This window comes from Littorina saxatilis, linkage group LG15 (assembly GCF_037325665.1).
Source record: "Littorina saxatilis isolate snail1 linkage group LG15, US_GU_Lsax_2.0, whole genome shotgun sequence".
In the NCBI taxonomy this organism is placed as follows: domain Eukaryota; kingdom Metazoa; phylum Mollusca; class Gastropoda; order Littorinimorpha; family Littorinidae; genus Littorina; species Littorina saxatilis.
In genome coordinates this window covers 22,705,211-22,777,299 of record NC_090259.1, presented here as the reverse complement: position 1 = coordinate 22,777,299, position 72,089 = coordinate 22,705,211, and the positions used below count along the sequence as shown (strand labels likewise).

The 72,089-nt window shown below is 40.5% G+C and overlaps 1 protein-coding gene and 5 long non-coding RNA genes across 6 annotated transcripts in view; 3 read left to right on the top strand and 3 right to left on the bottom strand.

Annotated features, from left to right (window-relative positions):
- Positions 1-659, bottom strand: part of LOC138948842 (uncharacterized) — a 4,297-nt gene extending 3,638 nt beyond the window's left edge. The window contains exon 1 of the long non-coding RNA XR_011450099.1: positions 128-659. This is a non-coding gene — a long non-coding RNA (uncharacterized lncRNA). The remainder of the gene's footprint in view (positions 1-127) is intronic.
- Positions 660-668: 9 nt separating this feature from the next.
- Positions 669-2,283, top strand: LOC138948840 (uncharacterized). Its single transcript, XR_011450097.1, has 2 exons — positions 669-1,215; positions 1,804-2,283. It is a non-coding gene; the product is annotated as an uncharacterized lncRNA (long non-coding RNA).
- An 858-nt stretch (positions 2,284-3,141) lies between these two features.
- On the bottom strand, positions 3,142-5,074 carry LOC138948839 (uncharacterized). Its single transcript, XR_011450096.1, has 2 exons — positions 4,553-5,074; positions 3,142-3,791 (listed from the first exon to the last, which is right to left on the bottom strand). It is a non-coding gene; the product is annotated as an uncharacterized lncRNA (long non-coding RNA).
- Positions 5,075-22,797: 17,723 nt separating this feature from the next.
- LOC138948836 (uncharacterized) lies at positions 22,798-25,622 on the top strand. Its single transcript, XM_070320465.1, has 2 exons — positions 22,798-22,950; positions 23,402-25,622. Exon 2 carries the CDS (start codon positions 23,699-23,701, stop codon positions 25,220-25,222), a length of 1,524 nt encoding a protein of 507 aa, XP_070176566.1. The 5' UTR covers positions 22,798-22,950; positions 23,402-23,698; the 3' UTR covers positions 25,223-25,622.
- An 8,459-nt stretch (positions 25,623-34,081) lies between these two features.
- On the bottom strand, positions 34,082-38,407 carry LOC138948837 (uncharacterized). The gene is made up of 5 exons (XR_011450094.1): positions 38,267-38,407; positions 37,806-37,967; positions 37,291-37,428; positions 36,549-36,706; positions 34,082-35,254 (listed from the first exon to the last, which is right to left on the bottom strand). It is a non-coding gene; the product is annotated as an uncharacterized lncRNA (long non-coding RNA).
- A 160-nt stretch (positions 38,408-38,567) lies between these two features.
- Positions 38,568-42,045, top strand: LOC138948838 (uncharacterized). Its single transcript, XR_011450095.1, has 3 exons — positions 38,568-38,707; positions 39,256-39,348; positions 39,998-42,045. It is a non-coding gene; the product is annotated as an uncharacterized lncRNA (long non-coding RNA).
- Positions 42,046-72,089: the final 30,044 nt, after the last annotated feature.

Below are 72,089 nucleotides of genomic sequence, written 5' to 3'. Positions count from 1 at the left end.
CCTGTGGCGCATCTGTACTCCAGCGAATATCAGCTGGACCCAGACACACTGTTCTGCACCAATTCGTATTCGCTGCGCAGCAAAACAATGTTTACGTATGCATGAAAATAAAAGCATGTACTCTGACCTTCAACGCATTCCTTCTTGTGAGATAATCCGCTGTTCGTATGTCGCCTCGGAGTTTCGATGGCTCGTCGTAATAATGCCCTCTCCGTACTTTTATGAAGGGAAGACACTGCCAGGGGTCAAAACATTTGTTTCAGGGATGAAACGCCAACTTTTGTGCTGCAGAAAAATGGCGAAATCTGTGTCCAGAAAGTGCCCGACACTTTGAAATCTGCACGCTTGTGCTGCACACAGCTCTTCCATTTCCACAAGAGACTCAGAGTTTTATGAGGGAAAGTGTGCTATGAAATGCCTGGGGACATTGACGAGTTGTTGCAGTTTGCGGCTGCTCTCCACCGAGGCATTCTTTTCGGGCATACAGTGGTGACTTTTCTGTGTGAAAATCAAGCTGGTACTAGTGGTAGAATCAACACAATAACTTGTGACGTCACAGTGCACCGACGTCACAGTGCACCGAAAACCACGTGACCACTACTTGACCCCAGGCGACTTGTCTTGGTTAGCCCCGCAACACTAAATCTTCAACTACAACAACAACCTTTTTCACTTAAATTTTGGCGCATGCGCTGTGAAGTTTATTGTCAGATCTACCGGAACTAAGGGGCAAAAGGAAAAATCGACAACGAGGCTTGGTGCAAAGTAAAGTGCGGAGACGACGAGACAAACTGTTGTGTTTACAACTGCAAGTGCAACAGTGGAATGAAGAAAGAGAAATACGGTGGACAGAATTTGTCATTGTATGGCTTTCCGATGGGTGCAAGCTGAGTGCGAAGGCGCAACAGCGAAGGACGCGATGGGTGCAAGCAATCCGACGACAGGGGTTTGTCGTGCCATTGAAAAGTCTGCTCGCGTCACTTCGTGTCTGGCAATGGCACGGCTTTCAACGATGCCAACTCCTTTGACTTCGTACCCACCCTTAATCTTGGATTTGAGAGAACATCAAGAACAAGTGACTCTAGCAGAAGGACAAGGTACTGGTCGGAGACGTGACTTTGTCCGCTGAAGACCGACGACAAGCAAGCGGTTTTGCTTCCACCCCCAGTGTCAACGCTGAAAATATCATCGGATCTGGAAGAGACTCAGAGCCAAGTAAGCTTTGTTTGTTTTTATTAATTTATGATCTGCTGACTTCAAATTGTCTTCCTACATCAGTGTATAAGACATTTAAAATGAATCGGCAGCCCAAAATGGATGCATAGGAAGGGTCACGAAACAAATGCAAGATTTTAGAAAACAAACAAACAAGATCTAGACATATGTCGACAAGCCGCGTGCATGCAATCAACCAGAGATCTGTTGCTACAGTATCTCTGAATCAACCGACTCTTGAATCGAGAAGATTAAGGAGGTTACTTGATACAGATAGTGATGCAGTTTTTAAGACATCGATAAAGCTCATGCTGAATCATTTTTTTTATTCCCAGAAATGTACCATTGAATTGGTGCAACAACAAAAATAGCACTAGATTTCTACAATTTTGATTTTGCATAGAACACTCCAAAATAATTTCCGGGGAGCATCTCCCGCACCCCTAAGTTTTTTTTCAATTTCAGGAGTTATTTCCCTCATGTATTTTCATGCTTAAATGCTGTGAGTGTGATGCATGTGTAATCTGATAACAAGATCATTGATGCTAATTCTATTGCTAATGTATACATTTGATTTTGTATTTACAGAAGCAGCCATTCCTTTGCCCTCCGCATCTAGTGAGAGCTTAGGACCAGGGCCAGATCATGCCTTTGCAAAGAGGGACACGACTACATGTGAGGGTATTGTTATTGGAACACAGACTACCTCAAGTTGGCAGAGCTGCAGATGACAATTACATAACAGGCCTCTGTGATTAATCGTCTGACTGAAGATGTTTCTGGCTTGAAGAAAGACAACATGAAGGTGAAGGAGAACATACGCTCTTTTTCTGTTGATTCTCTACTGAAAAATGACACTGCAGTATGGTTTTACACATATGATGATATGGTGATCTTTCGGTATGCATGCACAGGTCTACTTCGTAAAAAAGGCAGGTCTACATTACTGGGTTGATGAGCTGCCAAAGGCCACATCACTCCAAAGAGCAAGAAGCTTATTTTGTCATGTAATGGTTTATATAATTTACTCTGGTACTGTATAGAATAAAGGGCCCATTATCAATCAAATCTCTGGTCTGGTCTGAATGTGTTTCATAAATGATTGTATGTGAGCTTACGAACATAACGATTCCCACTTTAAATAAATGCGATCAAGATAATTAGGTAGACAACATGTCAAGAGACGTTTATTCCTTATTTCTTGTTATAATTGAAGGATATTATTATGCAATATACTGCTTTGTTTTTTAAAATGGCTTCAAATTGTCTCCCTTGTACCGACACTTTAGTACACAATTTGTGCATTCACTTAGTTATTTCTTAAAGAAAATTACCCCCCAAAATTATTCAAAACAGTCTTTGACATATCTACAGTTTAATTAAAAGAAAAACTGTATTTTATTTTAAGTGATAAATAAATATAGACAAATCTTGGGACTGTGCACAAACTGATCGGCTTGAACTCAAAAGTCGCAGCCAAGAATCTTCTGCAACTTTTGAGTTCAAGTCTGTCAGCTTGTGCACGGTCCCACAATCAGTTCAATAAGAATTTTCCTTGATATAGCCTGGAAAAAAAAAGTAAGTAACAAAATAATTGTGTACAAACAAATTTGTTCAAGGGAGACATTTGGAATCATGTTTTTTTAAAATCAGTGAATTGCATCATAATTTCCTCAAAAAAATAACAAATAACTGTGAAATAAATTGAAAAAAAAGTGCTAACATTATTACCTTGATCAGATCGATGTGTATGACAAGGAATTTCTATGTTTGCTGATTTGGTTGTCCGGTAATGACTTTCATGCACAGGGCTTCTAAATTCACTCGCTCAAACGCTCATGTCTGCACCAACATTCACACACGTCCATATTCATAAGGGATGGTGACAACACGCTCTTGAACAACAAACATGGCACAAAACGAATGAACATTTCAAACATTTCGCTATTGAATGAAATCATCAGTACATGGATATCAAATCATAAAACATCTCACAAAATACCTCCTTGCCATTCCGAAGTTGAAGAAGAACACAGTCCGGCATTACACACACTACACTTTCATCACTGAGAATCGCTGTTCACAACACATGTCCTCGGCTCTGATACGTTCTCCGAATAATACACACAAGTCCTGGATGATGGTATAGTCCGTACGAAGCCAAAACACTTCTTACTATCCTCTGACACAAGTTCTTATCAGCTTCCACAATCTTCTGTCTTAACTGCAGGCATTTAAAAAATTAAACCTGAACTCACACACAGAGGTGACAGCACTACGTACCCTCCCTCGCTGTAAACAAAGTACTGATTTTACCTGTCCATATTGAAACTACATACATTTTTCACTTGACAGAACAGTTAACTGTTGCTACCAACTTAATTAACTGGTATTGGAAAAAAATATCACACCTTGAAAACCCTAGTTCAGTATATCATAACTATATGCAGCCTTCAAACGGTTGGTACCGGTTGTTGAAGATCTCTTAGTCGCGCTTCCTGGCATCCAGACTTCTTGGGTCAAAATTGAGGCCTTGAAGAGTCGTCCGGGGAAACTTGTCTTGTCTTGAAGCATACCTGAAAATGAAATTATTTTTTTTATTTGACACTAAAGCAAATCTTATGCTGGGTACAAATGCTAAAACAAGTTGCACCAGTCTGTCAAACATGTATAACGATACTGAACGCAGTACATTTCACAAGGACAATGCTTAGCTGAAAACCAGCATCCACGTCGAATAAGGTAAATGGCAACCCAGCATAGCGCAGTAGCAAAACTGTCCCACAGGAAATCACGCTTCCCTTTGTTTAAAAAAAAATCTGTTTAACTTTCTAAGCTTGTAGCCCTGAAAGTCAAAAAATTATGCATATAGCCTCTGGCTAGTGATTCTGAAAACGTACCAGGCAGAGAGCACATTTTACGAACCAAACCAACAACTTGATTCAGCATCTTCACTCGCATTTGGCGAGTAGATGAACACTTCTACTCACCAGTTGCATGCTTCTACTCACTATGGCGAGTAAAATACTTGCCACTTTCAGGGCTGGTTTGTTTTTAACCTAAACATAATGTTGTAGTTTTCCAGAAATTGCTCTACACACAAACATACACCACCGCCCTCGTCTCTTGACTAAATGTAAAATGCATAGTTTTTTGATGATGCACTTTATAAATATCACTGTTTCTCTTTCCCCAGTCTTGTAGCTGTTGTAGTTAACAAGCTCTATATTTTAACTTTAAGACTTAAATGTTCTGAAAAAAATAGATCACACTCTGATGTAAACCTCTAGGTAACGCAACCCTAATTTCCTTAATATTAATTATTATACACACTTACTTAACAATTTTGATGTCATCGAGAGCAGCTGGTGCAGTTTTCTTGGCAGCATGCCCCTTCCACATACATTTGTAGTGTGTACAAGTTTTGTCTGCTGGCACAGTGTCGATTCCTTCAGCCATGTAGTGTGAAGCAGCAAAAAGTGTGGCAGCCACATGGTTGCAAGACTGTCCTTTCTGGGTAAAAACAACAACACACAATCAAATTCCGTTTGTGTCATCTTGATTTTCCTTAGCCTGCTAATAACAATTAACTTTATCTTTCCTAGGAATTCCTACAGAGAGCTTGTAAGCGCATGCTGTTGATATCTATATAAAATATATACCGGCTCAGAATGGAATTTGATCTTACTGCAGTGATAACCTTCATTGACAAGAGGATTCACAAACACATGTGTACGTACACATTTAAATAAAACTCCGCACTCAGGTACCTGGTATTCTATTGAACATGCCTAGCCAACATGGCATGGTCTCCTGGAGATACTGATTGAAATTACATTAACATGCTGCTCATAACTTTGTCAAACAAGAAGGGCAAAGCCCATACGACTCACATGCTTGACCTTGACATGGTCAAATAACTAAACCTAGCAATGACATCATACACTAAGAACTGCTTTACACATTTTTCCTACCAAAATACATGTGACCTTGACCTTGAAGCAAGGTCATCCAAGGTCATGCAACACAAAGCTGTTAATTCAAGACATAGGAAGTACAATGGTGCTTATTGGCTCTTTCTACCATGAGATATGGTCACTTTTAGTGGTTCACTACCTTATTTTGGTCACATTTCATAAGGGTCAAAGTGACCTTGACCTTGATCATATGTGACCAAATGTGTCTCATGATGAAAGCATAACATGTGCCCCACATAATTTTTAAGTTTGAAACAGTTATCTTCCATAGTTCAGGGTCAAGGTCACTTCAAAATATGTATACAATCCAACTTTGAAGAGCTCCTGTGACCTTGACCTTGAAGCAAGGTAAACCAAACTGGTATCAAAAGATGGGGCTTACTTTGCCCTATATATCATATATAGGTGAGGTATTGAATCTCAAAAACTTCAGAGAAAATGGGAAAAATGTAAAAAATAGCTGTTTTTTAGGCAACATTTATGGCCCCTGCGACCTTGACCTTGAAGCAAGGTCAAGATGCTATGTATGTTTTTTGGGGCCTTGTCATCATACACCATCTTGCCAAATTTGGTACTGATAGACTGAATAGTGTCCAAGAAATATCCAACGTTAAAGTTTTCCGGACGGACGTCCGGACGGACGTCCGGACGGACGGACGGACGGACGACTCGGGTGAGTACATAGACTCACTTTTGCTTCGCATGTGAGTCAAAAAGACAGCTTTTTCATGCAGACATTTTCAGTAGAGAATTATGAATCTCTGTGTGTGTTTGTCACTTTGTGTGCCATGCATTATATGACTGAGTATGAAAACTGATTGTGTAAGATACCAAGTAACGCAGCCATCAAGTTAATCCCACAAAACATACAAGGCCAACAACACTTACCCAGCAATACACTCGCAGTAGGCTCCAAGTGCCTGTCCGGTCAGCGTCCCCCCACAACAGCATACCGTACACTTCGTTGCGAGTCTGCTTCATTGACGTCAGCACACTCGCTCTGAGTCTGATCACCACAGTTGCTTACTAGCTGTTGTGCCATGCAGAAAGACATTTTATGCACACAGTATGTCTATCGTTTACACCAAGGTTTTGCATTCTTTGCGCTGGATGCGTCGTATAACTTGTCGAACGTCGACGCAGTAGTATCAGTAAGAAAGTTGATCCAGAGATCTGTAGATCTGTGGTCGATCACCTCTGCTTCGCTTATGCAGGGGAAGTTCGCCAAGTCTTTCGTCCATATACCACCAATAGCCGTTTCAAACCATACCTTCGTGCATGTCCTTGACTTTTAGTTCATGATTTTGAACAAGATAATCCGTTTTCTTGCAGAATTTCTCAAAGTAATCCTCTGGCAATAGTACTTCGAGCACCGACAGTGAAAGAGGTATTTCAGGCTGCCCCTTATTTCCGGTTATCAGAGAGAGGCTGCCGTGCCCTAAAATCTGATTGGTCGAAACGCTGGGGGCAAAGGTTATACGAAAAAGGTCTATTTTTTTTCAATTTTTAAAATATTTTTCCAGAGATGTTTGTAACATTTGGCATTCGATTTTCAAGTTTTTGGGCATATTTAAAAACCTTGGACTTTTCCTTTAACCACGCCTACCCTAAAAATGAATTAGCGTTTTTTTACGGCATGATTCACTTTCAACCGTCGAAAGGATTACTTAAACTGCACAATATTTTACATTTTTCACACCAGAAAGTTTATTTGGTGTCTGACCTAGTAGGTCATACACATTTCGTTTCAATCCGCCGCGCAGTTAAGCTGATCTAGCATGTGAAAGAGAGCGACCCCAATCCTGGAAAACGGCAAGAAATCCTGGTTTTTGATGGTGTTTTTGCTGGGTAGCTGCAGTTGATACGCAATAAATCTAAAACTAACCATAGCGGCTTCTCCAAATTTCACAGAATGATGACAACGACCCTCGTCTGTATTTGTTCCAGTACTTTGCAAGGGATTGTTCCATTACATGTTTGCCAAGTTTCAGAAACATTCTTGCATGGGCTCAAAAGATATAGCCTCATAACTTAGCCTCAAAAATAACAAGTTGCGTAAGGCGAAAATACAACATTTAGTCAAGCTGTCAAACTCACAGAATGAAACTGAACGCACTGCACTTTGTCACCAAGACCGTATGTACTCGTAGCATCGTCAGTCCACCGCTCGTGGCAATGGCAGTGAAATTGACAAGCCAGAAAAGCGCGGTAGTGGTTACACTGAGCAGGATAGCACGCTTTTTTGTATCTCTATTCTTGCTAACTTTCTGAGCTTGTTTTTAATCCAAACATATCATATCTATATGTTTTGGGAATCAGGAACCGACAAGGAATAAGATGAAATTGTTTTCAAATCGATTTCGGAAAATTTATTTTAATCATAATTTTCATATTTTTAATTTTCAGAGCTTGTTTTTAATCCGAATATAACATATTTATACGTTTTGGGAATCACAAAATGAGGAAAAATAAGATAAAATTGTTTTTGGATTGTTTTATAAAAAAAATAATGTTAATTGCAATTTTCAGATTTTTAATGACCAAACTCATCAATTAATTTTTAAGCCTCCAAGCTGAAATGCAATACCAAAGTCCGGCCTTCGTCGAAGATAGCTTGGCCAAAATTTCAATCAATTTCATTGAAAAATGAGGGTGTGACAGTGCCGCCTCAACTTTTACAAAAAGCCGGATATGACGTCATCAAAGACATTTATCGAAAAAATGAAAAACACGTCTGGGGATATCATTCCCAGGAACTCTCGTGTAAAGTTTCATGAAGATCGGTCCAGTAGTTTACTCTGAATCGCTCTACACACACACACACACACACACACACACACACACACACACACACACACACACCACGACCCTTGTCTCGATATAAAAACGAAATCTCACTCCACTGCGCTGTTCTATTTTTAGACGATGACGTCTGGTATACGCAAATCAAGATGGCTGAGTGGTCGAAACACACACTGTCCACTATTTAGATTAATTGTACAAAAATCGGTTATTGAAAGTTATTTCCTATATGTAAGATCTGCAATTAGTTCTGTGTTGTTCTTTTCTGTCTGTGGTGTTATGATGTGCAAGCGCGCGAGTTTACGCATAGGTCTGTCTGTGACTGCGTGTGTGTCTGTGTGTGTGCATGATGAAAAAATAATTTGAAGAGAACTAAATAATTATACTTTTTGAGTTTGTGTGACTGTCCCGTAGCTCACGATTTACGAATTAAGGGACAACCAAAAAGTTTTGTTTCTGTGTCATAACGGACAGATAACGGTTTTCTGTACAGTAGGCCGTTATGACCTCCAGACCACAGGAGCTTGTATCAAATCGCCGGTCGATCATTATTTACATTCTACTACTACCATATACTACTACTATATAGTATATAGTAGTAGTATATGGTAGTAGTAGAATGTAAATAATGATCAGTATATAGTAGTAGTATATGGTAGTAGTAGTAGAATGTAAATAATGATCGACCGGCGATTTGATACAAGCTCCTGTGCTCCAGACAATACTCTTACAGACTCTTAACAATCTGGTGATGTCTATCTCTACAGCTCCATTCCGTAGCATTCCAGCTGTCTGATTCGCGACAGCAAATGTTAGATTGTGTCAAACACTGTACAAAAGGAAGACGTGGAACTTGCGAAGAAAATGCGAAAAAGTGTTTGTGGGTTATCGTCCCTAGTCACATGCTGGCGGCGAAAACAAAATGGCGGATCGCGTAGGTACCGATCGTGTGCGAGGTGGTGGTAAATAATTGTGCTCGGCTTTTTGTTGCAAGAACGCCCGTTACAAACAGAGCTGCTTCGGGAAAACTTTCCACAAGTTCCCTACAGAAGAAAAAAGGTGGGTTGTGCAGTGATTATTTCATCAGGTTTACCTTCTTCAGAATGAGAATGCAATGGCTCGAGTCAACTCACTCAGTAGACTACAGCGTCAGCGAGTACTTACGACTGTGAGTGTGAGTCAGCAGTCAGTACAAAACAACAGTTTACACTTGATGACAAACCCGTGGGCATATTTGCCGAAACCTTTATCAAACCTTGCTTACGGGAAAACTACAGTACAAAGGTACATCACTCATCCGTTTTGCGTTCAGGCAGAGCGTTAGATTTAGACTGAAGATCTGATTTAGCTTTCTTTGTCTTTCCTTTTTGCTTAGTTTAACAATAACATTGTTGTTTTTACTGTCAAACTAGGTGCAGAATATGGATGCAATTCACAAGGCGAGAGGACTTTGAAAAGCTGCAGCCAGCTGCTGTTCAAGGTCTCAAGCTTTGTACTGATCACTTTGAGGCCAACCAGTAAAACAATCCTGCAGAGAGGATCACTTGTGTGGAATGCTGTCCCGACATTGTTTGCAGTGCCCAATCCACCACCGAAGGTTATTTATTTATTGGTTTTAGGTTTTTGCAAACCAAAGAAGCACACTATTAAATGCAGGTTGAGTAATGACAAGTTTGAGGCTGATGTAAGAATTGAAAACAACAGCATTGTTCCCATCAAATAATGCCTGTTTGCATTTAGCGCAAAAAAATGATAAGGCCAACAAAAAAAAGTTACTTATTTTGGATCGACGTCCTGATTATGATGATATGATGAACTTATTTTGCAAAAAAACAGCCCCAAATGGCAAAAAAGGTATAGGGTCGGCGTCAACAACAAAAAAGTTGTATGTTTCTGGTCACCTGACCCTACCTATGTTTTCCCGACGACCCTAGACATTTTTTTTTTTGCATTTTCAAAAATAAAAGGGGTATTCGAAAATCAATTGTTTTCCTGTTTTTCAACAAAATAGTTTAAAAGATGGTTTTAAAAAAAAAGGTTAGAAAAAAAATCTCCACCTTTAGTCATGTTAGGTCACAAAAAAGTCTGTTTAAGGTAACATAGGCCCCCCAAAAATAGCGTCGGTAGGTCGGCTTTTTAGTTTTGTATTTTAGCCATCTGAATATTTTAATTTTATTTTTTAATGCCCCCAAAAAGTCTAGGGCCGGTGGGAAAAAAATAGGGTCGGTCCGGATACCGTAAACAGATTATTTTTTGTTTTGCCTTACCAGAAACATACACTTTTTGTGTGTGGCCTAAGACCAATGCCATGAAATTGGGAGAAATGTTTCATTGTGACTGGGTGTTGGTTGTGAGTTTGTCAGTTAAAGAGCTGTGCAATTTGCAGGTTGCTAGTGGGAGGAAGGCACCATCGCAAAGGGTAGCTACAAATGAAGCCAGCACCGACCTGTCGCCTGATACACAAATTGTTCAACCAGGTAAGAGATTTTTAACCATGAAGAACACCCTGACATCAAAAAATGTTTAAACCCATCCATTACATAGTTGATAATCGCTGTATAGGGTGACGGGCGCTGGGGCGGGGTGGTAAGACGTCGGTCTATTAACTCGGAAGGTCGAGGGTTCGAATCCCGGTCGCGGCCGCCTGGTGGGTTAAGTGTGGAGATGTTTCCGATCTCCCAGGTCAACTTATGTGCAGACCTGCTAGTGACTTATCCCCCTTCATGTGTACACGCAAGCACAAGACCAAATACGCACGAAAAAGATCCTGTAATCCATGTCAGAGTTCGGTGGGTTTTAGAAACACAAAAATACCCCGCATGCTTCCTCCGAAAGCGGCGTATGGCTGCCTAAATGGCGGGGTAAAAACGGTCATACACATAAAATTCCACTTGTGCAAATAAATGAGTGCACGTGGGAGTTTCAGCCCACGAACGCAGAAGAAGAAGAAGCTGTATAGGGCGGATGCATGGATGGATGAAATTGTACCTGTAGTTCCCACACGTAAAGATGGGAAACATATCCTGTTAGAGGCATGGTTTGACAAGAAACAATTAAGTGGCTCTATTCCCATCTCCCCCCCCCCCCCCCACTTTCCCCGTCGCGATATAAGCTTCGTGGTTGAAAACGACGTTAAACACCAAATAAAGAAAGAAAGAAAGAGGCATGGTGTGTGAGGAGTTTACCTGGTACTGTTGTCCTAATCAATCAATCAATCAATCAATATAAAGCTTATATAGCGCGTATTCCGTGGGTACAGTTCTAATGGCCTCACCCAAACAAGGTCAATTCCATCATTGTTCCACATCGAATCCATAGTTGCTAATACACTTCATTTCTGGCCTGCCTTCCTACGCTATTGTTTATTTTCATTTTGTGATTGAATTACACATGTTTTAATTTCTTCCAGGTTGTAACTTGTTATGGTTATGTTATTTTATGTGTGTTTTGTGTGTGTGTTTTCTTTTTTAGATGACATTCAGGCGATCCTGGAGGACATAGGATGTAAAGCATCAAAGTCGTCATCCTCCCCATCCCCTCGTGAAGCGGAACTTCGGCAGAAGGTCAACAAACTGAGGAGCAAGGTTTTCCGATTAGAAAAGAAAACGATGGAACCCCGTGTAAAACGAGCGAGTAAATTAGCCAAGCCTCCCAAGAAAGACTTTGTAATAGAACAGTTGTCTCATATATTATCAGGCGAGGCGAGCTATTTTGCCATTTATGCCTGTTACATATTTACCGGTTATCTGCTGCTGTGTCCATTCCTGGCAGAGACGGAACGCATGTTACCAAGGAGCCGAAGGAGAGTCGATGAGATGAGAGAATGTGATTAACAATTGCCAACTCTCTCCGTACAAAGAGGGTCCAAAATTGTATCAAAATATAGATCGTAGGGAATTCAAAATAAAAAAAAAGAGACAAAACATGTACTTCGGCTCATAGAGCCTTCTTTAATTTTTGACTCAAAAGTCCATGCTCCGAGAGTCCTTTTTTTAATTTTGAATTGCCTACCATCTATATTTTTATACATTTTCAAAAAGATTCAACAGTCACCTTCCGTTATTCTTGAACTTGGCTATCCCAGCCTTACCTCAACATTCGATATTCCTGTGATACTTTTGACGTAAAATCAATTTTTACTGTAAAACACTTCGGCAAGAGGATTGGTCCAAGCAAACAAATAATAAACTTGTAAGATTTTTCCTGATATTTCCGATCAATTGCCTATGGTTTTATTTAGCTAAAAGATTCAAACGTCACACCTATGACCCATGGCTATTTTTAAGGGGAGAGTAGCATCCCTGGTGTGTTGTTTTTGATGTACCTTTTGGTCTGTTTACAGTAACATAGGCACACAAAAAGAGGGTCGGTAGGTCGGCTTTTCTTAATTTTTTTTTTATAACCATCTTTTTAAATTATTTTGCAAAAAAACAGGAACAAAATTGATTTTTTTTCTTTTTCTTTTTCTCCAAATGCCAAAAAAAAGGTCTAGGGTTGGCGGGGAAAAAATAATAGGGTTGGTCGGGATACCGTAAACAGACTATTTTGCTTTGTTTTGCCTAAGCAATGACTAACAAACTTTCTTTAGGGTCTGACATTGTATATACTATACAACTTTTTGGGGTATTAACTAAATACATGTATACAGTTTTTGATTCCTTTTATACTTTTTCACAAATTACCCCCCCCCCCCCCTTTTTTTTTTGTAGTCTGCCCTGGGGGCGGGAGGTCTCCTAATTTCGGTTTCTAGGGTCATCTTATGCTTCCCCATGAGCTGAGAACTTAATTTAAAATGGGCCACGATTTTTTTATTTGTATTTTGTAATTGTGCCTTTGTCCAGTCACATGATTTCACTTTGTACTTAAAAACTTGGCACTGTCATCATTTTATTGCTATTTATTGTTCAGTTGTTCAGTATTTATTGCTATTGGGCATCAGTTGTTCAGTTGCCCTCTTTCGAATGAGCCATGCATGCATTATGGATGTGTTTAGCGAATGGGGATACCTCAAGCAATGTAAAAAAAAGAACAATGTGAAGCAAACATATAGCACCAAATAAAATAACCGAATCAGAATGGAAACTTCTTCAGTGTATGTGTGTGTGTGTGTGTGTGTGTGTGTGTGTGTGTGTGTGTTTGCTGTTTTAAATACCGAAAATGTGAAAATAAAGCAAGTCACAACATGAGAAAGATCGACTGTACTAGTCATAACAAAGCAGGAGACAGTCTGGTCAGCATGCAGCAAAGGGGAATAACTCATATTTAGCCATTCTCATTTCTAAGCATGCCCAATGAGGAAGTTATCCTTCTTCCCATTGTAGTTTCTTTGATTGTGTCTCGCTATCTTCAAGACGAGGTTGAGACAAACCCAGTGATGCCTCCATCTGACGTCATATTTTTTTTTAATGATATGACGTCATGTCTTTATTATGTTTTTATGATTCTTTGTCTTCTTTACTTCTTTGTTTTACAGCACAGCGTTTTCAAAACAACTGAACAGTTCTTTTCTGCAAAAGCTACTGAGCAAGTTGTTCACATCATCTGTACAGGCAATATGCTTCCTATCAGAGGACGAGAAACAAAATTGTAGACAGTGTCCTTTAAAAACAATGGTGCGAAAGACACCACGTAGATCTTCAAATACACATATGCTTCTGACCAAAAAACTGCTGTTGTACATCTGAGCTATACCACTGAAAAAATATCCTCAAATTTTGATGAATAAACTAAACAATTTACGTTTTAAGCTTCCGAGGGAAATGCAATCCCTTAGTCTGCATGGTTCAAAGATTGTGTTACTAAAATTTCTATCAATTCGATCAAGAAATGAAGTCGCCACAGTGCCCCTCAATTTTACTTTAAAACCGGATATGACGTCATCAGACATTTATCGAAAACATGAAATAAAAATCTGGGCATATCAACTACATGTAGAAGAATTAGTATGTCAAGTTTCATGAAGATCTATCCAGCAGTGTCTGAGAATCGTTCCTCACACACACACACACACACCACCACCACCACCACCATCAACCTTGTCTCGCTTCCAAAGAAAACATTTAGTCAAATATTGTTTGTTTGGTTGAGGTGAGGTTTTGTTGTTGTTGTTGTTGTTGTTGTTATTCGTTGGTTTTAATTTTTGGGCGTTGGTGCGTGTAGTGTGTGTGTGGCTGTCTGTGTCTGTGTGCATTTGTAATTACACGTAAGTAGTTGGCTCGAACGGCTTTAAACTTCTAGTCAAAGATCTTCGTAAACATTCACATAAAAGACATTGCAAGTATGTTGTCAATTGCAAGTGTCGAAACGCGTTCGACGAAGCGACACTATGAACTCTAATATAATGTAAACAAACATGAACAAATCAGAGGTAGCTGAGGAAAGCCCAATAAACACTCTTCTGTCCCAATCCATCTCGAGCAACCATTCGAGGCCCAGGGCGTAGGTCACTTGATGAAACTCTTCCGGTGTGTTGAGAGCCACCAGGCGGCCTCCCAGGGGCAAGCACTCTTGGTCAGCCTGCTGCCACGTGCTGTTTTCTCTCGATACGTGCAGGGAATAGCACTTGCTTCCGAGGCGTACGCCGCGCTGGCCTGGACACGGTGTGTGCTGGCAGTCGCTTTCATCCTCGCCCCCAGCACACTCCGTCATGAGGTTGCAGAGAAAGTGTTGCTTCAGTGTCGCCCAGTCAGGCACCGAGCAGTTCCACTGGCCGTTGGGCAGTTGCTTGGGTTGGGCTGATTTCTGTGGATAAGTTGATGAACATATGACTGTCTTGGCATGCGTCCATTCTGTTTCGAACATGACATCAAGGTCATCCCAAAACCAAGTCACACACGCACGCGTGCACATACGCACACTCGCGGAATACACACACACACACACACCTACACACACACACTTCAACCAGTAAATATTCAAATGCTTGTTTACGTTTTCATGGTAGCCGAAGGATTGGGGGGGGGGGGGGGGGGTGTCGATGATTGTCTGCTGGAATTTATGCAACGGGCGTAATAGCGAAGTGGAGAAGTCCTCTCTTGAAGTTCAGTTTTCGAATCCCGGTCGGGTCAGGGGGCTCAAGGGTAGAGATGTTTCCTATCTCCCAGGTACACGCATGTTAGTGCCGTATCCCTCTTCGTTTGAACACGCAAGCGCAAGACCAAGTACGCACGGACAAATCCTATATACCAAGTCATTGTTGTTGTTTTTGTTGGGTTTTCTTTTTTACCTCAGTTGCAAGCAGGCTGCTTCAACCCTGAGTTGTTGGCTCACGTAAGTGTAGCCTATGCGATCGTAACTTTGTCTGTCTGTGCGTGCGTGTGTGTGTGCGTGTGTTTGTGCGTGTGTATGTCTGTGGTAGAAACTCTAACATTTGAAGACGTCACATTACATTGACGTCACATTATGACGTAAGAGGGTTAGACGTCACGCGAAGGAAGTACTGAAAGTCTCGGTCATTATTATTTTGAGCGGGCCGAGACTAGTTGGCAGTCGTGTCCCAGTAAGTAGGCTACATCTGCCGTGTGCTGACAAAACCGAGTAAGTCCACTGAAGCTAGTTCTGAGATAAACGACTTTTTCTGTTTTATTACATTTCTCAAAAGTGACGATTAGCTTGATCAACCTACAGAGATAATAAGATAAATAGCATTAATGTACGTTTACAACCCGAGTTTGATAATGATCTGATGGATGGTTTTTGTTTTGTTGGGCATTTTGTGGACTTACTTGGTTTTATCACTTTTTTCCATTATATCAGATCTAAAAAATTTGACAGATCTAAGCAAGTGGACTTACTTGGTTTTGTCAAAACATTTGGAAGAAAAAGTAATGCTTTATTTGAGGATGAAAGTCGCTTGTTCATTTCAATGCGTTATTCTCTCAGGTGCCAGGAGAAACGTTCCGTATAACTCTCGCTTACTCTATTACACATGTCGTGTGCACATTAGAGCGCTTACTTCCCTTTGCTTATTTGATCTCTAAACAACGCTCTGGCTCATTTCGGTACGCTTTCGAAGCGAACCTGTAACAATGTGTGCGTTTGTGTGTTTGTTCTGATTAAAACCAGTCTTGATCTAAGGACTATGTCCAGTCAAGAATAAAAGCTGGTTCTTGTGTATGACTGTGTACGTGAGAGTTAGTTTGAGTGCCTTGGAGAATATGATGAGCATATCAGATTGCGGTGATTTGCTAAAATACTTGTATTCACGTACAATTTTTTAAGCTACACAGCATGTTTTTTTGTTCCGGTAGTGTTTTGTTGTTGTAAGTTTGGGTGGTTCGGTTACTACTATAGTTACAGCCTTAAATCACATTATTTGAAATTCAAATCAAACACTATTTACCCGGGTTTGATGTCTTAAAAATCGTTTCTTGAAATTGTTATTAAGAAATATTTCTGGACATTAAAATGCTAGCACAGGCACGAAAGTGATTTTATTGCAGGTGTCAATGTTTCCTGAATCTATTTATAGATGTGTTACGTTTGAATTGATATTAAGCAATTCAGGTGCCGTGTGGACATGGTACGGAAACATTCACTGTCCCGATTGACGGGTTTTAACAGCGAGGACGCAATTTTTGTGAAGGCGTTCTTCTTCTTCTTCTTTTGCGTTCGTGGGCTGAAACTCCCACGTACACGTGTGCTTTTGCACGAGTGGATTTGTACGTGGATGACCGTTTTTACAAAACCATTTAGGCAGCCATACGCCGTTTTCGGTGAAAGCATGCTGGGTATTTTCGTGTTTCTATAACCCACCGAACTCTGCTTTGGACTGCACGATCTTTTCCGTGCGCATTTGGTCTTGTGCTTGCGTGTACACACGAAGGGTGATAAGGCACCAGCAGGCCTGCACGTAAGTTGACCTGGGATATCGGAAAAATCTTCACCTTAAATATCCGTCAGGTGCGGCCGGGATTCGAACCCACGACCTTCCGCTTTGGTAAGTCATTTTTTTTTTCAAAATGATATTTTTTGTTCATCAAAAAGAAGAAATCAATGCGCATCTTGTGTGCTAATTTCTACTTTTTAGAGTGCTTAGATAAGCAGATATGAACAAGTAAGTCCACAACCAAAAACAACTTTTTAAGTGTGCATGAATGTTTTGACAAAACCAAGTAAGTCCAAGGGGTTCCCAATTTTCCTATAATGATAGTTTTAAAATTCTTGTCAGACGACCCATACAGAAAATACGTCATTTTAAGTTTAGAACTCACAAATGACGTCATTTAAAGTTTAGAACACACAAATGACCTCTTTCGATAAGGCGAGACATAATGACGTCACCTTATGACGTTTTATTTTAAACATTTTTCTTCTCTATCTATATATAATTCACCTGACGATCCTTGTCTCTCTCTCTCTCTCCCTCCCTCTATCCCTCCCTATCTCTCTCTTTTCCTCCCTCCATCTCTCTTTCTATCCCTCCCTACCTCTCTCGCTATCTCTCTCCCTCTTACTCTCTTCCTCCCTCCCTACCTCCTCTTTCCCTTTATTTCTCTCTCTCCCTCCATCCCCCCCCGTCGACCCTGATTTCTTTCCCCTCTCTCACTCTCTCCCTGTTTAGTCTCTCTCTCTCTCTCTGTCTCTCTCTCTCTCTCTCTCTCTCTCTCTCTCTCTCTCTCTCTCTCTCTCCATCTTGTGCAAATTCGTAATGTTAACGTTATTTTCACTGTTTTGTCATTTATCTTGACAACACTTCTTCTTTAGCAGCCATGCTTGCACCAAAACTAGCACCCCTACTAACAAGTAAAATGCCGCAAGAATATTCGGATTGACTTTGACGTCATACTGGCAAAAACATTGCATTCTGATTGGTTATAGCGTCATAAAGGTTCTTGTGATTGGTGGATGGACTTACTTGGTTTTACCAGCAAATTGACATGTAATTTTTTTGAGAAATGTTTGAAGTTGTGGACTTACTTTTCTATATCTCCTTATCTATTTATTTTACAAAGTCAAAATTTACACACAGGCTGCTTCTTGATTTTTTAGTTTTGATGAGCAAAAAGATATCATTTTTGGGAAAAAATGGACTTACTCGGTTTTGTCAGCACATGGCAGATGTACTTTAAACAGTTTTTAAGGTGTGGACTTACTTTTTTATATCTCCTTATCTATTTATTTCACAAAGTCACAATTTACACATAAGGTGCGCCTTAATTTCTAAGCTTTGATGAACAAAAAATATCATTTTTGAAAAAAATGGACTTACTCGGTTTTGTCAGCACAAGGCAGACCTGCAGACAGACAGATCTAGTGTCTCGCTTTCTTGCACAGTTTCACCTATGCTCTTTCTGTGTGTGTGTGTGTGTGTGTGTGTGTGTGTGTGTGTGTGTGTGTGTGTGTGTGTGTGTGTGTGTGTGTGTGTGTGACGGAGTGATTGAGTTTGTGTTACTGTTTGTCGATTTCTTACGTGAGCCTTGATGGCTTCGCCTCTTGTTTTGCCTTTGTTTCTTCCCTCTTTTTTTTCTCTTTTTTTTTGTGTAAGGCATCCTTGTTCATTGGTTTTTTTTCCAATCACATCACGTAATCACAAAATATTTGTTAACCTTAATTCAAAATCAAACATACAAATTATATCAATTGGCGCACCCTACCGATATTTACCAATACACAGTTTAGTGACAATTAACAAATGATTCATATATCACTAGAGGAATACCGGAAAGTTCCGAACCATGGACCCGCCAAGCTTAGGTCCAGATTCGTGGAATGGGAACAGCAGGAAAATGATTCAGTGGCCATAATGCCATTCCTGAACATATCATGTCGAGTCACATCCCTGTCGACGACGCCGAATGTAACCGAGTGCCGAAACACCACAATCACCTTTGGAGGCGAAGTCCACTCAAACAGGATTGAGAAATTAAGCCCTTTCAAAACTGTTATGGCTTCTCAAATGAAGGCCAGAACATACTGACACACTAAAGCCGCCAGACCACATCACAAACAGAACTCTACAATCCACAGGTGTTGCCCACACACACACACACGCACACACACACACACACACACACACACACACACAAAGAAGACGTATATATCTATATCTATAAATATATCAATCAATCAATCAATATGAGGCTTATATCGCGCGTATTCCGTGGGTACAGTTCTATTATTTTTATTTTTTTTATTTTATATCGCGCACATATTCAAGGCGCAGGGATTTATCTATGCCGTGTGAGATGGAATTTTTTTTTACACAATACATCACGCATTCACATCGGCCAGCAGATCGCAGCCATTTCGGCGCATATCCTACTTTTCACGGCCTATTATTCCAAGTCATACGGGTATTTTGGTGGACATTTTTATCTATGCCTATACAATTTTGCCAGGAAAGACCCTTTTGTCAATCGTGGGATCTTTAACGTGCACACCCCAATGTAGTGTACACGAAGGGACCTCGGTTTTTCGTCTCATCCGAAAGACTAGCACTTGAACCCACCACCTAGGTTAGGAAAGGGGGGAGAAAATTGCTAACGCCCTGTCCCAGGGTCGAACTCGCAACCTCTCGCTTCCAGTGCGTTACCACTCGGCCACCCAGTCCTATATAGAGATAGATGACAGTGTATTTTTCGCGTGGCTATAAATTGATTCGACCTTTGCACTTTTACGGTGAGGACAACTTACGGGTGGAAGGAAAGCGTTCTGGACAGTGCAGTGACCTTCTAAAAATAGTAACGGGAAGCGTTGTGGACAGTGACCTTCTAAAAATAGTAACGGGAATATGGATTGACGCCACACGAAGGAAGGGAGATAAACGCAAAACACTGGAGAAGACAAGGAAGAGTTACTGGGAATGGATCTGGGAAGATGAACAAAACAAAACAAAAATCGGTTCAGCGCTGCGCGCTGAGAGCACGTGTTGAAAATTCTCATCGACCAGGTTGTGTCCGGGGTCTACCTGAATATGCCCACCAAATTTGAAGCAGATCCATCGAGAACTTTGGCCGTGCATCGGAAACACACACACACACACACACACACACACACACACACACACACACACACACACACACACACACACAGACAAACAGACACAAGTCGTATATATATATATAGATACCATTTTATTTCAGTCAAAACATTTTCATCTGGTGGGAATCCTAACAACACTATCTTTGCTGTCAAACTTATATATACGCCAAACTTTCTATTTACTCTATTAACCACGTTTAACCAAATACTACGAATCTTCTGGCTGAAAAAAAAGAAATTGTCTATGTAATCTGTCTTATAATGACAATATGTAGGCCTACAATAAATATTTTCAACAATTCCCATTTTAAACAAAATTATATTACTGGGGTAAATATTATGCAACATTTTTCAATGTAATTCTCTTAATCTAGTTTCAGGGGAAACTTTCTGAACAATTAGCCAATGCCAGGGGGTCATTTCAATATCAAATTTGTGTAACCAAAATTTAAGACAACAGGGATTCTTATACTCCAGACTTAAAGGCACAGTAAGCCTCCCGTAAACCATCACAGAGCTCCCCGAGCGTCTAAATACAATACAAGCATACTTCCATTTGAACGCTCACCGAACGGGAACATCCTGGCTGTTTTTTTGTCGAGCGTGAGACATTTTCCAAGAATTTATTTTCGTGGACTTGGCCCTGAAGAACAATGGAGCCTCGTTTTTGCGCTAGACCTAACTTTTAAAATCTAAATAATAAATTGACAGCTTGTTACACAAACATTCTTTAATCATAAAAGAATTCGTTTTTCATCAAGACAAGATCAGAACAATTCGAAGTTGTGAAAGTTTAAAAAAAAGAAAAGCCCGGAAGCAGGGTCACGCAAGGGTCGTAGCAGACGACGGCCCGGTTTATCAGTGCAAATCGCCGTTCCTCTCAACAGTCAAAAGCCATCGCTAGAGTTCTTGTGAACCACAGCCGTTGTTTCGTGCATAAAAAACGTGCTATTGTAGATAAGCTCACGTCGAGTCGCATTCAAATGACTAACTATGACGACTGCATTGTGAAAAGGGGGAAAACTGGATCACACGGGTTCACGATGGCTCAGGGGTAAGATAAACCACGCAAAAATAAATTCTTTGAAAATTGTTCGCTCTTTACGGAGGGCACCTAGGATGTTCTCAATTGGTGAGTGTTTAAATGAAAGGGTGTTTGTACTGTGTGTAAAAGCCTGACCGTATCTGTGATGGTTTACGGGAGGCTTACTCTGCCTTTAATAAATACTGTTAAATACTGGCGCGCTCGAAAAATATTCTTCCCCACCAACAATTGCGAAAATTCTGAATTTTCAAAAACAGTCACGCGACCTAAATTGTGTCTAACAAACGTTTTCCCTGTACTGTGCACAACTTTATATTGCATAAAAAGTGAGGGAGAAAATACAATAATCTGCCCTACTTGCTGGAGAGTCAAACAGTCGATACCGAACATAAAGTCATCTACGTAGGTTAAGGTTCTGAAATTAACACACTGACATTCAAGGTGGAAACCTTTCTGTATCAACATTACTGGGCCTTTATACTATGAGATGAATCGACAGAATAAATCCTGTCTCCTCCCCATTCAGTCTTCCACACATCGTTTACAGAGTCCGTAATGAACACAAATTATATCAAATTTTTTCTCTTTCAAAAGACAAAATAAGCCTTTACGCTTATTCTTGCCTCTAATCCCGTGTGCATTCAAAGACGCGACATTTAACGTAGCCATGGCAATAAGACAAAATCACTAAAAGTAAGAAACTGTCCGTTAGAGCAAGCCGAGTCGTTTTCCGGTCGGTCCAGTGTCAAGTCTGTCATCCCCACACTGAGACAGGTGTTTCATTGTCCGAGTCAGTAGGGTCTGTTTGCTCTAACATGTCCGCGCGGGTCAGTCAGGGTTGTTTGCTTATGGGCAGAATATACCTGAGCAGTTTCAGCGGCACAGACGATGCACTGCATATTATTTATGCCGCGATAGGGATTATGACGAGTACTTGGCCTGTTTTCCTTCATGCGACGTGTGGCGGGCTGGGATAATCTGCACAGTGCTTCGTCGGTCCTGCTGAAGTTACATATCTGAGCGGAGGCCCATAACGCGGAAACAGGGCTGGAACCTTCCGTTGATCGATGACGCTTCTGTGAGTCTGACCGACTGCGGTAGAATCCAAGCGAATAAAGCGTGGCCTGACGAACACTGACCGACTGCAGTAGAATCCAAGCAAATCAAGCGTGGCCTGACGAACACTGACCGACTGCAGTAGAATCCAAGCAAATCAAGCGTGGCCTGACGAACACTGACCGACTGCGGTAGAATCCAAGCAAATCAAGCGTGGCCTGACGAACACCGGGACGGCCCCTCATGTCTCCCCCCTTTCCCTTTTTTCCCTGTGTGGCGCTAGCGCTACCTGTTTGACTGGCACTGTGTAATTGTTACACCCCCGGTATAGGGGTGTGTATAGGTTTCGGTCGATGTGTTTGTTTGTGTGTTTGTGTGTTTGTGTTCGCATATAGATCTCAAGAATGAACGGACCGATCGTCACCAAACTTGGTGAACAGGTTCTATACATTCCTGAGACGGTCCGTACAAAAATTGGGACCAGTCAAACACACGGTTAGGGAGTTATTGGTGGATTAAAATTATACAAGGACTTATAGAGGGACATCTTGATGGTCAAAGGGAAATAACCATTCTCACTCAGTCACTGCCACCAACTGAGAAGGTTATTTCCCTTTGACGGGGGTGTTTTTCCTACCTCGGAGGAATTTCTTGTTTGACACGCTCTCAGGTTGAGCACATTTTGAGCACACCCAGATGGTTTATACATGCCCGGTGTACTGTAACCAGAATTTATCTTTACTTTCGTTTCGTTCCTATTGTGCTACGATCCGCAAATTGTAATGTTCTGACCTCGCTTTCGCAAGTGTCGTCTGCCAAACCGGGCAGCAGCTAGTTCCTAGCTCTGTCGGCAAAACCCGTAAAACACAACAAGTAAGCAATCTTATTCTTTATAAAATATATGAGGATAACAACTCAGTATTATTATATTCTAGGTTTTATATGACCAAGACTTTGATTTAGGTTGGTTTTGATGCCTTTCATTTGTATTTAGATTTCGCGACTCGAAATGCCAGTTTGGTTGTGGTTACGTCAGCGACTGACTGTGGGCAGTTTAACATCATTGTAGATCTATTTTTCGTTGAGAAAAGTTTATTTAATAGCAAAGACGCTCTAACAAGAGTTTGCAGAAGAGTTACTGCCTAAAACCTCTCAATTGTTGGAAATCGTACACTGTTCTATTTTTTGGATATTTGTTCATTTCATTTTTGATGTACTCCACTTCAAGGTGGTTTAGTGAGTGTGATTTTGATTACTTCCCTTGAGTTGGAAAAGTATTTTGTTTCACAAATGTTCTGAGTATGGTTTTTGTTTGTTTTTTCAGAATTTCACCATAACGATCAAGTACCAATGTTGGGTACTAACGGTTGTAACGAATAGACGAATTAAAGAAATGAAAAACGTCTGTTCATTGGGTGACACTTACCTGTATGTCAGAGTGTGGAGACATGAGACAGGACAGTGAAATTTTGTTAAACGCATGGGTGCAGCGCTCTGATCTTCGGTGCAGAGTGAAATCCAGATCCACACATCCATGTAGCTGTCGGATCTACGGTGCACACATGGACCAAGCACTCTGATCTTCGGTGCAGAGTGAATTTCCATCGCATCAGCTTTCATCATGGCTTCCTCAGTTCAAGACACAACTGAGGATACCACACGACTTCGTACTCTAACAGAAAAAGGGCAACTTCAGTACGAGGATACCAGAAACTTTCTGGTAAGCAAAGTGCAACGTTCTCTTGATCAATTAGACAACGTTACTTCTAAATGCAACGCTGCAAACAACAAAAATGCTGCTTCATCTCTACTACGCGATCTACAAGAGGCTCGTGATAGTTCCGAAATGCAAGCAAACATTTACACAGATTTTTTGTTCAGGCAGAAAACGAAGGAAAGTGTCAGCGAGTCAAACACGTTCAAAGATACGTTCGCACAAAGATTGAAAAAATCGTACGACGCTCAGCAAAGCTTGCAATTCCTGTTGGATGAAGCCCAATCGACTAGTAGCCGAGGACACAGTGGTCGTACTCATAGTAGTTCAGGAAGCAACGCATCTTCAATGGCTCGGGCCAAAGCACTTGCAGCCAGAGCAAGGGCTCACTTCGCTCAAAAGGAGTATGACTTGAAAGCATCACTTGCAAAAGTCGAGGAAGAAGTGAAGGTGGCTGCCGCGAAGGCGGAGCGCCTGAGGTCGGAATATGAAGCGGAGCTTTGCTTGGTTGCACAGCAAAAGGATGCTGCATCGGCGGAGGCAGAGGCTGACGCTTTTGTAGAACATGATGGTTCATTGCTCAGTGTGAATAGTGAGCACCCGAGGGACAGAACCGATAGGTATGTGGCGGGTCTTGGAGAGTTCACACACGTACGTGAAAAGGAAGCAAACTCAACTCCCCCGTCAGAACGTGAACACGACATTCACTCGGCATGCCAATTCACGCCTCAGCAAAACAGGTTTGTACAGTCTGCAGAGGGTGATTTAGCAAAATTCTTGCTGAAAAAGGATCTTCATCTGTCAAGACTAGCTGTGTTCAACGAACAAGCAGAGTGTTTCGCAGTTTGGAAAAGCAGTTTCACCTCCGTCATGACAGAGTTGAGTGTATCACCACAAGAAGAGCTGGACTTACTCGTCAAACATCTTGGTTTCGAATCTTCGAAGTACGCTCAGAGCATAAGAGCATCCAACGCCGCTGATCCTGCCAGGGGACTGAGGCTCCTCTGGAGGCGTCTAGATGAACGTTTCGGATCTCCAGAACTGGTAGAAGCTCGACTCAGAGAGAGGGTAGAGAGTTTCCCTCAGATCACCAAAAACGACTCGAGAAAACTCTATGATCTTTGCGACTTGTGTGATGAAATCAACTCTGCAAAAGATGATGAAAATTTAGGGCCCCTCCTAAAAGTGTACGACACATCCATCGGCACGAACAAAATCGTTGCAAAACTGCCTCCCAACTTGAAACACAAATGGACAGAACGAGCCTCCAGTTACAAACAGAGACACCCTCCAGTTACAAACAGAGACACGGGGTCGTGTTCCCTCCATTTACATTTTTCGTGGAATTCCTGCAGAACATGGCTAAAGTGCAAAATGATCCCGCTTTCTATTTTGACAATGACAATGTTGGTAAGTCAAAAACTGACTTAGGAAGATCAACGGTTGTGAATCGTAGGGTTGAAGTGTCTAACGATGAAGCCGGCAGTAATCACACAGATAAATGCCCTATTCACAATGCCAGTCATTCCTTGACCGCATGCAAAGCCTTTCAATCAAAGTCGTTTGAAGAAAAACAACAGTTCCTCAGGGAGAAAAGTTTGTGCTTTCGGTGTTTGGTTTCGTTTGAGCACAGAGCCAACAAGTGTACAGCAACTATCAAATGCGAAAAATGTGGAAAGCCACATCTTGCGGTGATGCACCGTGGCCCTTCAGATACTAAAGGTCATGGCGGGGAGAGAGATAGTGCAGGTACCGGAATCTCAAGCGGAGTGGGAGCTAAGTGTACATCTATATGTGATGCATTCGGCAGTAGGTCTTGCGGCAAAGTCGTCTTAACGCGAGTCTTCTCCGAAAACTGTTCTCAGAAGAGTGTAGAAGTGTATGCTGTGATAGACGATCAGAGCAACAGAACACTGGCTTCACCAGATTTGCTAGATCAACTTGGAGTTGACAACGAACAGCACACATACACATTGTCTTCCTGTTCCGGAACGCAGTCTATGAGTGGTCGCAAAGCGTCAGGTTTGCGTGTCCAGTCCCATGACAAGCAGATGACGCTAGCCCTTCCTGTTGTGATAGAATGTGAAAGCATCCCGCAAGACATGTCGGAGATCCCCACCCCAGATGTAGCACACAGTCATGCTCATCTACAGCCAATCGCGGCAAGTATCCCTCCTCTCCACCCTGAGATCAAAATTGGCTTGCTCATAGGTCGAGATCTCCCTATTGCGCATCATGTGTTGGAGCAGATTCTCGGAGAACCATCAGCACCGTTTGCTCAACGTCTTCCTCTTGGTTGGACAGTAGTTGGAGACGTTTGTCTTGGGAAAGTTCACAAACCTTCGCACGTCCGTGTCAACAAGACCTACGTCACGCACAGTTCAAGAGAAACAATTTTCGAGCCTTGCACTCATAATTTGAAAGGAAGGTGAAGAAGAACAGATACCACTTGAGATGAGTAACTTAAACTTGAAGTAAATGTACAAGTCCCAGCGGAAGCATGTACAGGTTCTTTCCAACATTTTCTGGAATCGCTGGAAAGCTGAATATCTTCAGTCATTGCAAGAGAGACAAAAGTGGAAACATGTTGAAACAAACTTTAAAGAAGGAGACATTGTGCTACTATGTGATTCTGGATCCCATCGAAATAATTGGCCTGTTGGTTTGATTGTTCGTGCATTCCGTAGTGACTCAGACTCCTTGGTCCGTTCAGCAGAAGTCCGAGTCATAAAAGATAACCAACCTGACACATAAGTTAGACCAATAACTCAATTGGTTCGTTTGTAAAACTGCAACCGTGACAGTTCCATGTGTGACATTGTGCTGATTTACTTTCAGAAAGTTGGTAATCTCTTTATATCCTGTTTGCGAAAAGAGATTAGAAACTGGTTAGTGTTTAGAGATGAAGTGTGTTAAATCAACATACACGATGGTATTTTTTATGTCTGTTCGAAAAGCTTTTTCTTTCATTTGTTTTATAGTGATATTATTTGAATATCAGACGGGGAGTGTACTGTAACCAGAATTTATCTTTACTTTCGTTTCGTTCCTATTGTGCTACGATCCGCAAATTGTAATGTTCTGACCTCGCTTTCGCAAGTGTCGTCTGCCAAACCGGGCAGCAGCTAGTTCCTAGCTCTGTCGGCAAAACCCGTAAAACACAACAAGTAAGCAATCTTATTCTTTATATATGAGGATAACAGTATTATTATATTCTAGGTTTTATATGACCAAGACTTTGATTTAGGTTGGTTTTGATGCCTTTCATTTGTATTTAGATTTCGCGACTCGAAATGCCAGTTTGGTTGTGGTTACGTCAGCGACTGACTGTGGGCAGTTTAACATCATTGTAGATCTATTTTTCGTTGAGAAAAGTTTATTTAATAGCAAAGACGCTCTAACAAGAGTTTGCAGAAGAGTTACTGCCTAAAACCTCTCAATTGTTGGAAATCGTACACTGTTCTATTTTTTGGATATTTGTTCATTTCATTTTTGATGTACTCCACTTCAAGGTGGTTTAGTGAGTGTGATTTTGATTACTTCCCTTGAGTTGGAAAAGTATTTTGTTTCACAAATGTTCTGAGTATGGTTTTTGTTTGTTTTTTCAGAATTTCACCATAACGATCAAGTACCAATGTTGGGTACTAACGGTTGTAACGAATAGACGAATTAAAGAAATGAAAAACGTCTGTTCATTGGGTGACACTTACCTGTATGTCAGAGTGTGGGAGACATGAGACAGGACACCCGGCACACAACCTCCCTCTCACACTCCGATCTGTGGTGCCGGTTTTCAAGACAAACTGAACATACAGCTGGCTTTTTAACAAGTTTGTGTTCTTTAAGGTACCAAGTCATTGTTAGTTGGATTATAGAAACACAATAATACCAAGCATGCATCCCCCATAAAGGGAGTATGACTGCATAAACGGGAGCGTGTCCCTCGCATAACGAACTCACATTGTGAAAAGAGAAGAGGAGTTTGAAGGCTGGAGGGGGTTTGATCCGACTTTCTTGGTACCCACTTCGAAAGTTGCGCAAGCGAACTGATATTGCGGCCACGTCAGTGAACACTCGTGGCTTGGGCAGCTCTCTGGCATTAGCACACACTGTCCATTGTGGCTTGGTCAGTGTGGGGGCATCTTTACTGTTCACGTCAATGTCAGAGGCCTGCCTTGGGGCATTATTCCGGATTTCATCAGTGACAGGGGCCTGGCTTCTCCTGTGGCTCTGCCCGTTGTCCACGCCGTTCTTGTTTGTGGCATCATTCTGATCAACGCTGGCAGTCTGCCAGTTGTCCCAGCCGTGGCTATTCTCAATCGGGACGCCGCTGTTCCGGTTGTTTACTTCGTGCAAATTTTGTTGTGTGAAGCCGGTTCGAATCCGATCAGGGTCAAGCGTGTCTCGCTGCGTGTCTGAAATTCGGGAATTGCAAGGATCATGACTGGTGTCCCACGTGATGTCACTGACCTGTTGGTGACCTGTGCTCAATGTCGGCCCATCGTGTGAGGCCTTTTCACTGTTGTGATGGTGACGCATGTCTTGCACGTGCAGCTCCAAACGATCCTGATTTGGTCTCTGTAGTGGCAGCAGGACTTCTACCAGACTGACCATAACCACTTGGCCAGGCGGCACTGCAACGTGAACCCAGGCGTCCCTTTCTTTCAGATTGTTAATTCCCCCACCCGCTGTCTGCACGAAGCCTATCAACAGAAAACAAACCAAACAAATACACCCAAGAGTTAATATATCCATGTCCATGAAAAGTTGTTCAGTTATTGAGGTATGCTTTCCAGACACAGACACACAGACCAAGGAAGCCAATAAGGCTCTCCGCCTTTAACAAATCATTCAATCAATTATTGACTGAATCATTGAATGAAAACCTACATGAAAATGCTGTACAGTCGACGGACAACGTTGTCACGAAACAGGTGTACAAGAAGAAAATCAAATCAACGATGGATCTGTTCAAGACAAAATCACTAAAAGTAAGAAACTGTCCGTTAAAGCAAGCCGAGTCGTTTTCCGGTCGGTCCAGTGTCAAGTCTGTCATCCCCACACTGAGACAGGTGTGTCATTGTCCGAGTCAGTAAGGTCTGTTTGCCGTAACATCTCCGCGCGGGTCAATCGGGGTTGCTTGCTTAACGCGGAAACGGGGCTGGAACCTTCCGTTGATCGATGTCCGATATAACATTAAGATGGTAACCTTGAATCATACCTGATTGGTCTGCTAGTGATATGGTGCACTCAAATCGTAATAATACCGACAATCTCTGCTATATATAACGCACCTAGCGCCGGGGAAACCTGGTACACTTCCAGATCCCCCGTGGCTGAGGGAGGCACAGCTCTCACCAGCAGCACCGCATCGTATGGCTCTATCAGATCCAACACGTCCATGCCCAGGCTCATGATGTTTGTTTTCGTGCCGTAGACAAGGACTGCAGGGGCCGTCCAGTGTCCGCACAGCGGCTTCTGCTTCACGTTTCCTTCTTCTATTACAATCCACTGGCCTTGCGCTGAGCAGTCTGTAGAGCCCTGTAAAGCACGGGTCAAGAGCTATACACATTTATCACACCACATCCCACCACGTTCCCACCCCCTCAGCTCCAAACCTGTTACCCCTCCCCACCCACCCCCACCCAAATAATCACTCTGTTTGGGTTGACCTACCTCACGCCGTATATTCGGCTATACCGAGAGCGCACCTCCGGACCGCGAAAGCAATATACATAGCGTTCCCGCCAACACACGATGTTTGTTCTCCATTCAAAGCAACTGTGTCTCTTTGAAACTACCTACAGCCTTTATTTATGGTTGTGTGGATGAATAAGGTATGTGTCTTGTACATGTGTGGTTTTCAGCAAGAAATATACACGTAAACGAACCTACGAGCAGATTTGCTGTAGATCCGTCCATATTTTAACATGTTCGTCCACTTTCATCTCATCCTACATGCCTCCTTGTCGATAAATGGACTGGTAAGCTTAACTATTATGTTCATTGATGTGTCCCGCGCTGATTATGTGAAATGTCACCATTTAAAACGGTCTTGAGTTTGCTAAAATTCAAAAGGAAATTAAGCAGTAAAAACTGTGTATTGTCGCAGCTCCGCAACGCCTGGGTCGGAATAAAATAATTGCCTCCGTGTTGGAGACTATACACAGCATCACGATCATTGATTGAGCTAAAGAGTACGGGTGAGGAGTCGCTCGCTCGATATAGCCTTGAATAGGAGAAGGGCTCCTAATATGGACCCCTTTTTGCTTCATGCTGATAACTAGCTTGTTTTCTTGCGAAGAAGTTTCATTTTGTGTTTGGTAGTCCTTCTCTATTAGGTTAACCGTTAGGCCCAATTAGAGTGAATAAGCTTTGATAGACTTTCAGCAAAAATAAAATACAGAAACAATCACAAATGGTCCATATTAGGATCCGAATCACTGTAAAAAGCCCCCTATACTTCATATTAAATAACATGATACAACTTAGTGTGCAAGTCAGACTAATTCAACTATGCTTTAGATTTATCTGTTTCGGGTTGATGAGAGCAATATTTGAAGCACACCAGGAAACTAAAGAAGCTTGTCAAAAACAGAGTGAAAATAAGTGAAATTATCAACATCCACAAAAAAAGACTATTTGTTATATTTTTACATTTAGTCAAGTTTTGACTAAATGTTTTAACATAGAGGGGGGAATCGAGACGAGGGACCGGTCGTGGTGTATGTGTGTGTGTGTGTGTGTGTGTGTAGAGCGATTAAGAGTAAACTACTGGACCGATCTTTATGAACTTTTTCATGAGAGTTCCTGGGTATGATATCCCCCAGAAGTTTTTTTTCTTTTTTTCGATAAATGTCTTTGATGACGTCATATCCGACATTTTGTAAAAGTTGAGGCGGCACTGTCACACCCTCATTTTTCAATCAAATCGATCGAAATTTTTTGCCAACCAATCTTCGACGAAGGCCGGACTTTGGGATTGCATTTCAGCTTGGAAGTTTAAACATTAATTAATGACTTTGGTTATTAAAAATCTGAAAATTGTAATTAAAATTATTTGTTTATAAAACGATCCAAAAACAATTACATTTTATTCTTCATTATTTTCTGATTCTAAAAACATATAAATATGTTATATTCGCAATAAAAACAAGCTCTGAAAATTAAAAATATGAAAATTATGATAACAATTAACTTTCCGAAATCGATTTTAGAACAACTTCATCTTATTTCTTGTCAGTTCCTGATTCCGAAAACATATAGATATGATATGTTTGGATTAAAAACACATCCAGAGAGTTAAAAAGAATAGAGATATAGAAAAGCGTGCTATCCTCCTCAGCGCAACCGCTACCGCGCTTTTCTGGATTGTTAATTTCACTGCCTTTGCCACGAGCGGTGGACAGACGATGATACGAGTGTTAAGGTCTTGCAGAAAAAATGCAATGCGTTCAGTTTCATTCTGTGAGTTCAACTGAGCTTGACTAAATGTTGTAAATTCGCCTTACGCGACTTGTTTTTAAATCTCGAGGGCTAGTTATAGGTTATTTTCAGCAAGCTTCTGAATGAATTAATTAAAATTGCCTTTAGCTTTTATTTCTTCGATTTGTTGAAGGGGGTCCAGATTAGGGGACTCACACATACTTTCAAGTTTTGCTATTATTTTTTGTTTGCAGTAGAAACTCGGGGTGAACACGGCTAAAATGTAACAAATACGGTCTTAGCTGTCATATATAGCCATTTTTGTGTAATAAAAGCTTTTGCTGTGAACAGAAACGAGTCCGTTTTAGGCGAATAATTTAGAGTGAACGCTGCCAAAAGGGAAAACAAGTCGCGTAAGGCGAAAATACATTTAGTCAAGCTGTCGAACTCACAGAATGAAACTGAACGCACTGCAATTTTTCAGCAAGACCGTATACTCGTAGCATCGTCAGTCCACCGCTCGTGGCAAAGGCAGTGAAATTGACAAGAAGAGCGGGGTAGTAGTTGCGCTGAGAAGGATAGCACGCTTTTCTGTACCTCTCTTCGTTTTAACTTTCTGAGCGTGTTTTTAATCCAAACATATCATATCTATATGTTTTTGGAATCAGGAACCGACAAGGAATAAGATGAAAGTGTTTTTAAATTGATTTCGAAAATTTAATTTTGATCATAATTTTTATATTGTTAATTTTCAGAGCTTGTTTTTAATCCAAATAAAACATATTTATATGTTTTTGGAATCAGGAAATGATGAAGAATAAGATGAACGTAAATTTGGATCGTTTTATAAAAAAAATTTTTTTAAATTTTCAGATTTTTAATGACCAAAGTCATTAATTAATTTTTAAGCCACCAAGCTGAAATGCAATACCGAAGTCCGGCCTTTGTCGAAGATTGCTTGGCCAAAATTTCAATCAATTTGATTGAAAAATGAGGGTGTGACAGTGCCGCCTCAACTTTTACAAAAAGCCGGATATGACGTCATCAAAGACATTTATCGAAAAAATGAAAAATATATCCGGGGATATCATTCCCAGAAACTCTCATGTAAAATTTCATAAAGATCGGTCCAGTAGTTTAGTCTGAATCGCTCTACACACACACACGCACAGACAGACTCACACACACACACACACACACACACACAGACACACACACACACACACACAGTCAGGGCCGGACTACCGGGGGGGTTATGGGGGTTGCGCAACCCCCCCCCCCCTCTAGCCTAAACATGTACCTCACTTATTTAAAACATTTTTTATTATTGTTTATTTTATGCCGTTTCATGCAAGGAGCGACCATTTTGCTATCTCAGAATATGACCCACCCATCAGCTTCAGGGGGCTTCGCCCCCTGACCCCCACTGGCAACCCCCCCCTCCTCTTAGCCTAGTCCGGCCCTGCACACACACACACACCACGACCCTCGTCTCGATTCCCCCTCCATGTTAAAACAGAAAAGGCCTAACGGTTTTGACGTTTGTGTTCCTACAACTGTGTTGACATGTGCAACTTATCCAGAGAGGGTGACTAAAGCGAATACAATTGTTTTGAGCGCTCTAGCGCCGTTAGTTTTTCAGAACAGGAGGTGGTCCATATAAGGAGCCTGTCCATATTAGGAGCCTTTCCCCTATATGGGGTGTACCAGTTGAAAAAGCTGCAGGACAGAATCCGGGTCGCCAATAAACTGCAGCCACACATGGCATTTGCTGGGAGTGACGTTAGAATGGGTCGGTACATCCATGCCAGCATGCACGTGTACGGTGACTCGTTGGTTCCGTGCAACATAGTGGGATTGCTGAGATATTGGAGTCAAAACGTGAAGGCAACGGGCAGTGCTGTTGTTGTAGCTGTTAGAGATTCTGGCTGCAACGTCGATTTGAACAAAAGATTCCGTGTTTTGTTCATACGAGGATTCTGCAGCAGGTGAAGTGTGTGACGAGTAAATGACGTCATGTGGTGCCTTTGTGTCATCAGTTTGCAACGCATCATTCTGTGACTGTGGGTCATTCGCAGCTAAAAAAAACAAACAAACGAATAAACAAACATGAAATTGATTTTCGGTCAATCAGACTTACACCATGTCTAGAGGTCATCGAATTCTGAAATGTGAAAATGTTTAAAGCTCTACCCAGTTAGCATGCTAACGTTAAATTAACGTTAAATTAACGTTAGCGGTAAACGTTAATTTAACGTTTACCGCTAACGTTAATTTAACGTTAATTTGCTCATGTGATAAAACGTTAAATTAACGTTAACATTTAACGTTAATCTAACGTTAATTTAACGTTAATCTAACCATAATATAACGTTAAAATTAACGTTAATTTAACGTTTTTGCAAACATAAAAATAACCAAAATAAAACCAAAATCAAACCATAATATAACGGTTAGATTAACGTTATTTTAACGTTTTTTAAACGTTTATTGCTAACGTAAAAATAACCAAAATAAAACCAAAAAGAAACGTTTTATTAACGTTTATTTAACGTTTTTTTAACGTTTTTTGCTAACATAAAAATAACCAAAATAAAACGTTTTATTAACGTTTATTTAACGTTTTTTTAACGTTTGCATGCAAACATAAAATTAACCAAAACAAAACCATAATCAAACGTTCTCATGCAAACGTTAAATTAACGTTCACATGCAAACGTTAAATTAACGTTCACATGCAAACATTAAATTAACGTTCACATGCAAACGTTAAATTAACGTTAACATGCAAACGTTAAATTTACGTTCTCCTGAAAACATTAAAATAACATTTGCAAATACAAATTTGAATTAATGCACAGAAAATTCAAGATCACAAATTTTATTTAAAATTTAAATTGTTGAGGTCTTTACCAATTCAATAAGTGAATACTAATTTAATAACAGTAACACTTTTAAAATGTTGAACAATGCATACTAAATTCCTTCAATTGCTAAAACATGAAAATGTGAACTAAAAAAATATTACAACACATTTTTCAGTCTCAGTAAAATACCACAGCATAGTATTATCAATCGGGCAGACAAAAATTATGTGTGGACTTAATCTCATTGAAGTAACGCTACATTGACTAGTTTGAACTTGATAAAAAAAATCATCAGAAGGCGATAACAGGATCAGCAATTAAGAATTTCAATCACAATGCGTTGGTATGGGTTCATCAAGGTAAATACCATAGGGCTGTGCAAACTCATTATCGACAGCGATCACTGTTAATGACAAAATCAGAGATGAAAACAATACAAAGTATTTGCACAATCAATAATACAAGCAAGTCAGTAGCACAAAATATGAGAAACAAAGGGATGTAAGCGCTATTAATGCATACACGTGTGACAAGGATGTAAAGTCTCTTGTTCATTCCAAAGCGTGTTATTCTCACAGGTGCCAAGAAAATTGCTTCCACATAATCTCACTTACTCTTGTTGCACATGTCATATAGCAGAGCAATTACGTCCCTTTGTTTCTCAGATCTTAAAATAGCGCTCTGCTTCATTTCATTAAGATTCTTGCTATCACAAAAGATATTAACATATTTTGTGGAGTAGCTAGATGAAAAACAATCATCGATGAATAAAAATTAACAAGCAGCAAGACTGCATGTTTTCTGCACCACTTTGCCAAACGTGTGTGCACAGTGAATATTTGTTTATGAACTGTTGGTGTTAGTCCTGAATGATGGCACCCATGTAAATGAGGCTTGATGCCGGGCTGCTTTGCAAACACAGCATTCAGAAGCTGTGGGTCAGCAAAGGTGTTGAATCTTGTTAGTGAGATGGCGCGCAATGATGTCCTGTAGCACTAGCAGCTGCCTGCACTCGCTCTTTGACGCTGGTCAAACTTCTGGTCGTAGGTGAAGTCCACCTCACAGAATATGATGATGGTAATGGTGAGGGAGTTCAACTTCTGTTTGAACTATGTGGCCAGGCCAAGCTCCCTGACTTTGAAGTGGTCATAATCTTATGCAGGATACCAACCTGGGATAGAGAAGGAAAAATGGTTCTTAGTCAATGGCTGGGATTACAAACTAAATCACACACACACACACACACACACACACACACACACACACTAACAAAAACATACACTTACAAACAAACATACACACACATTAGCAGTAACAAACACATACAATACATGTACTAAGAAACACACCCATGTATACACACATACACACAGACACACACACACACAGACACACAGGCGCGCATACACACACACACACAGGCGCAAGTCCACATATATGCAAAATCAAAAGTCTCAGCCCAATTTGTAACAAGAGAGAAAGAGAGAGAGAGAGTGTGTGTGTATGTGTGTGTGTATGTTGCAAGCATTACACAACTGATATTGAAATTAAGCACCACAGGAAAAAAACAAGTCGCGTAAGGCGAAAATACATTTAGTCAAGTAGCTGTCGAACTCACAGAATGAAACTCAACGCAACGCAACGCAGCAAGACCGTATACTCGTAGCATCGTCAGTCCACCGCTCACGGCAAAGGCAGTGAAATTGACAAGAAGAGCGGTTTAGTAGTTGCGCTGAGGAGGATAGCACGCTTTTCTTTACCTCTCTTCGTTTTAACTTTCTGAGCGTGTTTTTAATCGAAACATATCATATCTATATGTTTTTGGAATCAGGAACCGACAAGGAATAAGATGAAAGTGTTTTTAAATTGATTTCGAAAATTTAATTTTCATATTAATTGTTATATATATTTAATTTTCAGAGCTTGTTTTTAATCCAAATATAACATATTTATATGTTTTTGGAATCAGCAAATGTTGGAGAATAAGATGAACGTAAATTTGGATCGTTTTATAAAAAATTTTCTTTTTTTACAATTTTCAGATTTTTAATGACCAAAGTCATTAATTAATTTTTAAGCCACCAAGCTGAAATGCAATACCGAAGTCCGGGCTTCGTCGAACATTACTTGACAAAAATTTCAACCAATTTGGTTGAAAAATGAGGGCGTGACAGTGCCGCCTCAACTTTCACGAAAAGCCGGATATGACGTCATCAAAGACATTTATCAAAAAAATGAAAAAAACGTATGGGGATATCATTCCCAGGAACTCTCATGTCAAATTTCATAAAGATCGGTCCAGTAGTTTAGTCTGAATCGCTCTACACACACACACACACAGACAGACACACACACACGCACATACACCACGACCCTCGTCTCGATTCCCCCCTCTACGTTAAAACATTTAGTCAAAACTTGACTAAATGTAAAAAAGACGACACTGAGTTAAACAATTCACTTACTGGTCAACAGTGTGAACTTTCAGCACAGACAATGGAAACTTCGATGTTTTTCCCCCTTCTGATTGAATGACTTTGGTACAATCATCTGTCATCAATGAACTCATCATTCTTCCCACCAGTCCAGACACCTTCCCACCAATTGCAGACTTGTTTGTTATCTGAGCGAATAAAAGTCAATATAAATACATGTCATGTGCACAGGAATGAGAACAAGGATTCTCAGTTAGGCACAAAAAAAAACAACATAGGTGTGGTTACGGTAACATAGCCAAAATAAAATAGGGTAGGAAGGTAGGCAATCACTTTTTTTTTTAAACTTTTTTTTCTAACGTGTACAAATTAAACCTAGTTGACAGGGAAATAAGTGTGCGACTCGGGCGCTTTCGCTTTCATTGCGTTTTCTGCACTCGTTTATTTGGGTTTTTTTGGTTGTTTTTTGACAAATGTAATAAAAAGTTATAGGGTCGGCCCAAAAAAATAGGGTAGGTCGGGTTACCGTAACCACACCTATTTTTTTTTTTAGGCCTTATCACAAAAACAAAAACAAACAAGCACAGAATGACAACATGTTTTCCTAAATGTTATTAAACTTAAACACAGAAAAGTTCATCATACCAGTCCATCACTGAAACAGAAACGGTTGATATATGAATTTATATGAGTGTGGGGGGGGGGGGGGGGGGGTGGGTGGGTTGTGGGTCTGTTGCAAGCAATAATTATACATGTACCAAATTGTACTCACTGCTTTCAAAGCTGATAATTGTAAACCTTGATGGGTTGTCCCCTTCCAACTGCATGCTTTGGTACAGCCATCCTTCAGACTGTGGCCCCCTCCCATTGCCACCTCTCTCTCTCCGATTGTAGACAGGATTTTTTTCATCTGAAAGAAATAATGTCCAATTAATAATAATACGAATTTGCACAAAGGACTGGAAACAGAATTGAAAGTAATTCTGATTTAACCAACAAATTTACAAAAGCACATTGATAGATTATTTTCCCTAATATGTTCCAACAGACAGTTGAGTAATTACAGGTCACCAGAAAGGTCCACCACTGAAACAGGTACAGTTCAAATTGGAGTTTGTGTGTGTATGTAATGTATACATGTGGAAAGGGGTGGCCGGTGGGATGGGGGATGCGTGTGTACATGTGTGTGTGTGTGTTTTGCAAGCATTACACAACTGATTATATAATAATTACACAACAAATTGTTCTGTCAGTTACATTGAAAACTCATTTAAAAAACCCACTTACTGTTTTCCAATGCAAACCTTCAGCTTGTTTAAGAATGGAAATTGGTTTTGCCTTTTCCCATCCAAATGCGATGAACGGCCATGCCATCAATCAGCTCACTTTTCTTTTGACCAGTTAAGGCACCTCCCCACCAAATGCAGACAGTTTTTTTGTGGTATAAATCTGAAAGAATAAAAGCTATTTATTTATATATGCACAACAGAATCATAAAAGGATTCTTAGTTAAAATCACCATTTCAGGCAACAAGTTGAACAACAACAATAAAGAAAAACAGCAAACACCTAAACACACACACGGTGACACACACACAGTGACACACACACACACACCTAAGAAACAAAGCAAACTTTTTAGTCTCATCATGCAGTCATGTATTCCAAGAGATAAAAAATACATCTGATCTAGTCTCAATAATTAGCAAATCTATCTTCCAAGTTCCATAGACAATACGAATACTCACTCAAAGTTTGTAAAAATCTTGAAACCAGTCCAGTTATGTCTTGCGCCTTCGGTCTTAGTATTGGACTGTCCAGTCTGGTTCGTTTCTGTTGGTGTATCATAGTGCTCTTGCAAAGTTCTGCCAGTGCCAGTTTCCAATCTTCCTCATCAGCACAACTTGCCGTTACGTCTTTCGATAACTAGAAACGAAAATTCTGAGTGACCTCCCTTGATCGCCAAGGGACATTACTCTCAGTCTCAAACTTTTCACTGTGGAACTGGAATCGAAATAAAAAAAGTTTCTGTAACAGTTTTTAACACGCTAGCAACTTCAAAGTCAGTGTGACTGCTGATACATGTATAAGATAACATGCTACACTTCAGCATATCAGGAATACACACTACAGATCTTGTGACGCTGAGGCGAATGGCAAATGGAACTTTCAGCACTGAAGAAATTCAGGTAATGTTGTGATTCATAGTTCACGATCCGTTGGCATTGTGATTGTTGATTTATTTTTCATACGAGTCACAAATATCAAAGCAATATCATGCATAACGATTGGAAAGGTGGATTTCTCTCTCTTTCTTTCCTGCCTTCTGTCTCTTTCTTTCTCTGTTTCAGTCTCTCTCTGTGTCTTTCTGTCTCTAGACTCTGTCTGTTACTCTCTCTCTCTCTCTCTCTCTCTCTCAATCTGAAAATTTCTCTCTCTCTCTCTCAATCTGATACTTTCCACACATGTGCACCCAGGGCACTTACTGTTCAATCTTACAGCTTCAGGTCAAATGCATTACTGTACAGTAAATAAGAGATCTCAGGAGAGGCATGGGGAGTAATTTTCGAAAATGATCTATTCAAAGGTTTGATTGACAACTGCTCTCTCCCTCCCCCCCTCCCCTCCCCCCCCCATTCCCACTCTCTATCTCTCTGTCTTCATTAACAAGTAAAGATTTGAGTGTGTTTAGACTATTGTAATTAATGCAATTCACACATCAATGCTTTCATTGCAGGGTGGGAGGAATTACCATGAGGATGGAACAGAAAGCATTCACAGGGATGTAAACTACAAGGTACAACCCCGACATTCTGGCTGTTGAGGCCAAGTAAGTGTGTGTCACTGTGTGTGTCACTGTGTGTGTGTGTGTGTGTGTGTGTGTGTGTGTTTGCAGGTAAAATCCTTGTTTAACGCTAATTAAGATGAATGTTCCAGCAGTCATATTATTATATAACAGAAAATCATATTTGAGAGAAGGCAGTGTTATTGTCAGGCCTCAGCATAGGGTCATTGATACATGTAATTCTTGGCTGGTCGGCCATCACATCATTTCGACATGTAGGAGGTCTTCTGACAGAACAATTTGTTGTAGCTGGGACATCTTTACCTATACATATTTTTAGTCAAGGTCCAACTGACATTCCATTGTCTGGGGAACATTTTTGGGAAGGTGTTCTGTGTGTGTGTAGGTGGGGTGGGGGTGGACGGGTGGGTAGGGCTGTTGTCCGTGCCAGGCAGCATTGACATAGAGCATTTCATTCAAACACAGAATGATGCTATCAAAGTTAGCAAATTCACAGAAGTAAATTCAACAATATTGGCATAATGCAAAGACAATTTAAACCTTATTTACCTTCAGTTCTATGTTCAGCAAAGAACACCAACAAAGAAGACATAATTATAGTGTTTACACTGAAGTTCTCAAATAACACTGAATTCTTTATGTTTTAAGATTGTTGCATTCTTTGTCTTTGCAGGTGTCATAGCATGTGGAGCAGATCTTCAAAGTCGCCTATTGCAGACATGTCATCGTCTGCACTGGTTGTATCGACAACTTTTTCCATGGCTACTGCTGCAGATTTAACAAATATATCGTCTGCTGCAAACTTAACAACTTCTGTGTCTGTTGCTGCTGCAAACTTAACAACTTCTGTGTCTGCTCCTGCTTAAAATTCAACAATTCTTGTTGACTGGTGCTGCTGCAAAGTGAATGACTTCTTTGTTTGCTGCTGCAGATTTAACAAGTATATCGTCTGCTGCAAATTCAACAACTTTTTTGTCTGCTGCTGCTCCTGCTGCAAACTTAACAACTTCTGTGTCTGCTCCTGCTTAAAATTCAACAATTCTTGTTGTCTGGAGCTGCTGCAAAGTGAATGACTTCTTTGTGTGCTGCTGCAGATTTAACAAATATATCGTCTGCTGTAAATTCAACAACTTCTTTGTCTGCTGCAGATACTACACATTCAACAACTTCTGTGTCTGCTCCTGCTTCAAATTCAACAATTCTTTTTATCTGCTGCTGCAAAGTGAGCGACTTCTTCCTCTGCTGGTGGTGTTGCAAATAACCTCATATTTCCTTGTCTCTTGTGGCATCATTTTGGATGTATAATATATATATCTGCAAAGAACTTTTTAAACCCAAAAGATGGAATAGAATTGGTAATTTTCTAGGTACAGAACCTAAAAGTGTGGTATATATATATATATATATCCAAACTCACTTCTAGAAACTTTAGAACTGATTCAACTTTTGACATTTTTATCATGGTTTTATTTTTTATTTTTTATATTGTGGAAATATCAAGGAATGATGAATAAATGTTTACAACATATTGTCAAAACATGTTTCTAATGGTTTTATTTATTTTTCTTGTTTTGTTTTATGTTAGCATGTACACTCTTTGGCTCAAAATATGAGACCTGGCCAGTACCATCCTTGCAATGAGACAGAGATGAAAAAAAAAAAAATCAACAGCCTGCATGCTCTCCGGATTAAGTAATACAACAAGATCATATAGCGTTAGCTGCAAAGTTAACCGTTCTCACCAAAAACCTTTTTCAAACTTTGATTTGACTTTACATGTTGGTGTTTGCTTGTCTTTTTTTAACATGGTTTTAGCTACATATATAACACTACAACAACAGCAGACAGAAAAGACTATGGGAAATGCATCTTCAAATAAGAAAAAAATTTAAAAAGCAAAATGAAAAATTAAATAAAATTATTTTCCTTATGATTCGTTTGATTATGTTTTTTGGGGGGTTCTTTTTAATGTTTGCACTCAACGTGAAAAATACGTTCAAACAGCCATTGTATTATACTTTTATTTTGGTCAAATTGATATTAGCGGTAAACGTTAAATTAACGTTAATTTAACGTTATATTATGGTTTTATTTTGGTTGAATTAACGTTAAATGTTAACGTTAATTTAACGTTTATCTTGATGAGCAAACTAACCTAAATCTAACGTTAATTTAAGGTTAGCCATAAAACATGAAATAAACGTTAGCCATAAAACATAAAACTAACGTTAATTTAACGTTACATTATGGTAATTTTTTTTTATTATTTTTTTTTACAAATACATTTTTTTTTAAACGTTTGTTTTTGATATAATATGTCAATTTTATTTATTTTTTTTTTTTTTTTGCTTTTGCTTTGATTTTGAACGGTTATGTGTCAACGTTTATTTAACGTTTTTTTAACGTTTCAGTGCAAACCGTTTTTTTTGTGTTTTCGGGCAAACGTTAAATTAACGTTTGAAATTGGTTTGATTTTGAACGGTTATGTGCCAACGTTAATTTAACGTTATTTTAACGTTTCAATGCAAACCGTTTTATATTGGTTTTCAGGCAAACGTTAAATTAACGTTTAAAAATGGTTTGATATTGAACGGTTATGTGTAAACGTTTATTTAACGTTATTTTAACGTTTCAATGCAAACCGTTTTATATTGGTTTTCAGGCAAACGTTAAATTAACGTTTAAAAATGGTTTGATATTGAACGGTTATGTGTAAACGTTTATTTAACGTTATTTTAACGTTTCAATGCAAACCGTTTTATATTGGTTTTCAGGCAAACGTTAAATTAACGTTTAAAAAAGGTTTGCCATGAAAACGGTTTGCTTGCTAACGTTAATTTAACGTTAATTTAACGTTTGCTTTAGAACCGTTTTTCTGCTAACGTTAATTTAACGTTAATTTAACGTTTAATGCTAACCGTAAACCAAAATCTAACCATGCAAACGTTAAATTAACGTTAAATTAACGTTAGCATGCTATCAGGGTAGCTTGAAAAACATTAAAATCATTAAAAACGTTTTCCATTTTTGTTTCCAAATCTCGACCCCACTGTGACTTTGATTGTGGAGACCATGGAGAAAGACTGTTTAGCCATCGTGTGGGGAATCAAGAAATTTAAACTCTACCTCCAAGGGGTGAAATTCGTGCTTCAGACTGATCACAAACCCCTCACCTACCTGAACTCTGCTAAATTTGTAAAAAATCGTATCATGAGGTGGGTGATGTACTTGCAGAACTAGAACTTTGATATGCGAGTGGAATCGATTAAGGGTTCAGACAATGTTGGAGCGGATTTTCTCAGCCGAGTATGTGAGTAAAACTGTGTTCATTCTCCAAGAGACAAATGTACATACCTGGATTTTAATCTTTTATGTATACATAATATGTGTACAGGTAGCGTTTCAATGATTGAAAGAAATTAGGTAAATTTCTTCTTGTGTTGGGGGTAATGTTAGGAAACGCTGCCGTTGCTGAACTTTGGTTCAGTTTTGTGTGTTGCATGTAGTTGACTTATTTGTACTTTGTGGGAAAGTACCGATATTATATTTTGTAAACACAATATTTATGTTTGGACGAGAATGCAGGTGAACTTTCTAGTCCTGTCAAAACAAGTTGTTTACCACGTTGTTTTGAGTCGTGGGTTCGTGGCGTTCGCTCGGATTAAGTGCGTCGGCGCTTTTGATGTACGTCACAGAGAACGTCACTATTCTAGTCCATGGGCAGTTCATCTAATTTTAGTTGTATCATGTTCGGTCTGGAATATTCTCGAGATTGAGTATTTACTATATAGGCCAGTGCGATTTGCATGTTAAAAAGCTTCTACATTGAGTTCTGCTACGATGTGCAGTTGTATGTATGGAATGCTAAATAAATCCTCGAACTCAATTTGACGAGTTGTTTTCTGCTGCTGCGAAGACGGGCGACGTAGAATAAAAGAACACAACTATACGACGTTTGAGAACTTGTGGCAATCTCAAGTGTCGTGTAACAGTGTGATATGGATCAAGTTAATGAACCCACTGAACTGTGAGTAACAAGTGAACTGTGAGTAACAAGTGAACTGTGAGTAACAAGTGAGATGAGAATCCACAAAGATAAACACTGAAACGACGTCATCGAGGAACAGATATTCCTCCACGTAACTACTCAATCTATTATTGTATTTCAGTGAATTCAAGTGACTGTTGAGTATGTGTGAATTGCCATACATGTATTTTGTGTGAATGACTTAAATATAGGTACGAGGGCAAAGGGAAATAACTTGTTTAAGTCTTTGTGATTAGTTTGAGTGCTGTGTGTGTGTAATGGAGTGACTTAGTAAACAGAGTTAGGACATGCATTTCTGATAGAATAGTTATTTACACACAGACACTTTCAGTAAAACCCCATCGTAACACCATGTCCATAAAAAGTTGTTCAGTTATTGAGGTATGCTTTCCAGACACAGACACACAGACCAAGGAAGCCAATAAGGCTCTCCGCCTGTAACAAATCATTCAATCAATTATTGACTGAATCATTGAATAAAAACCTACATGAAAATGCTGTACAGTCGACGGACAACGTTGTCACGAAACAGGTGTACAAGAAGAAAATCAAATCAACGATGGATCTGTTTAAGACAAAATCACTAAAAGTAAGAAACTGTCCGTTAAAGCAAGCCGAGTCGTTTTCCGGTCGGTCCAGTGTCAAGTCTGTCATCCCCACACTGAGACAGGTGTGTCATTGTCCGAGTCAGTAAGGTCTGTTTGCTGTAACATCTCCGCGCGGGTCAGTCGGGGTTGCTTGCTTAACGTGGAAACGGGGCTGGAACCTTCCGTTGATCGATGTCCGATATAACATTAAGATGGTAACCTTGAATCATAACTGATTGGTCTGCTAGTGATATGGTGCACTCAAATCGTAATAATACCGACAATCTCTGCTATATATAACGCACCTAGCGCCGGGGAAACCTGGTACACTTCCAGATCCCCCGTGGCTGAGGGAGGCACAGCTCTCATCAGCAGCACCGCATCGTATGGCTCTATCAGATCCAACACATCCATGCCCAGGCTCATCATGTTTGTTTCCGTGCCGTGGACAAGGACTGGGGCCGTCCAGTGTCCGCACAGCGGCATCTGCTTCATGTGTTCTTCTTCCAGTACAATCCACTCGCCTTGCGCTGAGCAGTCTGTAGAGCTCTGTAAAGCACGGGTCAAGAGCTATACACATTTATCCCACCACGTTCCCACCCCCTCAGCTCCAACCCTGTTACCCCTCCCCACCCACCCCCATCCAAATAATCACTCTGTTTGGGTTGACCTACCTCACGCCGTATATTCGGCTATACCGAGAGCGCACCTCCGGACCGCGAAAGCAATATACAAAGCGTTCCCGCCAACACACGATGTTTGTTCTCCATTCAAAGCAACTGTGTCTCTTTGAAACTACCTACAGCCTTTATTTATGGTTGTGTGGATGAATAAGGTATGTATCTTGTACATGTGTGGTTTTCAGCAAGAAATATACACGTAAACGAACCTACGAGCAGATTTGCTGTAGATCCGTCGTCCATATTTTAACATGTTCGTCCACTTTCATCTCATCCTACATGCCTCCTTGTCGATAAATGGACTGGTAAGCTTAACTATTATGTTCATTGATGTGTCCCGCGCTGATTATGTGAAATGTCACCATTTAAAACGGTCTTGAGTTTGCTAAAATTCAAAAGGAAATTAAGCAGTAAAAACTGTGTATTGTCGCAGCTCCGCAACGCCTGGGTCGGAATAAAATAATTGCCTCCGTGTTGGAGACTATACACAGCATCACGATCATTGATTGAGCTAAAGAGTACGGGTGAAGAGTCGCTCGCTCGATATAGCCTTGAATAGGAGAAGGGCTCCTAATATGGACCCCTTTTTGCTTCATGCTGATAACTAGCTTGTTTTCTTGCGAAGAAGTTTCATTTTGTGTTTGGTAGTCCTTCTCTATTAGGTTAACCGTTAGGCCCAATTAGAGTGAATAAGCTTTGATAGACTTTCAGCAAAAATAAAATACAGAAACAATCACAAATGGTCCATATTAGGATCCGAATCACTGTAAAAAGCCCCCTATACTTCATATTAAATAACATGATACAACATAGTGTGCAAGTCAGACTAATTCAACTATGCTTTAGATTTATCTGTTTCTGGTTGATGAGAGCAATATTTGAAGCAAACCAGGAAACTGAAGAAGCTTGTCAAAAACAGAGTGAAAATAAGTGAAATTATCAACTTCCACAAAAATAGACTATTTCTTATATTTTTACATTTAGTCAAGTTTTGACTAAATGTTTTAACATAGAGGGGGGAATCGAGACGAGGGACCGGTCGTGGTGTATGTGTGTGTGTGTGTGTGTGTGTAGAGCGATTAAGAGTAAACTACTGGACCGATCTTTATGAACTTTTTCATGAGAGTTCCTGGGTATGATATCCCCCAGAAGTTTTTTTTCTTTTTTTCGATAAATGTCTTTGATGACGTCATATCCGACATTTTGTAAAAGTTGAGGCGGCACTGTCACACCCTCATTTTTCAATCAAATCGATCGACATTTTTTGCCAACCAATCTTCGACGAAGGCCGGACTTTGGGATTGCATTTCAGCTTGGAAGTTTAAACATTAATTAATGACTTTGGTCATTAAAAATCTGAAAATTGTAATTAAAACATTTTTGTTATAAAACGATCCAAAATTACGTTTATCGTATTTTTCATCATTTTCTGATTCCAAAAACATATAAATATGTTATAGTCGCATTACAAACAAGCTCTGAAAATTATTGATATACAAATTATGATTAAAATTAAACTTCCGAAATCGATTTTAAAACAATTTCATCTTATTCCTTGTCCGTTCCTGATTCCAAAAACATATAGATATGATATGTTTGGATTAAAAACACATCCAGAGAGTTAAAAAGAATAGAGATATAGAAAAGCGTGCTATCCTCCTCAGCGCAACCGCTACCGCGCTTTTCTGGATTGTTAATTTCACTGCCTTTGCCACGAGCGGTGGACAGACGATGATACGAGTGTTAAGGTCTTGCAGAAAAAATGCAATGCGTTCAGTTTCATTCTGTGAGTTCAACTGAGCTTGACTAAATGTTGTAAATTCGCCTTACGCGACTTGTTTTTAAATCTCGAGGGCTAGTTATAGGTTATTTTCAGCAAGCTTCTGAATGAATTAATTAAAATTGCCTTTAGCTTTTATTTCTTCGATTTGTTGAAGGGGGTCCAGATTAGGGGACTCACACATACTTTCAAGTTTTGCTATTATTTTTTGTTTGCAGTAGAAACTCGGGGTGAACACGGCTAAAATGTAACAAATACGGTCTTAGCTGTCATATATAGCCATTTTTGTGTAATAAAAGCTTTTGCTGTGAACAGAAACGAGTCCGTTTTAGGCGAATAATTTAGAGTGAACGCTGCCAAAAGGGAAAACAAGTCGCGTAAGGCGAAAATACATTTAGTCAAGCTGTCGAACTCACAGAATGAAACTGAACGCACTGAAATTTTTCAGCAAGACCGTATACTCGTAGCATCGTCAGTCCACCGCTCGTGGCAAAGGCAGTCAAATTGACAAGAAGAGCGAGGTAGTAGTTGCGCTGAGAAGGATAGCACGCTTTTCTGTACCTCTCTTCGTTTTAACTTTCTGAGCGTGTTTTTAATCCAAACATATCATATCTATATGTTTTTGGAATCAGGAACCGACAAGGAATAAGATGAAAGTGTTTTTAAATTGATTTCGAAAATTTAATTTTGATCATAATTTTTATATTTTTAATTTTCAGAGCTTGTTTTTAATCCAAATAAAACATATTTATATGTTTTTGGAATCAGGAAATGATGAAGAATAAGATGAACGTAAATTTGGATCGTTTTAAAAGTAAAAAAAAGTTTTTTTAAATTTTCAGATTTTTAATGACCAAAGTCATTAATTATTTTTTAAGCCACCAAGCTGAAATGCAATCCCAAAGTCCGGCCTTTGTAGAAGATTGCTTGGCCAAAATTTCAATCAATTTGATTGAAAAATGAGGGTGTGACAGTGCCGCCTCAACTTTTACAAAAAGCCGGATATGACGTTATCAAAGACATTTATCGAAAAAATGAAAAAAATATCCGGGTATATCATACCCAGGAACTCTCATGTAAAATTTCATAAAGATCGGTCCAGTAGTTTAGTCTGAATCGCTCTACACACACACACGCACAGACAGACACACACGCACAGACACACACACACAGACACACACACACACACACACAGTCAGGGCCGGATTACCGGGGGGGTTATGGGGGTTGCGCAACCCCCCCCCTCTAGCCTAAACATGTACCTCACTTATTTAAAACATTTTTTTTATTGTGTATTTTATGCCGTTTCATGCAAGGAGCGACCATTTTGCTATCTCAGAATATGACCCACCCATCAGCTTCAGGGGGCTTCGCCCCCTGACCCCCACTGGCAACCCCCCCCTCCTCTTAGCCTAGTCCGGCCCTGCACACACACACACACCACGACCCTCGTCTCGATTCCCCCTCCATGTTAAAACAGAAAAGGCCTAACGGTTTTGACGTTTGTGTTCCTACAACTGTGTTGACATGTGCAACTTATCCAGAGAGGGTGACTAAAGCGAATACAATTGTTTTGAGCGCTCTAGCGCCGTTAGTTTTTCAGAACAGGAGGTGGTCCATATAAGGAGCCTGTCCATATTAGGAGCCTTTCCCCTATATGGGGTGTACCAGTTGAAAAAGCTGCAGGACAGAATCCGGGTCGCCAATAAACTGCAGCCACACATGGCATTTGCTGGGAGTGACGTTAGAATGGGTCGGTACATCCATGCCAGCATGCACGTGTACGGTGACTCGTTGGTTCCGTGCAACATAGTGGGATTGCTGAGATATTGGAGTCAAAACGTGAAGGCAACGGGCAGTGCTGTTGTTGTAGCTGTTAGAGATTCTGGCTGCAACGTCGATTTGAACAAAAGATTCCGTGTTTTGTTCATACGAGGATTCTGCAGCAGGTGAAGTGTGTGACGAGTAAATGACGTCATGTGGTGCCTTTGTGTCATCAGTTTGCAACGCATCATTCTGTGACTGTGGGTCATTCGCAGCTAAAAAAAACAAACAAACGAATAAACAAACATGAAATTGATTTTCGGTCAATCAGACTTACACCATGTCTAGAGGTCATCGAATTCTGAAATGTGAAAATGTTTAAAGCTCTAGCTTGAAAAACATTAAAATCATTAAAAACGTTTTCCATTTTTGTTTCCAAATCTCGACCCCACTGTGACTTTGATTGTGGAGACCATGGAGAAAGAGTGTTTAGCCATCGTGTGGGGAATCAAGAAATTTGAACTCTACCTCCAAGGGGTGAAATTCGTGCTTCAGACTGATCACAAACCCCTCACCTACCTGAACTTTGCAAAGTTTGTAAATAATCGTATCATGAGGTGGGTGATGTACTTGCAGAACTTTGATATGCGAGTGGAATCGATTAAGGGTTCAGACAATGTTGGAGCGGATTTTCTCAGCCGAGTATGTGAGTAAAACTGTGTTCATTCTCCAACAGACTAATGTACATACCTGGATTTTAATCTTTTATGTATACATAATATGTGTACAGGTAGCGTTTCAATGATTGAAAGAAATTAGGTAAATTTCTTCTTGTGTTGGGGGTAATGTTAGGAAACGCTGCCGTTGCTGAACTTTGGTTCAGTTTTGTGTGTTGCATGTAGTTGACTTATTTGTACTTTGTGGGAAAGTACCGATATTATATTTTGTAAACACAATATTTATGTTTGGACGAGAATGCAGGTGAACTTTCTAGTCCTGTCAAAACAAGTTGTTTACCACGTTGTTTTGAGTCGTGGGTTCGTGGCGTTCGCTCGGATTAAGTGCGTCGGCGCTTTTGATGTACGTCACAGAGAACGTCACTATTCTAGTCCATGGGCAGTTCATCTAATTTTAGTTGTATCATGTTCGGTCTGGAATATTCTCGAGATTGAGTATTTACTATATAGGCCAGCGCGATTTGTATGTAAAAAAGCTTCTACTTTGAGTTCTGCTACGATGTGCAGTTGTATGTATGGAATGCTAAATAAATCCTCGAACTCAATTTGACGAGTTGTTTTCTGCTGCTGCGAAGACGGGCGACGTAGAATAAAAGAACACAACTATACGACGTTTGAGAACTTGTGGCAATCTCAAGTGTCGTGTAACAGTGTGATATGGATCAAGTTAATGAACCCACTGAACTGTGAGTAACAAGTGAACTGTGAGTAACAAGTGAACTGTGAGTAACAAGTGAGATGAGAATCCACAAAGATAAACACTGAAACGACGTCATCGAGGAACAGATATTCCTCCACGTAACTACTCAATCTATTATTATATTTCAGTGAATTCAAGTGACTGTTGATTATGTGTGAATTGCCATACATGTATTTTGTGTGAATGACTTAAATATAGGTACGAGGGCAAAGGGAAATAACTTGTTTAAGTCTTTGTGATTAGTTTGAGTGCTGTGTGTGTGTAATGGAGTGACTTAGTAAACAGAGTTAGGACATGCATTTCTGATAGAATAGTTATTTACACACAGACACTTTCAGTAAAACCCCATCGTAACACCATGTCCATAAAAAGTTGTTCAGTTATTGAGGTATGCTTTCCAGACACAGACACACAGACCAAGGAAGCCAATAAGGCTCTCCGCCTGTAACAAATCATTCAATCAATTATTGACTGAATCATTGAATAAAAACCTACATGAAAATGCTGTACAGTCGACGGACAACGTTGTCACGAAACAGGTGTACAAGAAGAAAATCAAATCAACGATGGATCTGTTTAAGACAAAATCACTAAAAGTAAGAAACTGTCCGTTAAAGCAAGCCGAGTCGTTTTCCGGTCGGTCCAGTGTCAAGTCTGTCATCCCCACACTGAGACAGGTGTGTCATTGTCCGAGTCAGTAAGGTCTGTTTGCTGTAACATCTCCGCGCGGGTCAGTCGGGGTTGCTTGCTTAACGTGGAAACGGGGCTGGAACCTTCCGTTGATCGATGTCCGATATAACATTAAGATGGTAACCTTGAATCATAACTGATTGGTCTGCTAGTGATATGGTGCACTCAAATCGTAATAATACCGACAATCTCTGCTATATATAACGCACCTAGCGCCGGGGAAACCTGGTACACTTCCAGATCCCCCGTGGCTGAGGGAGGCACAGCTCTCATCAGCAGCACCGCATCGTATGGCTCTATCAGATCCAACACATCCATGCCCAGGCTCATCATGTTTGTTTCCGTGCCGTGGACAAGGACTGGGGCCGTCCAGTGTCCGCACAGCGGCATCTGCTTCATGTGTTCTTCTTCCAGTACAATCCACTCGCCTTGCGCTGAGCAGTCTGTAGAGCTCTGTAAAGCACGGGTCAAGAGCTATACACATTTATCCCACCACGTTCCCACCCCCTCAGCTCCAACCCTGTTACCCCTCCCCACCCACCCCCATCCAAATAATCACTCTGTTTGGGTTGACCTACCTCACGCCGTATATTCGGCTATACCGAGAGCGCACCTCCGGACCGCGAAAGCAATATACAAAGCGTTCCCGCCAACACACGATGTTTGTTCTCCATTCAAAGCAACTGTGTCTCTGTGAAACTACCTACAACCTGTATTTATGGTTGTGTGGGTGAATAAAGGATGTATCTAGTCCATGTGTGGTTTTCAGCAAGACATATACACGTGAACGAACATACGAGCAGATTTGCTGTAGATCCGTCGTCCATATTTTAACATGTTCGTCCACTTTCATCTCATCCTACATGCCTCCTTGTCGATAAATGGACTGTTAAGCTTAAACTATTATGTTCATTGATGTGTCCCGCGCTGATTATGTGAAATGTCACCATTTAAAACGGTCTTGAGTTTGCTAAAATTCAAAAGGAAATTAAGCAGTAAAAACTGTGTATTGTCGCAGCTCCGCAACGCCTGGGTCGGAATAAAATAATTGCCTCCGTGTTGGAGACTATACACAGCATCACGATCATTGATTGAGCTAAAGAGTACGGGTGAGGAGTCGCTCGCTCGATATAGCCTTGAATAGGAGAAGGGCTCCTAATATGGACCCCTTTTTGCTTCATGCTGATAACTAGCTTGTTTTCTTGCGAAGAAGTTTCATTTTGTGTTTGGTAGTCCTTCTCTATTAGGTTAACCGTTAGGCCCAATTAGAGTGAATAAGCTTTGATAGACTTTCAGCAAAAATAAAATACAGAAACAATCACAAATGGTCCATATTAGGATCCGAATCACTGTAAAAAGCCCCCTATACTTCAAAATAACATGATACAACATAGTGTGCAAGTCAGACTAATTCAAATATGCCTTAGATTTATCTGTTTCGGGTTGATGAGAGCAATATTTGAAGCAAACCAGGAAACTGAAGAAGCTTGTCAAAAACAGAGTGAAAATAAGTGAAATTATCAACTTCCACAAAAATAAGACTATTTCTTATATTTTTACATTTAGTCAAGTTTTGACTAAATGTTTTAACATAGAGGGGGGAATCGAGACGAGGGACCGGTCGTGGTGTATGTGTGTGTGTGTGTGTGTGTGTGTGTGTGTGTGTAGAGCGATTAAGAGTAAACTACTGGACCGATCTTTATGAACTTTTTCATGAGAGTTCCTGGGTATGATATCCCCCAGAAGTTTTTTTTCCTTTTTTCGATAAATGTCTTTGATGACGTCATATCCGACATTTTGTAAAAGTTGAGGCGGCACTGTCACACCCTCATTTTTCAATCAAATCGATCGACATTTTTTGCCAACCAATCTTCGACGAAGGCCGGACTTTGGGATTGCATTTCAGCTTGGAAGTTTAAACATTAATTAATGACTTTGGTCATTAAAAATCTGAAAATTGTAATTAAAATTATTTTTTAATAAAACGATCCAAAATTACGTTTATCGTATTCTTCATCATTTTCTGATTCCAATAAAATATGTTATATTCGGATTAAAAACAAGCTCTGAAAATTAAAAATATAAAAATTATGATTAAAATTAAATTTCCGAAATCGATTTTAAAACAATTTCATCTTATTCCTTGTCCGTTCCTGATTCCAAAAACATATAGATATGATATGTTTGGATTAAAAACACGTTCAGAGAGTTAAAAAGAATAGAGATATAGAAAAGCGTGCTATCCTCCTCAGCGCAACCGCTACCGCGCTTTTCTGGATTGTTAATTTCACTGCCTTTGCCACGAGCGGTGGACAGACGATGATACGAGTGTTAAGGTCTTGCAGAAAAAATGCAATGCGTTCAGTTTCATTCTGTGAGTTCAACTGAGCTTGACTAAATGTTGTAAATTCGCCTTACGCGACTTGTTTTTAAATCTCGAGGGCTAGTTATAGGTTATTTTCAGCAAGCTTCTGAATGAATTAATTAAAATTGCCTTTAGCTTTTATTTCTTCGATTTGTTGAAGGGGGTCCAGATTAGGGGACTCACACATACTTTCAAGTTTTGCTATTATTTTTTGTTTGCAGTAGAAACTCGGGGTGAACACGGCTAAAATGTAACAAATACGGTCTTAGCTGTCATATATAGCCATTTTTGTGTAATAAAAGCTTTTGCTGTGAACAGAAACGAGTCCGTTTTAGGCGAATAATTTAGAGTGAACGCTGCCAAAAGGGAAAACAAGTCGCGTAAGGCGAAAATACATTTAGTCAAGCTGTCGAACTCACAGAATGAAACTGAACGCACTGCAATTTTTCAGCAAGACCGTACACTCGTTGTATCGTCAGTCCACCGCTCATGGCAAAGGCAGTCAAATTGTCAAGAAGAGCGGGGTAGTAGTTGCGCTGAGAAGGATAGCACGCTTTTCTGTACCTCTCTTCGTTTTAACTTTCTGAGCGTGTTTTTAATCCAAACATATCATATCATGTTTTTGGAATCAGGAACCGACAAGGAATAAGATGAAAGTGTTTTTAAATTGATTTCGACAATTTAATTTTGATCACAATTTTTATATTGTTAATTTTCAGAGCTTGTTTTTAATCCAAATAAAACATATTTATATGTTTTTGGAATCAGGAAATGATGAAGAATAAGATGAACGTAAATTTGGATCGTTTTAAAAGTAAAAAAAAGTTTTTTTACAATTTTCAGATTTTTAATGACCAAAGTCATTCATTAATTTTTTAGCCACCAAGCTGAAATGCAATCCCAAAGTCCGGCCTTTGTCGAAGATTGCTTGGCCAAAATTTCAATCAATTTGATTGAAAAATGAGGGTGTGACAGTGCCGCCTCAACTTTTACAAAAAGCCGGATATGACGTCATCAAAGACATTTATCGAAAAAATGAAAAAAATATCCGGGGATATCGTTCCCAGAAACTCTCATGTAAAATTTCATAAAGATCGGTCCAGTAGTTTAGTCTGAATCGCTCTACACACACACACGCACAGACAGACACACACACAGACACAGACACACACACAGACACACACACACACACACACAGTCAGGGCCGGACTACCGGGGGGGTTATGGGGGTTGCGCAACCCCCCCCCCCTCTAGCCTAAACATGTACCTCACTTATTTAAAACATTTTTTATTATTGTTTATTTTATGCCGTTTCATGCAAGGAGCGACCATTTTGCTATCTCAGATTATGACCCACCCATCAGCTTCAGGGGGCTTCGCCCCCTGACCCCCACTGGCAACCCCCCCCTCCTCTTAGCCTAGTCCGGCCCTGCACACACACACACACCACCACCCTCGTCTCGATTCCCCCTCCATGTTAAAACAGAAAAGGCGAAAAGGCCTAACGGTTTTGACGTTTGTGTTCCTACAACTGTGTTGACATGTGCAACTTATCCAGAGAGGGTGACTAAAGCGAATACAATTGTTTTGAGCGCTCTAGCGCCGTTAGTTTTTCAGAACAGGAGGTGGTCCATATAAGGAGCCTGTCCATATTAGGAGCCTTTCCCCTATATGGGGTGTACCAGTTGAAAAAGCTGCAGGACAGAATCCGGGTCGCCAATAAACTGCAGCCACACATGGCATTTGCTGGGAGTGACGTTAGAATGGGTCGGTACATCCATGCCAGCATGCACGTGTACGGTGACTCGTTGGTTCCGTGCAACATAGTGGGATTGCTGAGATATTGGAGTCAAAACGTGAAGGCAACGGGCAGTGCTGTTGTTGTAGCTGTTAGAGATTCTGGCTGCAACGTCGATTTGAACAAAAGATTCCGTGTTTTGTTCATACGAGGATTCTGCAGCAGGTGAAGTGTGTGACGAGTAAATGACGTCATGTGGTGCCTTTGTGTCATCAGTTTGCAACGCATCATTCTGTGACTGTGGGTCATTCGCAGCTAAAAAAAACAAACAAACGAATAAACAAACATGAAATTGATTTTCGGTCAATCAGACTTACACCATGTCTAGAGGTCATCGAATTCTGAAATGTGAAAATGTTTAAAGCTCTAGCTTGAAAAACATTAAAATCATTAAAAACGTTTTCCATTTTTGTTTCCAAATCTCGACCCCACTGTGACTTTGATTGTGGAGACCATGGAGAAAGAGTGTTTAGCCATCGTGTGGGGAATCAAGAAATTTGAACTCTACCTCCAAGGGGTGAAATTCGTGCTTCAGACTGATCACAAACCCCTCACCTACCTGAACTTTGCAAAGTTTGTAAATAATCGTATCATGAGGTGGGTGATGTACTTGCAGAACTTTGATATGCGAGTGGAATCGATTAAGGGTTCAGACAATGTTGGAGCGGATTTTCTCAGCCGAGTATGTGAGTAAAACTGTGTTCATTCTCCAATAGACTAATGTACATACCTGGATTTTAATCTTGTATGTATACATAATATGTGTACAGGTAGCGTTTCAATGATTGAAAGAAATTAGGTAAATTTCTTCTTGTGTTGGGGGTAATGTTAGGAAACGCTGCCGTTGCTGAACTTTGGTTCAGTTTTGTGTGTTGCATGTAGTTGACTTATTTGTACTTTGTGGGAAAGTACCGATATTATATTTTGTAAACACAATATTTATGTTTGGACGAGAATGCAGGTGAACTTTCTAGTCCTGTCAAAACAAGTTGTTTACCACGTTGTTTTGAGTCGTGGGTTCGTGGCGTTCGCTCGGATTAAGTGCGTCGGCGCTTTTGATGTACGTCACAGAGAACGTCACTATTCTAGTCCATGGGCAGTTCATCTAATTTTAGTTGTATCATGTTCGGTCTGGAATATTCTCGAGATTGAGTATTTACTATATAGGCCAGTGCGATTTGCATGTTAAAAAGCTTCTACATTGAGTTCTGCTACGATGTGCAGTTGTATGTATGGAATGCTAAATAAATCCTCGAACTCAATTTGACGAGTTGTTTTCTGCTGCTGCGAAGACGGGCGACGTAGAATAAAAGAACACAACTATACGACGTTTGAGAACTTGTGGCAATCTCAAGTGTCGTGTAACAGTGTGATATGGATCAAGTTAATGAACCCACTGAACTGTGAGTAACAAGTGAACTGTGAGTAACAAGTGAACTGTGAGTAACAAGTGAGATGAGAATCCACAAAGATAAACACTGAAACGACGTCATCGAGGAACAGATATTCCTCCACGTAACTACTCAATCTATCATTATATTTCAGTGAATTCAAGTGACTGTTGATTATGTGTGAATTGCCATACATGTATTTTGTGTGAATGACTTAGATATAGGTACGAGGGCAAAGGGAAATAACTTGTTTAAGTCTTTGTGATTAGTTTGAGTGCTGTGTGTGTGTAATGGAGTGACTTAGTAAACAGAGTTAGGACATGCATTTCTGATAGAATAGTTATTTACACACAGACACTTTCAGTAAAACCCCATCATAACACCATGTCCATAAAAAGTTGTTCAGTTATTGAGGTATGCTTTCCAGACACAGACACACAGACCAAGGAAGCCAATAAGGCTCTCCGCCTGTAACAAATCATTCAATCAATTATTGACTGAATCATTGAATAAAAACCTACATGAAAATGCTGTACAGTCGACGGACAACGTTGTCACGAAACAGGTGTACAAGAAGAAAATCAAATCAACGATGGATCTGTTTAAGACAAAATCACTAAAAGTAAGAAACTGTCCGTTAAAGCAAGCCGAGTCGTTTTCCGGTCGGTCCAGTGTCAAGTCTGTCATCCCCACACTGAGACAGGTGTGTCATTGTCCGAGTCAGTAAGGTCTGTTTGCTGTAACATCTCCGCGCGGGTCAGTCGGGGTTGCTTGCTTAACGTGGAAACGGGGCTGGAACCTTCCGTTGATCGATGTCCGATATAACATTAAGATGGTAACCTTGAATCATAACTGATTGGTCTGCTAGTGATATGGTGCACTCAAATGGTAATAATACCGACAATCTCTGCTATATATAACGCACCTAGCGCCGGGGAAACCTGGTACACTTCCAGATCCCCCGTGGCTGAGGGAGGCACAGCTCTCATCAGCAGCACCGCATCGTATGGCTCTATCAGATCCAACACATCCATGCCCAGGCTCATCATGTTTGTTTCCGTGCCGTGGACAAGGACTGGGGCCGTCCAGTGTCCGCACAGCGGCATCTGCTTCATGTGTTCTTCTTCCAGTACAATCCACTCGCCTTGCGCTGAGCAGTCTGTAGAGCTCTGTAAAGCACGGGTCAAGAGCTATACACATTTATCCCACCACGTTCCCACCCCCTCAGCTCCAACCCTGTTACCCCTCCCCACCCACCCCCATCCAAATAATCACTCTGTTTGGGTTGACCTACCTCACGCCGTATATTCGGCTATACCGAGAGCGCACCTCCGGACCGCGAAAGCAATATACAAAGCGTTCCCGCCAACACACGATGTTTGTTCTCCATTCAAAGCAACTGTGTCTCTTTGAAACTACCTACAGCCTTTATTTATGGTTGTGTGGATGAATAAGGTATGTATCTTGTACATGTGTGGTTTTCAGCAAGAAATATACACGTAAACGAACCTACGAGCAGATTTGCTGTAGATCCGTCGTCCATATTTTAACATGTTCGTCCACTTTCATCTCATCCTACATGCCTCCTTGTCGATAAATGGACTGGTAAGCTTAACTATTATGTTCATTGATGTGTCCCGCGCTGATTATGTGAAATGTCACCATTTAAAACGGTCTTGAGTTTGCTAAAATTCAAAAGGAAATTAAGCAGTAAAAACTGTGTATTGTCGCAGCTCCGCAACGCCTGGGTCGGAATAAAATAATTGCCTCCGTGTTGGAGACTATACACAGCATCACGATCATTGATTGAGCTAAAGAGTACGGGTGAGGAGTCGCTCGCTCGATATAGCCTTGAATAAGAGAAGGGCTCCTAATATGGACCCCTTTTTGCTTCATGCTGATAACTAGCTTGTTTTCTTGCGAAGAAGTTTCATTTTGTGTTTGGTAGTCCTTCTCTATTAGGTTAACCGTTAGGCCCAATTAGAGTGAATAAGCTTTGATAGACTTTCAGCAAAAATAAAATACAGAAACAATCACAAATGGTCCATATTAGGATCCGAATTACGGTAAAAAGCCCCCTATACTTCATATTAAATAACATGATACAACTTAGTGTGCAAGTCAGACTAATTCAACTATGCTTTAGATTTATCTGTTTCGGGTTGATGAGAGCAATATTTGAAGCACACCAGGAAACTAAAGAAGCTTGTCAAAAACAGAGTGAAAATAAGTGAAATTATCAACATCCACAAAAAAAGACTATTTGTTATATTTTTACATTTAGTCAAGTTTTGACTAAATGTTTTAACATAGAGGGGGGAATCGAGACGAGGGACCGGTCGTGGTGTATGTGTGTGTGTGTGTGTGTGTGTGTGTGTAGAGCGATTAAGAGTAAACTACTGGACCGATCTTTATGAACTTTTTCATGAGAGTTCCTGGGTATGATATCCCCCAGAAGTTTTTTTTCTTTTTTTCGATAAATGTCTTTGATGACGTCATATCCGACATTTTGTAAAAGTTGAGGCGGCACTGTCACACCCTCATTTTTCAATCAAATCGATCGAAATTTTTTGCCAACCAATCTTCGACGAAGGCCGGACTTTGGTATTGCATTTCAGCTTGGAGGCTTACAAATTAATTAATGACTTTAGTCATTAAAAATTTGAAAATTGGAATTAAAATTATTTTTGTTATAAAACGATCCAAAATTACGTTTATCGCATTTTTCATCATTTTCTGATTCCAAAAACATTTAAATATGTTATATTCGGATTAAAAACAAGCTCTGAAAATTAAAAATATAAAAATTATGATTAAAATTAAATTTCCGAAATCGATTTAAAAACAATTTCATCTTATTCCTTGTCCGTTCCTGATTCCAAAAACATATAGATATGATATGTTTGGATTAAAAACACATCCAGAGAGTTAAAAAGAATAGAGATATAGAAAAGCGTGCTATCCTCCTCAGCGCAACCGCTACCGCGCTTTTCTGGATTGTTAATTTCACTGCCTTTGCCACGAGCGGTGGACAGACGATGATACGAGTGTTAGGTCTTGCAGAAAAAATGAAATGCGTTCAGTTTCATTCTGTGAGTTCGACTGAGCTTGACTAAATGTGGTATTTTCGCCTTGCGCGACTTGTTTTTAAATCTCGAGGGCTAGTTATAGGTTATTTTCAGCAAGCTTCTGAATGAATTAATTAAAATTGCCTTTAGCTTTTATTTCTTCGATTTGTTGAAGGGGGTCCAGATTAGGGGACTCACACATACTTTCAAGTTTTGCTATTATTTTTTGTTTGCAGTAGAAACTCGGGGTGAACACGGCTAAAATGTAACAAATACGGTCTTAGCTGTCATATATAGCCATTTTTGTGTAATAAAAGCTTTTGCTGTGAACAGAAACGAGTCCGTTTTAGGCGAATAATTTAGAGTGAACGCTGCCAAAAGGGAAAACAAGTCACGTAAGGCGAAAATACATTTAGTCAAGCTGTCGAACTCACAGAATGAAACTGAACGCACTGCAATTTTTCAGCAAGACAGTATACTCGTAGCATCGTCAGTCCACCGCTCGTGGCAAAGGCAGTCAAATTGACAAGAAGAGCGAGGTAGTAGTTGCGCTGAGAAGGATAGCACGCTTTTCTGTACCTCTCTTCGTTTTAACTTTCTGAGCGTGTTTTTAATCCAAACATATCATATCTATATGTTTTTGGAATCAGGAACCGACAAGGAATAAGATGAAAGTGTTTTTAAATTGATTTCGAAAATTTAATTTTGATCATAATTTTTATATTTTTAATTTTCAGAGCTTGTTTTTAATCCAAATAAAACATATTTATATGTTTTTGGAATCAGGAAATGATGAAGAATAAGATGAACGTAAATTTGGATCGTTTTAAAAGTAAAAAAAAGTTTTTTTAAATTTTCAGATTTTTAATGACCAAAGTCATTAATTATTTTTTAAGCCACCAAGCTGAAATGCAATCCCAAAGTCCGGCCTTTGTCGAAGATTGCTTGGCCAAAATTTCAATCAATTTGATTGAAAAATGAGGGTGTGACAGTGCCGCCTCAACTTTTACAAAAAGCCGGATATGACGTCATCAAAGACATTTATCGAAAAAATTAAAAAAATATCCGGGTATATCATTCCCAGAAACTCTCATGTAAAATTTCATAAAGATCGGTCCAGTAGTTTAGTCTGAATCGCTCTACACACACACACGCACAGACAGACACACACACAGACACACACAGACACACACACACACACACACAGTCAGGGCCGGACTACCGGGGGGGTTATGGGGGTTGCGCAACCCCCCCCCCCCCTCTAGCCTAAACATGTACCTCACTTATTTAAAACATTTTTTATTATTGTTTATTTTATGCCGTTTCATGCAAGGAGCGACCATTTTGCTATCTCAGAATATGACCTACCCATCAGCTTCAGGGGGCTTCGCCCCCTGACCCCCACTGGCAACCCCCCCCCTCCTCTTCGCCTAGTCCGGCCCTGCACACACACACACACACCACGACCCTCGTCTCGATTCCCCCTCCATGTTAAAACAGAAAAGGCGAAAAGGCCTAACGGTTTTGACGTTTGTGTTCCTACAACTGTGTTGACATGTGCAACTTATCCAGAGAGGGTGACTAAAGCGAATAAAATTGTTTTGCGCGCTCTAGCGCCGTTAGTTTTTCAGAACAGGAGGTGGTCCATATAAGGAGCCTGTCCATATTAGGAGCCTTTCCCCTATATGGGGTGTACCAGTTGAAAAAGCTGCAGGACAGAATCCGGGTCGCCAATAAACTGCAGCCACACATGGCATTTGCTGGGAGTGACGTTAGAATGGGTCGGTACATCCATGCCAGCATGCACGTGTACGGTGACTCGTTGGTTCCGTGCAACATAGTGGGATTGCTGAGATATTGGAGTCAAAACGTGAAGGCAACGGGCAGTGCTGTTGTTGTAGCTGTTAGAGATTCTGGCTGCAACGTCGATTTGAACAAAAGATTCCGTGTTTTGTTCATACGAGGATTCTGCAGCAGGTGAAGTGTGTGACGAGTAATTGACGTCATGTGGTGCCTTTGTGTCATCAGTTTGCAACGCATCATTCTGTGACTGTGGGTCATTCGCAGCTAAAAAAAACAAACAAACGAATAAACAAACATGAAATTGATTTTCGGTCAATCAGACTTACACCATGTCTAGAGGTCATCGAATTCTGAAATGTGAAAATGTTTAAAGCTCTAGCTTCAAAAACATTAAAATCATTAAAAACGTTTTCCATTTTTGTTTCCAAATCTCGACCCCACTGTGACTTTGATTGTGGAGACCATGGAGAAAGAGTGTTTAGCCATCGTGTGGGGAATCAAGAAATTTGAACTCTACCTCCAAGGGGTGAAATTCGTGCTTCAGACTGATCACAAACCCCTCACCTACCTGAACTCTGCTAAGTTTGTAAATAATCGTATCATGAGGTGGGTGATGTACTTGCAGAACTTTGATATGCGAGTGGAATCGATTAAGGGTTCAGACAATGTTGGAGCGGATTTTCTCAGCCGAGTATGTGAGTAAAACTGTGTTCATTCTCCAAGAGACAAATGTACATACCTGGATTTTAATCTTTTATGTATACATAATATGTGTACAGGTAGCGTTTCAATGATTGAAAGAAATTAGGTAAATTTCTTCTTGTGTTGGGGGTAATGTTAGGAAACGCTGCCGTTGCTGAACTTTGGTTCAGTTTTGTGTGTTGCATGTAGTTGACTTATTTGTACTTTGTGGGAAAGTACCGATATTATATTTTGTAAACACAATATTTATGTTTGGACGAGAATGCAGGTGAACTTTCTAGTCCTGTCAAAACAAGTTGTTTACCACGTTGTTTTGAGTCGTGGGTTCGTGGCGTTCGCTCGGATTAAGTGCGTCGGCGCTTTTGATGTACGTCACAGAGAACGTCACTATTCTAGTCCATGGGCAGTTCATCTAATTTTAGTTGTATCATGTTCGGTCTGGAATATTCTCGAGATTGAGTATTTACTATATAGGCCAGTGCGATTTGCATGTTAAAAAGCTTCTACATTGAGTTCTGCTACGATGTGCAGTTGTATGTATGGAATGCTTAATAAATCCTCGAACTCAATTTGACGAGTTGTTTTCTGCTGCTGCGAAGACGGGCGACGTAGAATAAAAGAACACAACTATACGACGTTTGAGAACTTGTTGCAATCTCAAGTGTCGTGTAACAGTGTGATATGGATCAAGTTAATGAACCCACTGAACTGTGAGCAACAAGTGAACTGTGAGTAACAAGTGAACTGTGAGTAACAAGTGAGATGAGAATCCACAAAGATAAACACTGAAACGACGTCATCGAGGAACAGATATTCCTCCACGTAACTACTCAATCTATTATTATATTTGAGTGAATTCAAGTGACTGTTGATTATGTGTGAATTGCCATATATGTATTTTGTGTGAATGACTTAAATATAGGTACGAGGGCAAAGGGAAATAACTTGTTTAAGTCTGTGTGCCTAGTTTGAGTGCTGTGTGTGTGTGTGTAATGGAGTGACTTAGTAAACATAGTTAGGACATGCATTTCTGATAGAATAGTTATTTACACACAGATATTTTCAGTAAAACCCCATCGTAACACCATGTCCATAAAAAGTTGTTCAGTTATTGAGGTATGCTTTCCAGACACAGACACACAGACCAAGGAAGCCAATAAGGCTCTCCGCCTGTAACAAATCATTCAATCAATTATTGACTGAATCATTGAATAAAAACCTACATGAAAATGCTGTACAGTCGACGGACAACGTTGTCACGAAACAGGTGTACAAGAAGAAAATCAAATCAACGATGGATCTGTTTAAGACAAAATCACTAAAAGTAAGAAACTGTCCGTTAAAGCAAGCCGAGTCGTTTTCCGGTCGGTCCAGTGTCAAGTCTGTCATCCCCACACTGAGACAGGTGTGTCATTGTCCGAGTCAGTAAGGTCTGTTTGCTGTAACATCTCCGCGCGGGTCAGTCGGGGTTGCTTGCTTAACGTGGAAACGGGGCTGGAACCTTCCGTTGATCGATGTCCGATATAACATTAAGATGGTAACCTTGAATCATAACTGATTGGTCTGCTAGTGATATGGTGCACTCAAATCGTAATAATACCGACAATCTCTGCTATATATAACGCACCTAGCGCCGGGGAAACCTGGTACACTTCCAGATCCCCCGTGGCTGAGGGAGGCACAGCTCTCATCAGCAGCACCGCATCGTATGGCTCTATCAGATCCAACACATCCATGCCCAGGCTCATCATGTTTGTTTCCGTGCCGTGGACAAGGACTGGGGCCGTCCAGTGTCCGCACAGCGGCATCTGCTTCACGTGTTCTTCTTCCAGTACAATCCACTCGCCTTGCGCTGAGCAGTCTGTAGAGCTCTGTAAAGCACGGGTCAAGAGCTATACACATTTATCACACCATATCACACCACATCCCACCACGTTCCCACCCCCTCAGCTCCAACCCTGTTACCCCTCCCCACCCACCCCCACCCAAATAATCACTCTGTTTGGGTTGACCTACCTCACGCCGTATATTCGGCTATACCGAGAGCGCACCTCCGGACCGCGAAAGCAATATACAAAGCGTTCCCGCCAACACACGATGTTTGTTCTCCATTCAAAGCAACTGTGTCTCTGTGAAACTACCTACAACCTGTATTTATGGTTGTGTGGGTGAATAAAGGATGTATCTAGTCCATGTGTGGTTTTCAGCAAGACATATACACGTGAACGAACATACGAGCAGATTTGCTGTAGATACGTCGTCCATATTTTCAGTAACATGTTCGTCCACTTTCATCTCATCCTACATGCCTCCTTGTCGATAAATGGACTGGTAAGCTTAACTATTATGTTCATTGATGTGTCCCGCGCTGATTATGTGAAATGTCACCATTTAAAACGGTCTTGAGTTTGCTAAAATTCAAAAGGAAATTAAGCAGTAAAAACTGTGAATTGTCGCACCTCCGCAACGCCTGGGTCGGAATAAAATTGCCTCCGTGTTGGAGACTATACACAGCATCACGATCATTGATTGAGCTAAAGAGAACGGGTGAGGAGTCGCTCGCTCGATATAGCCTTGAATAGGAGAAGGGCCCCTAATATGGACCCCTTTTTACATTTAGTCAAGTTTTGACTTAATGTTTTAACATAGAGGGGGAATCGAGACGAGCCTGTTTGGCGCGGTAGCGGTTGCGCTGTGCTTCATAGCACGCTTTACTGTACCTCTCTTCGTTTTAACTTTCTGAGCGTGTTTTTAATCCAAACATATCATATCATTCTATATGTTTTTGGAATCAGGAACCGACAAGGAATAAGATGAAAGTGTTTTTAAATTGATTTCGAAAATTTAATTTTGATTACAATTTTTATATTGTTAATTTTCAGAGCTTGTTTTTAATCCAAATATAACATATTTATATGTTTTTGGAATCAGAAAATGATGAAGAATAAGATGAACGTAAATTTGGATCGTTTTATAAAAATTTTTTTTTTACAATTTTCAGATTTTTAATCACCAAAGTCATTAATTAATGTTTAAGCCACCAAGCTGAAATGCAATACCAAAGTCCGGCCTTCGTCGAAGATTGCTTGGCCAAAATTTCAATCAATTTGATTGAAAAATGAGGGTGTGACAGTGCCGCCTCAATTTTTACAAAAAGCCGGATATGACGTCATCAAAGACATTTATCGAAAAAATGAAAAAAATATCCGGGGATATCATTCCCAGGAACTCTCATGTAAAATTTCATAAAGATCGGTCCAGTAGTTTAGTCTGAATCGCTCTACACACACACACGCACACACACACAGACACACACACACACACACACACACACACACACACACATACACCACGACCCTCGTCTCGATTCCCCCTCTATGTTAAAACATTTAGTCAAAACTTGACTAAATGTAAACAAGTCGCGTAAGGCGAAAATATAACATTTAGTCAAGTAGCTGTCGAACTCACAGAATGAAACTGAACGCAATGCCATTTTTCAGCAAGACCGTATACTCGTAGCATCGTCAGTCCACCGCTCATGGCAAAGGCAGTGAAATTGACAAGAAAAGCGGGGTAGTAGTTGCGCTAAGAAGGATAGCACGCTTTTCTGTACCTCTCTTTGTTTTAACTTTCTGAGCGTGTTTTTAATCCAAACATATCATATCTATATGTTTTTGGAATCAGGAACCGACAAGGAATAAGCTGAAAGTGTGTTTTTAAATTGATTTCGACAATTTAAATTTTGATAATAATTTTTATATATTTAATTTTCAGAGCTTGTTTTTAATCCAAATATAACATATTTATATGTTTTTGGAATCAGAAAATGATGGAGAATAAGATGAACGTAAATGTGGATCGTTTTATAAATTTTTATTTTTTTTTACAATTTTCAGATTTTTAATGACCAAAGTCATTAATTAATGTTTAAGCCACCAAGCTGAAATGCAATACCGAAGTCCGGGCTTCGTCGAAAATTACTTGACCAAAATTTCAACCAATTTGGTTGAAAAATGAGGGTGTGACAGTGCCGCCTCAACTTTCACGAAAAGCCGGATATGACGTCATCAAAGACATTTATCAAAAAAATGAAAAAAACGTATGGGGATTTCATACCCAGGAACTCTCATGTCAAATTTCATAAAGATCGGTCCAGTAGTTTAGTCTGAATCGCTCTACACACACACACAGACAGACACACACACGCACGCACATACACCACGACCCTCGTCTCGATTCCCCCCTCTACGTTAAAATATTTAGTCAAGAAGGCCTAACGGTTTTGACGTTTGTGTTCCTGCAACTGTGTTGACATGTGCAACTTATCCAGAGAGGGTGACTAAAGCGAATAGAATTGTTTTGGGCGCTCTAGCGCCGTTAGTTTGTCAGAACAGGAGGTGGTCCATATACGGAGCCTGTCCATATTAGGTAGGAGCCTTTCCCCTATATGGGGTGTACCAGTTGAAAAAGCTGCAGGACAGAATCCGGGTCGCTAATAAACTGCAGCCACACATGGCATATGCTGGGAGTGACGTTAGAATTGGTCGGTACATCCATGCCAGCGTGCACGTGTACGGTGACTCGTTGGTTCCGTGCAACATAGTGGGATTGCTGAGATATTGGAGTCAAAACGTGAAGGCAACGGGCAGTGTTGTTGTTGTAGCTGTTAGAGATTCTGGCTGCAACGTCGATTTGAACAAAAGATTCCGTGTTTTGTTCATACGAGGATTCTGCAGCAGGTGAAGTGTGTGACGAGTAATTGACGTCATGCGGTGCCTTTGTGTCATCAGTTTGCAACGCATCATTCTGTGACTGTGGGTCATTCGCAGCTATAAAAAAAAAAAAAAACAACGAATAAACAAACAAGAAATTGACTTTCGGTCAATCAGACTTACACCATGTCTAGAGGTCATCGAATTCTGAAATGTGAAAATGTTTAAAGCTCTAGCTTCAAAAACATTAAAATCATTAAAAACGTTTTCCATTTTTGTTTCCAAATCTCGACCCCACTGTGACTTTGATTTTGTCTTGAGTTAATGGTAATCTGAATCAGTAAGAAGTGTCAAATATCTGACTGCAAAAACATCCGAGAAAACCTAAACTGATTTTTTTTTTTTTTACATTTATCTCAGCGAAGCCGGAGGTATCCCTTGAACGCTATAGGGTAAATCTAGCGCCACGGACGTGGCATTCGCACAACAAATCTGACACACCTGTATAAAGTTCTAGTATTATGGGTTATGATGACGATGATGATCGATGTCGATGGTGTTGACGGTTTATTGACTCATAAACACGACGCCATGATGAAAGCTCAAAAGTAAGTGACCTCATCCCGGGAAAACACCAAGTTGTTTCTCTTGCATATATGAATCGAAAGTAGAACATTACAACTCTTCCTTCTTCGGTTTGAGAATCAGACGTGGTAAAAATAATAAAACAAAATATCATGAAGTAATATGAGCCAACTGCTCCTAAAATGTTCAAACGAATGCAAGCGATACATTAAAGGCTGACATATAGTCCTATTTAATTAGTTTAATTACTTCCAGGGCTTTTCCCATCGTTGCGGGGATGTATAAATTAAGCTTCCTGCAAAGTTTTAGGTTTGAAGTCTTTACCAATTACGAGAAATAATTAATTCTTTATTGCATTGTTTAGCAACAGTTCTCCAGGACTTGGGCTATTTTTAGACCGCTGACGTCACGAGACGTTTCGTAAACAAAAGTAGGCGTCGGAGACAGTCAAGTTCAAGTTCAAGTTTATTGGTCCATAACCCATGGGGGCATTTTGAACAATAAATACAATCAATACAATCATGATATCTATATATATATACGACTTGTGTCTGTGTGTGTGTGTGTGTGTCTGTGTATCTGTGTATTTGTGTATTTGTGTATTCGCCATGCACGGCCAAAGTTCTCGATGGATCTGCTTCAAATTTGGTGGGCTTATTCAGAGAGACCCCGGACACAACCTCATCGATGAGATATTTCAACACGTGCTCTCAGCGCGCAGCGCTGAACCGATTTTGGTTCCACCTCAGCTATTTTGGTTCCACCTCAGCTACCCGGGCCCCCATACCGACACACCATAGCCGCTACACCACATCACAACGCCAAAGTTCTCGGTGGATCTTTTTCAAATTTGGACACCGTATTCAGCTACACCCCGGACACAATATCATCGATGAGATATTTCAACACGTGCTCTCAGCGCGCAGCGCTGAACTGATTTTGGTTTTTGTGTTCATTTCACCATTATAAGTAACTCTTCCTTATCTTCTCCAGTGTTTGGCGTTTATCTCCCTTCCTTCGTGTGGCTTTCCCGTTCAGTTGTAAGTTACTATTACTATTTTTAGAATGTCACTGCGCTGTCCACTGCGCTGTCCACAACGCTTCCCTTGCACCCGTAAGTTGTTCTTACTGTCAAAGTGAAAAGGTCGAATCAATTTATAGCCACGCGAAAAATACACTCTCACCTATCTCTATATATTTATAGATACAGATATGCATATATATATACGGCTTCTCTGTGTGTGTGTGTGTGTTTGTGTGTGTGTGTGTGGGCAAAAACCTGTGTATTGTAGAGTTCTGTTTGTGATGTGGTCTAGCGGCTTTTGTCTGTCTGTATGTTCTGGCATGTGAGAAGCCACAGCAGATAATATAGGGCTAAGAAATAAGCTCTAAAATTCTCAATCCCGTTTGACAGGACTTCGCCTTCAAAGGTGATTGTGGTGAACCGCCACGCTGTCTGTCTCTGTCTCGCGCCGTTCACCCCAAATTCCCGTTTCTGAGGTTCTATTTTTAGAATGTCACTGCGCTGTCCAGAACGCTTCCCTTGCACCCGTAAGTTGTTCTTACTGTCAAAGTGAAAAGGTCGAATCAATTTATAGCCACGCGAAAAATACACTCTCACCTATCTCTATATATTTATAGATATAGATATACATATTTATATATACGGCTTCTCTGTGTGTGTGTGTGTGTGTGGGCAAAAACCTGTGGATTGTAGAGTTCTGTTTGTGATGGGGTCTAGCGGCTTTTGTCTGTCTGTATGTTCTGGCATTTGAGAAGCCACAACAGATAATATAGGGCTAAGAAATAAGCTCTAAAATTCTCAATCCCGTTTGACAGGATTTCGCCTGCAGAGGTGATTGTGATGAACCGCCACGCTGTCTGTCTCTGTCTCGCGATTCACCCCGGCGAAGCCGGGTATTCCTCTAGTATGCTAATATACTGACGTCCAAAAGAAACGCGAAAAACAGTGTCTAGTGTCATTTATTGCCTAATAAAAAAAATCGTACAAAAATTCAAATTTTATTATTAATGTCCAATTTTTGGTAGAGTAGAACACTGACTTATGGTCCATAACACAGTAAGGTTGCGGAGACGATGCGATATTAGCGCTTAACAGAACAGTCAATAGCGTGTGTGGCCCCCATTAGCATCGATGACGGCCTGGCATCGGCGGTGCATTGAGCGGACCAACGTGTTGCTGGCTTGCCTGGGAATGTTGGTCCAGGCCTGCCGGACGGCCCGATCAAGATCAGCGACAGTTGTGGGCCTTGGGACGACCCTGTTGAGCTGTGTCTGGAGCAAGTCCCAAAATTGCTCAATAGGGTTCATGTCAGGAGATAACGCTGGCCAAGGCATCACCTGGATGCCTGAGCGGTGCAGGAGATCCTGAGTGGCCCTGACGGTGTGGGGGCGCGCGTTGTCGTGCTGGAAAACCCAGTTTCCATGGGCTTGAAAAAAGGGCAGCACATGAGGGTGCAGCACCTGGTCCATATAGCGCTGCGCTGTTACGCCGTTGCCGGGTCCAGGACCCAGGCCTTGGAAGATGACGGGACCTGGCACCTGGTTGTGGCCGATGGCGCCCCACAACATGAGGCTGGGCCCACCACAGGCGTTGTTCTCCACGACACAGTTGTCAGCATAGTGGTAACCACTTCTTCTCCATACCCGAACACGCCCGTCGGCATGGCCAATGCAGAAACGGCTTTCATCGCTGAAAAGCACGTTCTGCCAGCGAACATTGTTCCAATTGAGAAGGCCTTGCGCCCAATGCAGGCGTGCCTGTCTATGGCGCACGGAGAGGACGGGTCCCCTGGCTGGACGGCAGTTCTTCAGCCCCCGGAAGCGCAGTCGCCGGCTGGCCGTTTGCCTAGAAATGGGTGCCTGGTGTGTCCCTATAACAGTTCTGGCTGTTTCTGCAGCTGTTCTGAAGGGATGTGCAACATGGCTGCGGAAAATGTGCCGATCTTGCCTTGGCGTCGTCACTCGGGGTCTGCCGCTTCGCTCGGCATCAGCAGTAGAGCCAGTTATCACAAACCGCTGCAGGAGACGATAAATGGTGGATATGTGACATTGGAAAGTCGCAGCCACGGCTTCCGGCGTGTCCCCAGCCTCCAGACGTCCAATGGCTCTCTCGCGTTCAGCAGAAGTGAGTCTTGGCATGGTGATAGCGTCGAATGAGGGACTGATGAAACCTGTAACTTTGTGCCATTTGTATCCTCTAGTGACAGTGAACACCACTCACTGATCAGCTTTTGTGCTTTTCTTGCACGTGCAGCTGAACTGCACAAGAAAAATGTATCAGCTAACTCGAGCTTTACGTGGATTGCAAGTGCGCTGATGCGGTAAAATTCACAATACACCTTCCTCATACATCGGTCTTGATAATACTGGCTGCCAAAAATAACGCAACTTTTGTTAATCCAGAAAAAAACTTATTTGTAAAATAAATAATATTTTTCGCGTTTCTTTTGGACGTCAGTATATAATAAATAAATTAAAAAAAAAAAAAAAAGTTAAAAAAAAAATTTAAAAAAACAATTATGAAAAACTGTTACAAATTCTATTAGTAAAGTCCAAAATATTCTTTAGCAATTTCTTTTTCTTAGTAGCAAACAACTTTTTAAATTTAAGTGCATTAGGTTTTTTCCAATAGTAAGGTGGTAACAACTCAGCTCTTTCTTCTTTGAAAAAATCACAGACAAATAAATAATGGAATTCATCACCTATGTCATGCGATACACATTTGGTGCAAGTTCTTTCTGACCTCGGGATGTTAAGATAACGTTCTTTCTGTACAGGCAAATTGTTGTTTAATGTTCTAAACTTCATCATTGAAACACATTGCTGATATGGCAGGGTTGTGACGTAGTCTTCACATGCAAAAATATCTTTGAACATTCGATAATTCCAAAACATATTTTTTGTTCCAATTTCTGTAAACCATTTATGGATATACTGGTCATATAAACTTCTTTTTACTTTCTTTTTAAACCATGTGCTTGAGTATTGAATATTTTCTTGAGAAGTCCAAAGGCCAGAGAGACCAATTTCATTTAAGGTTTTTTCAATGAAACATAAATACTTGGATTCAATCATCTTGTTGATATACAATTTATAAGTAAAGCAATACACAATACTTGAAAATTTATTTTTATGAATAGGACTAATCAGTTTATACCAATAGCAAAGCATTCTACATTTCATATTAACATCTAGTGGATATCTTCCAAGTTCACCAAATATCATAGCATTTGGAGTTGATTTTTTTAGTTTGAAAACAATTTTATAAAAACGCAATTGAAGTTTAGTAGCAAGTTCACAGGAACCAAAACCCCATACTTCACATCCATACAATAAAATTGGAGCAATCATTTTATCGAACAGGTCAACTTGTATGTCCACAGGTAGTGACAATTGTCTACAAGTGCGCAAAAGAACAAACATTGCCCTTGAGGCACGATCATATAGATTCTTCTGTGCGACTGAAAATGTATTATTATAATTAATCTTAAGGCCCAAGTACATTACATCAAACACTACTTCGATTAAATTGCCATTGTACGTAAACAGTGGTTTATTTCTAATTTTACCTCTGGAAAAAACTATAACTTTCGTTTTGTTTACATTAATATTTAGACGCCATTTTAAACAGTATTCGTGCATTTTGTTTAAACATTCTTGCAGGTTTTTTTCAGACTCTGAGCAGATCACAGTATCATCCGCATACAGTAATAAAAACATTTGAAACAAAGCATTTACATCCGTATCATCCATTCCAGCCACAATAGCCTCTCTTGACATAGATTGTAAACCATTACTGTTTTCCAACAGAAAAGGCTTTAGATCATTTAAAAATAGAGCAAAAAACAACTGTGACAGGTTTTCCCCTTGTCTAACTCCACACAAACTGGGAAAATATCCAGAACACTCACTATTAACTTTAACGCAAGACTTGGCATTTTCATACAAATTTCTTACAGTTTTTAAAAACTTCCCATTAACATCAGCGCGGTTGCGTACAATGGCAAAAAAGATAGAAGTAAACCCGTCTAAAGCTGTCAAGGCCACTAAATCTGCTGAGAAGAGGTGGTGGACTCCTTGCTTCATCACCACGCAGCACCAGCGCTGGGTCGCGCTGAAAGAGAGATTGTTTTCGTCAGCGGCCCATCGCTTCAAATTGAGAACCAATTGAGTACAAATGGGATACTGAACTCGCCAAAGTTTTGCTGGACACGTGAGTACATAGGCCTGTTAGAAAATTAGATGTACTTGTAGCTTGTCAGCTGAAGCCTGTGGCCTTATTCTTGCGAATATGTGCTGTGAGAGATCGTATATTTCCGCCTGCGCAATTTC

Coding starts and splice junctions, on each gene's coding strand:
- LOC138948836 (XM_070320465.1), top strand. CDS start 23,699: ATGGCTTCCTCAGTTCAAGACACAACTGAGGATACCACACGACTTCGT.